This window comes from Cryptomeria japonica, chromosome 11, assembly GCF_030272615.1.
Source record: "Cryptomeria japonica chromosome 11, Sugi_1.0, whole genome shotgun sequence".
NCBI classification, from domain to species: Eukaryota; Viridiplantae; Streptophyta; class Pinopsida; order Cupressales; family Cupressaceae; genus Cryptomeria; species Cryptomeria japonica.
The window spans coordinates 2,374,598-2,446,686 of NC_081415.1; the positions used below are offsets into that span (position 1 = coordinate 2,374,598).

At 36.3% G+C, this 72,089-nt stretch overlaps 1 pseudogene; it reads left to right on the forward strand.

Moving 5' to 3' along the window:
- The first annotated feature begins 10,800 nt into the window (after positions 1-10,800).
- Positions 10,801-50,032, forward strand: LOC131075193 (bidirectional sugar transporter SWEET5-like; annotated as a pseudogene).
- The last annotated feature ends 22,057 nt before the right edge of the window (positions 50,033-72,089 follow it).

The following is a 72,089-nucleotide window of genomic DNA, read 5'->3' on the forward strand; positions in this document are numbered from 1 at the left end:
AGAAATGATCAATTAGAAGTGTGCGATATTCTGTTTTTTCATATAATATTTTGCTTTTCATACTGTTTTCATATTGTAGAATGATTTGCAGAATCATCAATTTGTTGATGTGTTTATCCATTTTATTGCAGAATAATTTGCACAATCATCAACAAATTAATCTTCAATTCTCTTGATGTAGTAAAAAACTCCTCTCTACTTCTACCTCGCATTCAAAACTATTTCCCAGTTTTATAAAGATTTAAGAGGGATCGATTACATCCAAGTAGTTGCTTTCAATCAAGATGAAATATGGATCAAATGTTCACTCGAACATTATCTTCATTCTCTCCTAATATGGGCAGAACTATCATAGCCCTATGATATAAACCATGCAACTTCAAAAGGCTCGGCCAAAATCACCAAACCTATCAACTAAACCCAATATTAATATATATATATATATATATATATATATAACCCAATTTATATATGTATAATCATAATCTCCCCAGAAATCTCAGTTGGAGAGGACTTGGAACAAGGTTGGGCCAATTCGAAGAGGGAGTTGAGTATTCGGATTTTCGAAATCCCCATCTGCACAATGTCTTGCACCGTAATTTATCTTTGTCTGATCATACTGATTCCCATGTGAAAGATCTTTATTGACATCCTCCTCAAGCGCTTCGCGCCCCGGAGTAGTGTTGGCTTCTGCAACACTGCACACAGGCCGCATTCTTGGTAGCGCAACAACTTTTATAAAATATGATTAAGCTTAATGTTGGATGAATATGATTAAGCTTAAATTTAATGAATATGATTAAGCTTAAATTTATTTTGGTACAAATGTAGAATTAAATTTTAGTCTTTTCTATTTTTTTAGCATGTGTAATTAACAACTTTAAAATACATATTGGACAAAATTTATTTATTATATTAGATTTAGGTTAACTTAAAAAAATATAAGATATAAATTAATTGTTAACTTTAGATTTAAGTTTCTATTTAACTATTTAAATATAATGAATTCTAATGAACTATTTAACAATTGACAATGCATATTTATCTTTAAAATGGAAATTGGCTATGTGAGATTAAAATTTAAATATAACTTTCACAAATCTCATGTTTTATATTATGCATTCATAGATGACATGTCTTTCAATTATTTTATGTCATGTCATTTCATTGTTTTTTAATGTTTGAATATTTATTATGAATTCATAGATGCCATGTCTTTCAAAGATCCATGTCTTTCAATTATTTTATGTCATGTCTTTTTAATGTTTGAATATTTTCTATGACAATTTAGGTTTTAGGACATTTTTTTTATTATAAAGATTTATTTTTTCTTTTCTTTATTTATTAGAAGGTAGCTCCACACTTTCAAATGAGTTTAGATTCCATTTTTTATTTTGAATAAAACACTTTAACAAAATAATAATATATTCTAATTTAAAAATTCTCCATTAGCATTTTTCATTTTTATTCATAAATATTTTCAATGAAAAATTAGCAATTGTGATATATTTTAAATATTTTTTTTTTCTTTTCTTTATTTATAAGAAGGTAGGTGAGTACTTTGAAATGGGTTCACATTCCACTTTTAATTTGAATAAAATATTTTAACAAAGTAATAATAGATTCTAAGATAAAGATTATTTTAAAAAATTATATTATAAATTAAAATTAAAATTTGCGTAAATGTGATTTTACAATCATCAAAATTAATCTTCAATTTCATGATAATATTTAAATATGGTTTCTATTATTTTGAACAATAATATAATTAATTGTATAGACATCTTTTTCAAAATCTTGAAATATATTTATGCTATATGTAAAATTCTATATTTAAGATTAATTTAAACATAGTAATAATCATCTATAATTAGAAAAATCTTCATTACCAATTTTTTATTTTTTGTCTATTAATCATATATTAAGATAAATAAAATTAAAAAAAATAATATTATAAATTAAATATTCAACAAAATTGAACCTAAACCTAAACCCAAGATGAACAATAACGATAAACCAAGTAGAACCATATCATAAACTAAATTGAACATTAAACCAATTTAAAATATAACCCTAAACCTAATTGTACTACCAAATTTAACCCTAAGATGAAACTAAAATTAACCATAACCCTCATAATATTAAACCAAATTTACCTCTATCTCTAAACCTAATTGAAAACTAAATATAATTGAACAATAAACATAAACCTGAATTACCACTTTATTAAACTCTAACCCTAACCCTCACCCTATAAAAAAGTCAATCCTAACCATAAACACAAACCCTAAACCAATCTCAACCATAATTATAACCATAAATCAATTTCAACCATATCCAAAAACCTAATTGAAAATTAAATAAAATTAAACTTTAACCATAAACCTAATTGTACTCTATTCTTAACACTATACAAATTAAATGCTAACACTAAACCAAATTGATCCCTAACGCTAATACTGAACCAAATTGAACCATAACTTTTACAATACACTAAATTGAACCCTAACCCTAAATGTAAGTGAAAATTAAACAAAAGTAAACACTAAGGAGAGAAATTTAAATGAAAATAAATCCTGATCCTTGAAACTCAAGCCAAATATAATTATAACCCTTGAACAAATCGTTAATACTAATTTATTAACATTATACCAAATTCAACCCTAACCATAATCCTAATTAAAAATTCAACCAAATTAAATCATAATCGTAAAGTAAATTCAACTGTGACCCTTACACTAATCATCATTGTTCGAAGGAGGGATCAACATGGAACAAACTATAACTTTACAGTTAATAGGGATCGTGTGTACAAGGCACTCAAATACAAAATAGAGCATGACATATTTTACTCTGATGTTACAATTGATGAAAATGCTCTCAATCGTCTATCAACAGATACTGATGAGAATATTTTTAATAAATTGAAGACTGTGCACATAGTCCTACGATATAAACCATAACCCTACACATAGTCCTAACCATAGCCCTAAACCCTAAGCCTAATGACAATCCTAAAACTAACCCTAACCCTCACAATAATGTAAACCCTAGCTATAATCTTGTCCCATTGATATATACCCTAACCCTTAGCATAATCTTAATCATAACCCTAAATCATAAGCCTAACCACAATCTTAACACTAACTGTAACATTAACCATGATGTAAATCCAAACCCTAACAATGATGTAAAGCCTAACTATAATCCTAACCCTAACCCTAACCCTACACATAATCCTAGCCATAATGTTAAATCCTAAGCCTAACCACAATCTTCACCCTAGCCCTAATCCTAATCATGAAGTAAATCAAAACCCTAATCATTAACCTAACCTTAACAATGATGTACATCCTAACTATAATACTAGCCCTAATCATTAACCCTAATCATAGCCCTATGATATAAACCATAACCCTACACATAATCCTAACCACAACCCTAAATCCTAAGCCTAATCATAATCTTAACACTAACCATAACACTAGCCATGATGTAAATCCAAACCCTAACCTTTAGCCTAGCTCTAACAATGATGTAAACCCTAACTATTATCCTAAACCTAACCCTAACCATAATGCAAAATCCTAAGCCTAACCGTAACATTAACCCTAACCCTAACTTTAATCGTGAAGTAAATCCAAACCCTCACCATTAACCTAACCAAAACAATGATGTAAACCCTAACTATAATCCTGACCCTAACCCTTAACCCTAATCATAGCCCTATGATATAAACCACAACCCTACACATAGTCCCAACCATAGCCCTAAACCCTAAGCCTAATGACAATCCTAAAACTAACCCTAACCTTGACAATAATGTAAACCCTAACTCCGACAATAATGTAAACCCTAAATATAATCCTATCCCATTGATATAAACCCTAACCCTTAGCATAATCTTAACCATAACCCTAAATCATAAGCCTAACCACAATCTTAACACTAACTATAACATTAACCATGATATAAATCCAAACCCTAACAATGATGTAAAGCCTAACTATAATCCTAACCCTAACCCTAACCCTACACATAATCCTAGCCATAATGCTAAATCCTAAGCCTAACCACAATCTTCACCCTAACCCTAATCCTAATCATGAAGTAAATCCAAACCCTAACCATTAACCTAACCTCAACAGTGATGTACATCCTAACTATAATACTAGCCCTAATCCTTAACCCTAATCATAGCCCTATGATATAAACCATAACCCTACACATAATCTTAACCACAACCCTAAATCCTCAGCCTAATCACAACTCTAACACTAACCATGATGTAAATCCAAACCCTAACCATTAACCTAACTCTAACAATGATGTAAACCCTAAGTATTATCCTAAACCTAACCCTTAACTCTAACCCTAACCATAATACTAAATCCTAAGCCTAACCATAACATTAACCCTAACCCTAACCTTAATCATGAAGTAAATCCAAACCGTCACCATTAACCTAACCCTAAAAATGATGTAAACCCTAACTATAATCCTGACCCTAACCCTTAACCCTAATCATAGCCCTGTGATATAAACCATAACCCTACACATAGTCCTAACCATAGACCTAAATCCTAAGCCTAATCACAATCTTAACACTAACCGTAACTCTAACCATGATGTAAATCCAAACCCTAACTATTAACCTAACTCTGACAATAATGTAAACCCTAACTATAATCCTAAACCTAGCCCTTAGCCCTAATAGTAACCCTAACCCTAAAAACAAACCAAAATGAACCCTATTCCTTATATAATTAGGCCTGCTATATTTTAAACCAAATCAAACCCTAACCCTAATAGTATATCATTATTTATTAGTTATATATATATATATAATATATATAATTTATTTAGATTTATTATTTAAATATATTTATATATAAATATATTTAAATATTTTATTGGTAATTTTGATATATTAATTTTCAGAAAATTTCAACAATCTGCTAGGGCCAAGAAGATATAACATCAGCCCAAAAAATAGTTCGAACCTACTTTGCTGTTTCTGCTAACAGAAAATAGAAGTAAACCAGTACTGTGCATTAATGCACGAAACATTACAGTAATCCATAAAAGTTTTTTAACAGAAATTCAAAGAAGCATAAAGCAGAAAAGCTCTATAATTTGCACCATAGTAGCTCAGTCTGACTCACTCTGCTTCTTCAACTCCATGTCATCAATGTGCGCCAATGCCTTCCCTTTGGCCACTTCCATCTTCATCTTCGGGATGCAGTCCAGGTTCCCAAAGTCTGGGTCATCTTCCAAACTGGCTAGTAACTGCACCTCTCTCCCTTCCTCGTAACAGTCCCAGAGCTCTCAAATTTTATAATATATAAATTTAATAATAATAATAATAATAATAATAATAATAATAATAATAATAATTATTATTATTATTATTATTATTATTATTATTATTATTATATAGTTATTATCATATATATATATATATTTTATATATATTTATATATATAAATATAATTATTAAATATATAAATTATCATTATTATAATTAATATATTATAATAAATTTAAATATATATAATATATTTAAATTAATAATTATCATTATTATATATATTTATATATATATAATTATAATTATATATATAAATTTATATATTATTTATATATAAATTTATATATTATATATATATATATATATAGTGTTATGGTTTTCATATATATATATATATATAACCTAAATCCAAATCATAAATCCTAATCCTAACCACCACCTTAACCCTAACCCTAATCATTATGTAAATCCGAACCATAATGCTAACTTGAAGTGCTCCACCTAAACCATAATCATAATTTGCATTCAGATGGAAGTGGTCCACGTGAACCATAATCCTAACCATGTAAATAAATCCTAAGCCTAAATAAAACCTTAACCCTAACCCTAACTGTGACCCTGACCCTAACCATTAACCTAACCCTAACAATGATGTAAAATCTATCTAGAATCCTAACCCTAACCCTTAACCCTAACCCTAACCATGTGATATAAACCATAACACTAGACATAATTCTAACTGTGACCCTAAATAAAATCTTAACCTAACCGTGACTCAAACCCTAATAATGATTGCAAATTTGACTCAAGTAGAAGAAATGTTGATTGCACGTGTCAGCCCCATACTACAAGTTACACATGCAATAGACGGTCATTATAAATATAAAGGACACACGATAAGTTTCCCCCAAAATGTAGAGCATGTGTCGAAAAAATTGATCAACATGGAATAAACTACAACTTTACAGTTAAAATGGATCGTGTGTACAGGGCACTCAAATACAAAATAGAGAATGACAGATTTTACTCTGATGTTACAATTGATGAAAATGCTCTCACTCGTCTATCAACAAATTCTAATGAGAATATTTTTAATAAATTGAAGACCGTGCATATGGAATTTGATTAAGATGGAAGTGCTCCACCTGAACCATAATCCTGACCATAACCATAAATCCTAAGCCTAAATAAAACCTTAAACCTAACCCTAACCGTGACCCTGACCCTAACCATTAACCTAACCCTAACAATGATGTAAAATCTATCTATAATCCTAACCCTAACCCTTAACCCTAACTCTAACCCTATGATATAAACCATAACACTAGACATAACCCTAATAATAATTCTAAATATTAAGCCTAACCATGATCTTACACTTAACCATAACTCGAACCATGATGCAAATCTAAACCCTAACCATTAACCTAATCCTAACAATGATGTAAACCCTAACTGTAATCCTAATTCTAACCCTAACCTTGTGACATAAACCCTAACCCTAGACATAAAACTAACCATAATCATAAATCCTAATCCTAACCACCACCTTAACCCTAACACTAATCATTATGTAAATCCAAACCCTAACAATTAACTTAACCTTAACAATGATGTAAACCCTAAATATAACCCTAACTATCTATAAATTATTTTTATCACCTCAAAATTTGGTCACTAAATTAAACTACACTAGCTCTTAGAATGAACCTAATTAATTGAACTATAACTCTAAACCAAATCAAATCCTAACCCTAATAGCAACACAAACCGAACCCTAATCGTTATTGAATTAGGCCTACTATTTTGAACCAAATCAAATCCTAACCCTAATAGCAACCCAAAACGAACCCTAATCCTTATTGAATGAGGCCTACTATTTTGAACCAAATCAAATCCTAACCCTAATAGCAACCCAAAATGAACCCCAATCCTTATTGAATTAGGCCTACTATTTTGAACCAAATCAAATCCTAACCCTAATAGAAACCAAAAGGAAACCTAATCCTTATTGAATTAGGCCTACTATTTTGAACCGAATCAAATCCTAATCCTTATTGAATTCGGGCTACCATTTTGATCCCAATCTAACTATAATTCTAAATCTATAATTGAACCAAATGGAATCCCAAATCTAACACTGTACCAATCCAAAATATATAACTATACAACAATATATAATTTAAAATTATTTTATGTCATGTCTTTGATTAAACGCTGTGACTACTACTAGCTTATAGATATCCTTCTCGAGGTGCACTAATATAATGTTGATAAATTAATAAAAAAATAGGTGCCTAGAGAAGGATATCTCTCGACTTATTCTATATATATTATTAAATATATATAAGCTAGTAATAATAAGTTTCATAAAACTGACCAAGGCGCACTAATATGCATAAAGTAAATGAACATAATAAATGTTAAAAAAAAAAAGAAAAAGTAAAGATGAAATATTTTTTAATCATATTATAAGGAATTATGTGTAAAGTAATATGAGAAAATCTTTATTTCTTTCAATATGTGAGAGAGGCATTAAATCGAGTTTGCAAATCTTGCATCCCCATCGCCTTGCATTAGTTTATCTGTAGTCTCTATAGTGGTTTTATGTAAGTAGTGGTTTTTATAAAAGCACTATTTTGTGGAGGGGCTGGTTTAAACAAGCACTATTTTGTGGAGGGGTGGTTCAAACAAGCACTATTTGCTGCCAAGCTCATGTGTGGGCATTATTTTCACTTTGGTATGTCTAATTAAATTCTTAATAAGATTTGCAAAGAGAAATAATAGATGGCTTTAGTCTCGATTTGTAAAATCATATTTAGAATTCATATAACAATGGTAAGAGAGAGGAATTAACATTACACATCTTACATCATGATATAAGATTATGAGGAATTTGAGGATTAGAAGCTTGCTTCTTATTTGTTCCTATGTATCAAATTTCATTAAATTTAAAAATCAAAATAATTCAAATTTATTTATTTTTAATGTAATTTAGTTTAATGTTAAAATTTTTAAAATATAATAATATTTGTATTAAAAAATATCTAGAAAGATTTTGTTTATATCTAGATGTTATTTTTTATTTATTTTTAATTCAATTGTTGATTTACATAAATATTAATATAATTGAAATTTAATAATTTTTTAAAAGTTAAATTTAGTTTAATTTTAGAATATAAAATAATTTGCAATAGAAAAAGAAAAGCAAAAAAAATAGAAAGATCCTTAATATCTATATTTTAGTTGATTCATTCAAAGATTAATACAACTCAAACTTAATCATTTAAAATAATAGAATTTAATTTAATTTCAAAAAATTTAGAATATAAAATAATTTACATGTAAAAAAATAAAATAGAAAGATGCATTTACATCTAGAGTTTAGTTTTCATTATTCTAAACGAATTGTTGATTCATTTAATATTGATACTACTCAAACTTAATGATTCCTTTTTTAAAAATAAAATTTACTATAATTTTAGGATATGAAATGATTTAGAAAAAAAATACAAACCTTTCTATAATTAATAGTGATTGACTTATTATGTTAATATGAATAAGTGAATTTGTATTAGAAAATCAAAATGATTAAATTAATTATTAAACAACTAGATAATAAGTATTTAATGAAATTTAGAATTTAATTTAATCATTAAATGATATTTACTTTCCAAATGTTGTGGTGATTTGATTATTTATTTATTACATAATTAATTATTCAAATTTACAAGACAATAAAGCCTAACTGAATAATTTATTTTTAGTAAAATAATGGCACAAAAAGCAATTGAGTGGTTTGCGATCGAATAGTTTGCGAACTAACTTGGCAGGGCGTTCGACTGGTTTGCGAACCAACGTGGCTGGGCGAAATAGATCCTTGTGGCCAAGCTTTGCTATGTGAGATGATTCTTGGTTCTCAGACTTAAATGGCAGGAAAATTTACCTACGCTCTCCCCTTTCAGATCTGAAAAAATCATCACTTTTCCCTGCAAACTATCATTTTCGTCCTCAAGATTCCTTCAAACAAGTCCACCACGGAAATGAGAGGCGGATTATTGGTGCAAAATTTAGAAACAATTATTGCTCCTTTGAGGATCTCTCACTGAAAGGAAATGTTTCTGACAGAAACTCCATGCTCTCACGACGCAAAAGCTTTTTAGCGGTCCATTGTCCAAGTATCTCTCTTCTTTTCTCCTACTTTCTCTCCTCCTCTATTTTCATATTCATCTCATCTCCATATCTATGTATATCTCTATAATTATCTCTTTACTTCTATCTCCTTCTCTCTTCCTTTCACTCCCTCCTCTGCCTCTCTCTCCGTCTCACCCAATTGCAAACATAACGTGACCCTGTTGGTTATGGAACTTGATTATTTTCCTAATTGAAAAGTTGTGCTCTACTTATAATTGGAACATTGTAAGAAGATACAAAGTGGATTTGAAACCATCACTTCTCCATTGAGATCTTTATTGCACAAGCAACATTATTTTCTAAATTTGGCCTACGAATTTATCTCATGTACTACACAAATTTATGCAAAACTTGACCAAATTTTTCCCTCATTGAGCTTCCACACGGAACTTCCACATACCCATTGCACACTAAGGTGCAATTGCTAGTTGTAGTTCTAAAAATACTTGATCTTAAATGATCTTAAATCTAAAAATGAATTAAGATTTGTTTTTATAATATCTCAAAAATATAAATCACACATCTTACACTCAAATAACTAAATAATAAAAATAAATTAACTAAAATCATTGTATAATTTAATTGAAATTTCTGAAATATTAGTCCAATCTTAAAATATGAAACCAAAATTCTTTCAGTTTTTTACCCACAAACATATCTAATGGTTATATTTGAAAAAGTTTATTAAAATTGTCATCCATAAATTATTTTGGGTGATAACTTTATGAACTAAGTAACCTACATTGTATTCTATTATTTCTTAGGTTAATACTCTCTTATTGTTGTATTATTAGTCTTAAGATGTGCCAAATGTAACGGCTATCCACAATCAATTCTTCATCAGTGACAAGCAATAGCGTAACGGCTCTGCCACAGTCAATGCATCACCATTTATATTTCATTTATTGAAATGAACGGATAAGATTATTTTTTCAAATTTTATATATAAAAAATCGATATTTTGTTTTAAATTAAAATAAAAAACTTTTATAAAACTGAAAATATAAAGAAACTTTTCGATTCAAACAAAATGGATAAGGAAAAACTTCTTTCATAATTAGAGAATGAAAACCAATGTATGTCAAGCACTATACAGTAAAGAGCGTGCATTTCCTTTTTTAAACAGCAGTACGTAAACACATAAAAAATTGGCATTTTTGCTGCAATATACTTAGATGTCCGTTTCTTGCCATTTTTTCTTGAAAGACATCTATTTAATACAGAACTCATTAATTTTATGTTTTGATCTTCAGGGAATTAGTGTGTTTGTAGGATTTTGAATTTACTTGGAAGAAATGGCGATTGAAGACACAATTCGTACAGTTCTTGGTATCTTAGGTAAGTCTGCAACGTTTAGCAATTTGTTACTTCAAATTTTTTTATTATTTTTGTTGTAACAACAATTTTTTACTGGAATTTCGTGTGCAGGGAGTGTGTTTTCGTTTATTATATTTCTCTCCATTGTAAGCTTTCTTTTTTGATTTTATTAAAATTTCTCGATGGATTTTCATTAGATTACATTCGGCTTTCCAGAGATTTTATAAAAAAGATTAATTTTTTTAAATGATGTAACACAATATTCTACCAAATTGGAGAAACATACGAGAAATTCAGATTTCTAGCTAGGGCATCGACACCCTAGCTCGTGGGCGGTCTCTGTTTGCCTGTGCGTCGGGGGAAGGGCATAGGGTCTTTTTGCGGGGAGGGGGGAATCTATTTCCTGGGTGGCGGGTGTTGGTGGTGGTGCGGTGACCTGTGGGTGGAGGGTTTGTGCAGAGTGCCGCAAGGGCTGGGGTTTTTTCTGCCGCTTCGTGGATTGCCTATGGAGTGAGGGGGGCTTTGGTCCGTATTGCCCTTTGGTGGTGCTCGGGAGGAGAGTGTGTTCGGTGTATTGCAGGGGTGTGCGGATTCCTCTTTCATCTCTATTTGGGGTGTCGGTTTGTCGTGAGGTGTGATGTCTAGAACTAGAGATGTCTAGAACTAGAGGAGAGGCCTTGGGGCATCACCCGGCATGGATTTTTGTGCATTATTAGGTTCGAAATCCCCATCCCAAGGTATCAAGATCTTTGATAATAATCTTTTTGTTTCAGATTTGGGGTTTGGTAGTGCTAGTATGTCTAATGGCTCTCGGATTACGAAGATCAATGGTTGTCTGGAGAGATACAGTGAGAGGCCGAAATTGGTAATTCCTCTGAAGATGATAGCCGAAGATGTTGAATACTTCTCAAAACACTCGTTATATTGCAAATTTTTGGGGAGCTAGAAGGGGAAATGGATATTATGATGTTGGCTAACAATTACTTCATAGTTACTTTTAATTGCATGGATGATCATAATAGGGTCTTTGAAGTAGGGCCATATTTTTATAACTGGGTGGGGTTGTTCATCGAACCTTGGCATACAATATTTAACCTTTCAGAGGAGCTCCTGAATCGGGTCCCATTGTGGGTTCGAATACCTTGTTTTCCGGTGGAATGTTGTTGGGAGGATGTGTTGTGAATGCTAACTTCATTGCTTGGGAAGCCTGTTGGATCTTCAACACAAACCTTGGGGAGAAAGGTAATGACTTTTTCTCGTATCTGTGTTGAAATTGATCTTAGTAAGCCTTTGCCAGATGCTATAGATATGTGTACGGACTCTTATTCTTGGGTCAACCGGCTTGATTATGAGACTTTACCATTCGGGTGTCGTCTATGTCATGAGTATGGTCATTTGTAGCACAAGTGCCCTAGGTCTAAACCGGCTGAGCATTAGCCTCAACTGTCTTCTCGTAACCTTGATGGGGCTGATAAAGGAAAAGCTTCCATGTCTGGTGAGGCTGTGGGTACTGATGGTTTCGTCCCAATTAAGACATATAATAGGAATCGAGGTCAAAAGGGGTCTTTATAGGAGAGATAGGAGGAGCATACTTTTAACAGATTTGAAGCCTTGGATGATCTTAGCCGGCAGGAGGTGAATCTGGGGATGCTTCCTTTGGATCATAGTGCAGCAAGGTTGGTTCCTGATAGTGTGAACTTGGATACTACCTAGGTTCAAGGGGAGGTTGGGAGTCAACAGATGGATATGGATCAATAGGTATTGGCTCAGGAGGGACCCATCTCTAGTGCTGAAGTGAAGAGGGTTGGTGGGGATGTTTCTCCTATAGCAAAGAAATTGGACTCTGCTAGGGTTAAACGTAATAAGATCTCTTCACATCTGGGTCTTCTTCAAAAAGACATTAAAAAAGGAGCAACAAAGAAGATTTTAAAGGGTAGTAGAAAGAAGGACTTGGATAAGAGAAAATTGATGGGAGAGAATTTGGCTGAGTTAGGGTTAGTAAAGACTCTAGATTCTCATTTTTCTAACCCCCCGAAATGATTGTGCTTGAACAATGGCCCTAGACAAAAAGTTGTTTGGGAATTGATAAGGAGTTATTCACCTGATGTTATTTTCTTGCAGGAAACTAAATTATCTGTGAAAAGTATATTAGGTTTGGTGCCAAAACTATCGGGGAGAGGCGAATGTCAGTGTATTGGGGCATATGGCTCCTCTAGAGGTGTGGCTTGTCTTTGGAACCCCTTGAGGATTCATCCTATATGGTGGGTTTATTCCAGATCATCTTTATCCAGGGTTGTTTCTAGTCTTGAAACTGGGGAATATATCTTGCCTACTAACATTTATGCCCCCACTTATCTTCATGGTAAGCAGAAATTATGGTCTCATATTACTTTTATGCATTGGCTTTTTCCTTTCCGTTTGTGGATTATGGCAGGTGATTTCAATGCTATCTTAGAGTTGAGTGAGAATAAGGGTCGTGTTATGTGGTTAGAGCCTTCTTCCTTCCTTCTTCAGGATAGTATATCAACCTTGAATCTTGTTGACGTCAAGCCCAGTAATGGTTTTTTCACTTGGAACAGCAGGAGGATAAGGGAGTATTGGATTGCGGAGAGGTTGGATCGCTTTCTAGTTTCTAGTTTTTGGGTTGGTGGGGGGTGGTCCACATGCTCTGAGATTTTAGATTGGAGAGGTTCGAACCACTGGCCCATCAAATTAGTATCTTCATCTACTCGGGTCGCTCGCGTTCCTTCATGCAAATTCCATCTAATGTGTCCGTGAGACTCTTCTTTGCAGGATCATGTTGCAAAGTGGTGGAAGAAAAGGAGGCCAGCCTTTGGCACTGCTATGTACACTTTTGCCAAGCAACTACAATTTGTTAAGTTTCAGCTTAAACAATGGAATTGTCAGTGTTTTGGTAATATTTTTCATGCTAAGACAGTTGCTCAATTAAAGTTGAATGGCATTACCAGAGAGATAAGAGAGCATGGAATGTCAGAAGCCTTGCTTAGGGAGGAAGATAGGGCAGTCAAGGTTTTAGAGGAGTGGGAGCTTAGGGGGAAAATCTAATAGAAACAGAGAGCTCAAATTTATTGGCTTCAAGTGGGGGATAAGAATATTGTGTTCTTCTTCAATTCAGTGAAAGCAAGAAGATATGGCAACTCCATCCCTATTCTGGTTAATGATAGAGCTGAGCAGTGTTTATCCTTGCAGAAGATTTCTATGGAGTCTACACAGTATTTCCAATCCCTTTTTAGTGAGGATTCTCAGGGGCAATCCGAAGAGAAAAATCAGGTTCTTGCTTGTATTCCATCTCTAGCTACTAGGGAGATGAATGAGTAGCTTATAGGACCTATTTTGTTGGATGAACTTGAGAGGATTGTTTTCCATATGAAGAAGGGGAAAGCTCTTGGACCGGATGGGTTTCCGATTGAGTTCTATAAATAATTATGGGGTATTATCAAATTGGCCTTATTGGAGGTGGTCCAAGAGTCCCAGAGGAATAAGCAGATGCTTCGAGCTTTGAATGCGACTTTCATTGCTCTCATCCCCAAGTGTGATGGGGCTGACCGGTTAGGCCAATTCTGCCCTATATCTCTCTGTAATGTGATTTATAAGATTATTTCTAAGCTGATAGTGGAAAGGTTGAAGAAATTGCTTGGGGGTATCATTTCTGAGGAGTAGAGTGGTTTTGTAGAGGGTTGTCAAATTTTGGATGGAGTGGTCATTGCTACTGAGACCATTCATTCCATGACAGCTTCCAAAGCAAAAGCTATGTTTATCAAGTTGGACATGACAAAAGCTTATGATAGAGTCTGTTGGTCCTTCCTCCAGAAGATTATTAGGGCCTTTGGTTTTGCTAATGAATGGATCCAATGGGTAATGAGTTGTGTTTCATCTTCCTCATTCTCTATGCTAATTAATGGAGATCATTCTGAGTTGTTTGGTGCATCCAGGGATCTTCGTCAGGGGAACCCTCTTTCCTCTTACTTATTCGTTCTTTTGGCTGAGGGTCTGGAGAGATTGATTAAGTATAATGTTGGAATGGGTATTATTCATGGTTGGAGTTAGGGTAATGACATACCTCCTCACTCTCATTTGTTGTTTGTGGATGATATGCCTCTGATGGGACTAGCTAGGATCAGAGAAGCTATAAATTTGTGTAACATCTTGGATGTCTATCTTGCTTCTTCTGGCTAGTTGATCAATGAGGATAAATCTTCCATTTTCTTCTTCAACACACCTGGAACTATTCAGTTGAGGATTGCTCATATCTTGAGATTCTAGGTCGGTTATCTTCCTTTGACTTACCTGGGTATTCTTATCTCTGCTGGTAATCCTCCCCAGGACTTGGAAGGGTATTTTGGACAAATTCCCCATGAAGGTTGAACATTGGACACACAAATGGTTATCCTTTGTTGGGCAGGTTCAACTAATCCAGTCGGTGGTTCATGCTCTTCCAATTTATAGGTGTATGTTCCAAGTAGACACAAGGTGGTTTGTGAAGGAATTGGATTTTTTGGCAAGGCAATTCTTATGGGTAGGCAACCTGTCCTCCTCTAAATGGAGTCTTATCAAGTGAGACTCGGTATGCAGCCCGAAACAGTTGGGTGGGCTTAGTTTAAGGAAGCTTACTTTATTTGGGGAGGCTTTGGCAGAAAAATTGTACTGGAGGTGGTGTGTAGAATAGGATCAAGGTTGGGCAAGGATTTTGTCTTACAAGTATTTGTAGAGGATCCCAAAGGAGAAAATCCCAAGATATCCACTTGCAAGAAAAGGCTCTACGATTTGGAGTACTCTCAAGAAAAGGGGCTGCACTGATAAAAGAAGGGGGTTAGTGCAGGATCAAGGGGGGCCAAAAAGTGGCGATGTGAAAAAAATAGCCTTCCTCACTCGCCTAAAAATGCGAAAATCCATGTTGACTTTTTGCTTGGCCTGGGTGTCAGTACACCTTGGCCTGGTAATTACCTATGCAAATTGGATATCGGATAAAATCGGATATCCGATTTTTATTTGTAATTTTAATTTAAAAAATATATTATATGTTACGTATTATCTAATACAATATTATATTATATAATATAATATAATATTATAATATAAATATAATATAATATATAATATAATATAATATAATATAATATAATACGTATTATATAATACAATATTATATTATATATAATATAATATAATATTATATTATTTATATATTATAATATAATATTATATTATATTATATATTATAATATAATATTATATTATATTATATATTATAATATAATATTATATTATATTATATATTATAATATAATATTATATTATATTATATATTATAATATATATAATATAATACAATACGTATTATATAATTATATAATATATTATTATATTATATATGTTATTTAAAAATAATTTAAGTGTTGAAATCGGATATCCAATTTTTTGAGACTCTTATATTTCGACAGTGACAGTCCCGTGAGTCATTTTTAACTCACGGGTCGTGCGAATTCGTCAAAATCCGATATCTGCTCCATCTGATATCCGGTGTTTTGACAAAAAATTGCTAAAAAATATATTTAGAGGTAAGAATTTTGTTGTTTTGAATCGTTTTCATTCATTTTTTGTATTTTTTGTGAATGTTTATTTGATTTTTCATTGAAAATATGGTTTTTTTTCATGAAAACTAGGTTTCTTTAAATCAAATACCTAATTGTTTAAATTTGTTAACTAAATTTAATTGTTTACATTCAATTAGGTTAAAAATAGGGGATAACAATGAAAACACTGACCAACCACAACTACAACAACCAAACCCTCATTTGCCAAACCCCCCCTTAATTCAAGATTTGATTGCACAAAATTTGAATGACTTGAGGGGGATTGCAGAAGTATATCGTAGGATCCCTCGTCTAAACCCATTGTTTGATCCTCTCACATTGATCGTAAAAACTATGGAAACCATGACTGAGGAGCATGATGCTGCCCTTTTGTGGCGAGATTCTATGAAGGAAAAATATGCAGATGGCTTGTCGTATAAGGATATCAAGGATCTTGAGATATCCAAAGCCGAAACCACCTCATTGTTTGTCAATCCCCGTACTGATCAGCCCGTAGATCCAAAAAAACAAAACTTTCTATCAAATGGTGCACAAATGATGGGATTGTGAAAAACTTTTGGGATCGTTGGTGGATGGTTTTCGACAAACCACCCAACAACAATCTTGATATCCCCTTCTATTTCATAAAAAAATTGTATGCTGAGTTTGTTTTACACAAACATGTGAACTACTTTGACATCCAACCTTTCTAGGGTGTAGGTTTAGGTATGCCCCAAAATAGTCTTGGGGTAGTCAGAGTAGTCCAGGGCCCATATGTCCCCCCTCCTCTTGTTGATCCCCCACCTACACTTCAACATCCTGATATCATTTGTGAGGCGGCTTCACGGACCATATCGGCTATTCACTCTTTGAGTAGCCTTTTTGTTTCTCAGGCTGCGTCAGTAGCTCAGCCTACTCTTGATGGCAGTGGTGCATCTGGTGCAGGTGACATGTCATCCTCGGCTCCACACATATGCATGCCCCATAGTTGTGTCATGTGTGGGCACATATGATTGGGTCCAGTTGGACAGCCTGTTGATCCTGCTGTGGACAGTGCAGATTACGAGGTGCATGAGATGCCTGATGCACCAAAGGTTATTACACAAACTGGAGGATACCCTGGGGAGTCCTCACATGCTAGAGATGAGGAGGCACAATCATCATACATTGATGATGTATTGGTAAGATTTGTGTTTTCACAGTTCATGTTATATTTTAATTAAATATTTATAAATTAGATAATATTAAGTACTAATTTTTATTTACATGGTCTATTTAACAGTTGATGACCGAGGATGAGTTGAGACAGATTCAGGAGGGCACCTTGTCGGCCATTTCATTTGGCCTCGATAGCTTGACGATACATATATTATTGCACCTAGTCGTTTGTATTTTATTGTACATACATGCTCATCATTTATATTTGTATTAATTAGATTATCTAGTAACTTGCATGTATATCTTATTTTACTCTTGTAGAGGACAAGCAGCATGAGTGCGGTGCAATGTGATCTAGGATCTGGTAGTGCAATTGGAGACAAGGGTTGAATGCAAATATGATTGAATGAATAGTTTAAATAACTTATAGTGATTATACATGTCTAGACATAGATTGATAGTTTCATATACTTATTGTGTATATATACAAAGAATCCTTGGCTTCACATCCTTGATGACTACACCCAGTATACCTGAAGAAGAAGAAGAAGAGATGCCTCGAGTAGATGTGTGTTTATTTTATTTTTTCATTAGTAGATATAATTTGTTATTATCAGTGACAATTATATGCTAACTTGTATCAATGTCATGTTTCTAAACATATGTAGGTTGTTTATGAAAATATTCAAAACATACATCAAGAGTCCTGCAAAGCTGAAGAGAAAACATGGAGATGAGGTAAACATGAATAGTTCAATTAAATAGTTCATTTTTATGTTAACTTTTTGAATGTGAATTATATAATATAACTAATATTAATCGTGGTTTGTTTTTCTTGTACAGGATCCTTCAGAGCCGAGCAGTGCGGCGAAGAGGATCGATTTTGATGATCCATCAGCAGCTTAGGATGTTATAGATAGTTTTGGGATGCTTACATGTCTAGTTGGCATGTATATTTTGTATATGGACATACATTCATGTATTTAGACATACATTTTGTTTCAGTTGGTGTTTATGCCATATTTGTGTATGGACATACATTTGTAATCATTCGACATTTTTATATATACAGAAGTTGATATTCGATCATATAAATTGTTGCCCATCTGAGGTTGGTGTTATCATGGAAATCTTTAATCTTCATTCCAATAATTAACAATGGTTAATAATGGCTATTTAATGAACAATACAATTCATTTCATTTCATCGTAAGTGTTGTTTTTATAATGAACAATATAATTCATTTAATGAACAATACAATACAATTTATTTAATGAACAATACAATTCATTTAATCAACAATACAATAAAATTCATTCAATGAACAATACAATTCATAAACAATACAATTCATTTAATGAACAATACCCTACGCATGCTCCTATTTTTCCCCCCCACTTGATCGAACGCTCGAGGTCATACCCTACCAGTGTCGTCCCTTGAGTGCCCTAAGTGCTCAAAATTGTCAAACTTTGACAGGCCCTAACTCGGAATCTGTTGCACCTGCAAACGATCCGTTTGAACCTACGGGGCCATGAGAGGGGTCCCTACAAAAGCCTATCTCGGTTTTTCAAGTTTCCCTTTGGTTTTATTAGGGCAGCAATTTTTCGGTTGGCAAAAAATCATCAGTCTCACTCAATGGAATGTTGTCGCGTGGCCAATTTCTCGATCAGCTCATCGCGATGACGAACCGTCAACTCCGACATGTCCAGTTAGGCATAATTACCCTACACATGCTCCTATTTTGCCCCCCCACTCGATCGAACGCTCGGGGTCATACCCTACCGGTGTCGTCCCTTGAGCGCCCTAAGTGCTCAAAATTGTCAAACTTTGACGGGCCCTAACTCAGAATCTGTGGCACCTGCGAATGATCCGTTTGAACCTACGGGGCCACGAGAGGGGTCCCTACAAAAGCTTATCTTGGTACTTCAATTTTCCCTACGGTTTTATTAGGGCAGCAATTTTTCAGTTGGCAAAAAAATCCTCAGTCTCCCTCAATGGAATGTTGTCGCCTGGTCGATTTCTTGTTCAGCTCATCACGATGACGAACCGTCAGCTCCAACATGTCCAGTTAGGCATAATTAACCTATGCATGCTCCTGTTTTTCCCCCACACTCAATCGAACGCTCGAAGTCATACCCTACCGACGTCGTCCCTTGAGTGCCCTAAGTGCTCAAAATTGTCAAACTTTGACGGGCCTTAACTTGGAATCTGTGGCACCTGCGAATGATCTGTTTGAACCTACAGGGCCACGAGAGGGGTCCCTAAAAAAGCCTATCTTAGTATTTCAAGTTTCCCTACGGTTTTATTAGGGCAGCAATTTTTCGGTTGGCAAAAAAATTGTCAGTCTCACTCAATGGAATGTTGTCACCTGGTCGATTTCTCATTCAGCTCGTCCCGATGATGAACCGTTGGCTCTGACATGTCGAGTTAGGCATAATTACCCTACGCATGCTCCTATTTTTCCCCCCCACTCGATCGAACGCTCGGGGTCATACCCTACCGGCGTCGTCCCTTGAGCGCCCTGAGTGCTCAAAATTGTCAAACTTTGATGGGCCCTAACTCAGAATCTGTGGCACCTGCGAACGATCCGTTTGAACCTACGAGGCCACGAGAGGGGTCCCTACAAAAGCCTATCTTGGTATTTCAAGTTTCTCTACGGTTTTATTAGGGCAGCAATTTTTCAGTTGGCAAAAAAATCGTCAGTCTCACTCAATGGAATGTTGTCACCTGGTCGATTTCTCATTCAATTCGTCGCGATGATGAACCATCGGCTCTGACATGTCCAGTTAGGCATAATTACCGTACGCATGCTCCTGTTTTCCCCCCCCCACTCGATCAAATGCTTGGGGTCATACCCTACCGGCGTCGTCCCTTGAGCACCCTAAGTGCTCAAAATTGTCAAACTTTGACGAGCCCTAACTCAAAATCTGTGGCACTTGTGAACGATCCATTTGAACCTACGGGGCTATGAGAGGGGTCCCTACAAAAGCCTATGTTGGTATTTCAAGTTTCCCTATGGTTTTATTAGGGCATCAATTTTTCGGTTGGCAAAAAAATCGTCAGTCTCACTCAATGGAATGTTGTCGCTTGGTCGATTTCTCGTTCAGCTCATCGCGATGATGAACCTTTGACTCTGACATGTCCATTTAGGCATAATTACCCTACACATGCTCCTATTTTGCCCCCCCACTCGATTAAATGCTTGAGGTCATACCCTACCGGCATCGTCCCTTGAGCGCCCTAAGTGCTCAAAATTGTCAAACTTTGATAGGCCCTAACTCAGAATCTATGGCACCTGCGAATGATCCGTTTGAACCTACGGGGCCATGAGAGGGGTCCCTACAAAAGCCTATCTCAGTATTTCAAGTTTCCCTACGGTTTTATTAGGGCATTAATTTTTTCGGTTGGCGAAAAAATCGTCAATCTCACTCAATGGAATGTTGTCGCCTGGTCGATTTCTTGTTCAGCTCGTCGCGATGATGAACCGTCGGCTCCGACATGTCCAGTTAGGCATAATTACCCTACACATGCTCCTGCTTTGCCCCCCCCCCACTCGATCCGATGCTCGGGGTCATACCCTATGCATGTGACATCCATGAAGGGATATTTTGTAAACAATCAGAAACCTTTAATGATAATCAAGTTGAAGCCTTGAGATTTATGCAATATGGTTCAAGTCCAAAACTGTACCCTGAGAGCATTTTGATTTTACTTATGTCTTGTGTATTATAATAAAGACCAATTTGCCAATGTGACATCTTCGTATGAGAGAAAAGCTTCATTTTATCTCAATATAGTTGTACCTGTTTCATTATTAGAAAAAATAAATATACAAAGATCTGTTATTAGTATCCTCTAGATTATGGATTTGAATTGATGTTCTCAATTAGTTATTATCTGTTCAGCTTTTCTTCATAAGGCACAACCATCTGGTGGTTATCATATGAGGACAACCATCCATGACTTTCAAAGTAATTGATATTTATTCCTACACCTCACACTCACAAGATTAATAATAAAATGACATTTATGATTCATCAAATGCCGACAAAGTCTAATCAAAGTTCAACTTCAAGATGTATACAACATATGATATTCAACTTCAAGATGCATACAACTTACCATATTCAAGCTCATGCCAACCACCACTTGGATATTGTTATATGTCGATTAAAGTACAATATATGTAATAAAACCATATAATCTTACAAAAAAGCCATCATAGACCATCTATGTCGATTAAAGTACATGTAGCTAGGAAATAGGAAATCATCACAAACAATATAAAAACTAATCTAGCCCAATCACGAAAGCTCAAAATCTACAATTTCTCCACAAAAAAATCTGCAACTTCACAAAACATTTAAAAAAAAATATTAGATCCAAGAATGTTCACGTCGGGTTCACCAATTAATGTAGCTAGGAAATAGGAAATCATCACAAACAATATAAAAACTAATCTAGCCCAATCACGAAAGCTCAAATGTAATGATCTATCCTAAACACACTCAATAGAGACATGAAGATAAAACATTCAAAAAGATTATGCAAACCATATGCAGATCTAGATGCTTCCTTCATGCGGCTCCATTGTTCTTCTTTCCTCTTCAAATAGTTTGGTTGTGGATCTCACCTACAAGTGCACATACATGGTTGAAAGCAAGAAGGTAAGAAAATTGCTCAAAAGTACTTGAAGTGTGATTGAATAGAAATTCGATAATCTGATTAGGCGTTCAAAAATACGATCAATTGGGGCCCTTGATTGAAGAAATTCATCCAATTTATAGATAAATTGGAGAAATTACAAGATTAGCATGAAAGATTCAAATGGAAACTGCAAATCAATATGACAAATTATGACAAATTTATGAGAAAATTATGCACTTTCTATGCAAAATTTATTGATTGATGATTTATGACAAAATTATGACAAATTGCTATGCAAGGATTTATGACAAGATTTTGAAATAGAAATAGACATTTAGGAGAAATTAAAAAATTAAGTTGGAAATTAGGAAATTGATGAAAATTAGGTAAATTAATTAATAATTTCTCATTCATTAATTAATTTACAAAAATAGGAGGAAATTATTTAGCCAATTAAATAAACATTTAATTGTGATGAGAAGACTTAGGATAAATAAATAATTTATTAATCCTAAAGGGAGAAATGACAAACAAGGTTAAATGATTAAATCACGAAACCCTAGAAGATGAATTAACAATGCAAAGATGACAATTAGGTCTTGATGAAAGATAATTGATGTTGATTTGATTATGATCATGATTTTGATAAATGCTTTGATTGATAAATGCGCCGAGGAACAATGACAAATTGATCCAAATTGACATGATTGAGAAGGACGAAGATCGATGACAAATCAATCGCAAAATGACAAGATTAACAAGGACAAAGATCGACCAAAATCATGAATGAAGATTGTTATCGACAAGACCAAATTCGAAAGCGAGACAACTGAAGAATGTAGAAGAATGACTCGATGCTCGCAAATGATAAAAACCAAGTGCGTAACATAGGAGAAAATGTTAATGCGACACAAAAACCTAAAATAAGGCAATGCACAAATGTTAAAGTATGACTCTGCAAGCATTGACCATTTTTAGGTGTCTACATTTTGCCCCTCTTTGAGACAATGCGATTTTAAGCGTTGTTTCAAAGAACAATAATGAAAATGCCCCAGACAATAATAATGACATATGCATGCCCCCTCGAGGAATTGGCCAGAAAAATTCAGAAAAGAGGCCAATTAATTGATAAGAATGATAGAAGATGATAGGTTCGAACGGATTGCCAAGACTGACAGAAGAAATGTTAGTAAGCAGAAATTAGACAGACGACAGGTAGAGATGAAGAAAAACTTGCTTTCACCAATGCACAGAAGTAAGTGAGAACCTTTATTTTAATGTAGCAAAATGGATGCGTAGCATCATGGCATTGAAGGCCAGAGCTGAAATGCAACCCTTTTTGCAAAAGACAGACACATCACAGACAAACAACAATCACAACAAAAAAGAAAGGGACCATGAACCATCCCGGTCACTCTAAATCACGCAGTGACATCATCGAGCAACATAGGAACATGATCGAAGCCAAAGGTAAATCAGTAAAAAGATAAGATGCACAAATTCCAACAAATCAAACAAACATCTTGATCTTCATTGTCAAAAGTTGAAAGTGCTGATAGGACGATCATGCTGTCTGGTTTCAGGACATGCGGTACCCCGTCTAAGACAGGACACAGTCTGGTTTCGAGTATACCACACCCCGTATAAGACCCATGATAGAAGTTCAACAAGGACAAATGATTTTGATGCTGATTGATATGACAATTCTGATCAGTTTGAATATCTAGGTTGATTGAAAAAGTTCATCTGTTTACGCATGATTTCATTAAAGCACAGTGTATGATTGATTGAATGTCGTTGGATGTATACTCAGTGATCTGTCTGATGCATAAGGGGGATATTTATGTTTTTGTTTGGCTTTTCAATTTTTTTGTTCATTTTTTTTTCAGGACTTTATTTGACTTTTTAGGGATTTTTTTCAGGACATTATTTGACTTTTAGAGATTTTTGTCAGGACATTTTTTCAATTTTTTTGAATTATTTCAGCACATTATTTGATTTTTTTGTTTGTTTTTCAGGACATTATATGATTTTTTTTTTGTTTTTATTTCAGGACATTTTTCAATTTTTACGATTTTTTTTCAGGACATTTTTCAATTTTTTTAAAAATTATTTCTGGACATTTTTCAATTTTTAAGAGATTATTTATTTCATGATTTTTTTTAAGAGATTATTTAGCGATTTTGCAGGTTGCCTTATATTCCAACCAAACTTTGTGTTTGTGATTTTTAATTAGGCACCTAGTATGTTTGCTAAGTAGGATGGAATGAATATGTGTTCACTTTGCTTGTCGAGTTTGACATTGGAGTAGGAGAGTATGCTCTCATCCTTCTTAGGGTGATCAGAAATCCAGATCTTCGATACCATTCTCATGTCTTGGATTGTTTGTTACCTTTAGAGGGCCTGCCTTCCCGACCATTTGCTTTCTTTTGCAAGCAAGTGACAATCATGAGAAGGGAACGACCCAAAGTGAGTACGGCTAGAATACCTTGGCATTCTAACTCACTATAAACAAATACCTGATGGGCGAAAGCTTTGAAGGAAGGGTTACATGGGAATTGTAGTTACTTGGGAAGTGATGACCCTTGAACTCTTTCTCATATCAACATCTAAGTAGGGCCTCATGGTCTAAATCGTGCTTGCATGACTACATTTGTTTGGTATCTTGGTGGGCTTAATGTCTCAATCACGCTTGCGTGACATCAAGGAGTAACACTTAACAGAAATCCTTACTAAACACCTTGTTTTAGAGGCCAAAAAACCTTTCTAGTTGCTTGAGAAGGAAAAGTTTGGATATCGCTGCAATGATCTATCCTAAACACACTCAATAGAGACATGAAGATAAAACATTCAAAAAGATTATGCAAACCATATGCAGATTTGGATGCTTCCTTCATGCGGCTCCATTGTTCTTCTTTCCTCTTCAAATAGTTTGGTTGTGGATCTCACCTACAAGTGCACATACATGGTTGAAAGCAAGTAGGTAAGAAAATTGCTCAAAAGTACTCGAAGCGTGATTGAATAGAAATTCGATAATCTGATTAGGGGTTCAAAAATACAATCAATTGGGGCCCTTGATTGAAGAAATTCATCCAATTTATAGATAAATTGGAGAAATTACAAGATTAGCATGAAAGATTCAAATGGAAACTGCAAATCAATATGACAAATTATGACAAATTTATGACAAATTATGCACTTTCTATGCAAAATTTATTGATTGATGATTTATAAAAAAAAATTATGACAAATTGCTATGCAAGGATTTATGACAAGATTTTGAAATAGAAATTGACATTTAGGAGAAATTTAAAAATTAAGTTGGAAATAATGACTTGGAAATTAGGAAATTGATGAAAATTAGGTAAATTAATTAATAATTTCTCATTCATTAATTAATTTACAAAAATAGGAGGAAATTACTTAGCCAATTAAATAAACATTTAATTGTGATGAGAAGACTTAGGATAAATAAATAATTTATTAATCCTAAAGGGAGAAATGACAAACAAGGTTAAATGATTAAATCACGAAACCCTAGAAGATGAATTAACAATGCAAAGATGACAATTAGGTCTTGATGAAAGATAATTGATGTTGATTTGATTATGATCATGATTTTGATAAATGCTTTGATTGATAAATGCGCTATGGAACAATGAAAAATTGATTCAAATTGACATGATTGAGAAGGATGAAGATCGATGACAAATCAATCGCAAAATGACAAGATTAACAAGGACAAAGATCGACCAAAATCATGAATGAAGATTGTTATCGACACGACCAAATTCGAAAGCGAGACAACTGAAGAATGTAGAAGAATGACTCGATGCTCACAAATGATAAAAACCAAGTGCGTAACATAGGAGAAAATGTTAATGCGACGCAAAAACCTAAAATAAGGCAATGCGCAAATGTTAAAGTATGACTCCGCAAGCATTGACCATTTTTAGGTGTCTACATTTTGCCCCTCTTTGAGACAATGCGATTTTAAGCGTTGTTTCAAAGAACAATAATGAAAATGCCCCAGACAATAATAATGACATATGCATGCCCCCTCGAGGAATTGGCTGGAAAAATTCAGAAAAGAGGCCAATTAATCGATAAGAATGATAGAAGATGATAGGTTCGAACGGATTGCCAAGACTGACAGAAGAAATGTTAGTAAGCAGAAATTAGACAGACGACAGGTAGAGATGAAGAAAAACTTGCTTTCACCAATGCACAGAAGTAAGTGAGAACCTTTATTTTAATGTAGCAAAATGGATGCGTAGCATCATGGCATTGAAGGCCAGAGCTGAAATGCAACCCTTTTTGCAAAAGATAGACACATCACAGACAAACAACAATCACAACAAAAAAGAAAGGGACCATGAACCATCCCGGTCACTCTAAATCATGCAGTGACATCATCGAGCAACATAGGAACATGATCGAAGCCAAAGGTAAATCAGTAAAAAGATAAGATGCGCAAATTCCAACAAATCAAACAAACATCTTGATCTTCATTGTCAAAAGTTGAAAGTGCTGATAGGACGATCATGCTGTCTGGTTTCAGGACATGCGGTACCCCGTCTAAGACAGGACACAGTCTGGTTTCACGTTTTTGATATGCTTGAAAATGTGTCAGGGCTGTCTGACGTTTCTCATCTAACATCTCAAGCTGATGCAACCGAGAGACTCTGTGTGTCTCATCATCAATTAGATGTTGCAAGGAAACTTGCAAGGAAGGAATCTCCACCTCCAAAGGTAAAATAGTTTCCGCACCATACACCAATGAATAAGGTGTTGCGCCAGTAGGTGTGCGGATAGAAGTGCGATAGGTCCATAGTGTTGGATTCAACTGTACATGCCAATCTTGACCAGCGTCATTGACAACCTTCTTCAGGATCTTGATAATGGTTTTATTTGATGCTTCAGCTTGACCATTCCCCTGTGGATAGTATGGACTGGAGAAACGGTGTTGGATATGAAACTTTTCACAAAGTTCTTTAACATCTTTATTCTTGAAAGGATGACCATTATCTGTGACTATGGCAAGGGGAACCCCATACCGGCATATGATATAATTCAGCAAGAATTTTGAAATTTGGACACCAGTGATATAGGTCATGGGGATAGCCTCGATCCATTTCGTAAAATACTCTGTGGCTGTAATGATGAACTTGTGTCTATTTGCAGATGTCGGGTGAATCTTGCCAATAAGATCTAATCCCCATTGAGAAAAGGGCCATGGAGATATGACAGAATGAAGCTCTTGAGCTAGTGCATGAATGTAATTTCCATGGATCTGGCATTTGTAGCACTTCTTAACAAAATCATGAACATCTTTTTCCAGAGTAGGCCAATAATACCCAGCACGAATCAACTTTTTGGCTAAGCTTAGACCATTGAAATGGCCCCCACATACACCATCGTGAACCTCGTGTAAAGCCATTTGTGCTTCGTCAGAATCCAAACACCTAAGGAGGGTATGGTCAAAGGAACGACGGTAAAGGGTGTCGGCGATGATGACATATTTGGCTGTCTGTCGGATAAAGGCTCGACGCTGGTTAGCGGAAAGGTTAGGTGGTAAGGTTTGGGATTTCAAATATTGATATACGTCATTGTACCATGGGGAGTTGGGACCAACAAGAACACACATCACATCGGCTGTCGGAATGTCAAAAGAAGGAACCAGCAATTGTTCAACTAAAAATTCACATTTGTCCATACTGTTTGGCAGATTTAGCATGGAGGCGATCATAGCCATCGCATCTGCCGACTTATTTTGCATTCTTGGAACTTGACTGAAATGGATAGCCATGAATTTGGTCTTGAAGAAGTCTACCATATGCTTATAGGGAATAAGCTTTTCATCTTTTGTTTCGTAGTCATCATTCACTTGTCGGATGAGTAATTGAGAATCTCCATAGACTTGTAAATGCATGATATTCTAGTGGACCGCTACTCGGAGTCCTATAACCAGTGCTTCATACTCTGCAATGTTATTGGTACAGTGGAAAGTTATTCTATAGGACTTTGGAATAGCATCACCTTGAGGGGTGACAAACAAGATGCTTGCTCCGGACCCGAACTTGGTATGGGATCCATCAAAGTATAACTTCCATTCATTAGAGGACGTGAGAGCAAAGACTGATTCATCTGGAAAATCAGTCAACATGGGATGATCATCAAAAATAGGAGCCTCGGCAAGTTGATCTGCTATGACTTGTCCTTTGATGGCCTTTCGCTCCATATACACAATATCAAATTCACTAAGGATCATGACCCACTTTGCTAGGTGACCCGTCAAAGCTGCTCGGCTAAGCAAGTATTTTAAGGGATCAATTTTTGCAACCAACAATGTTTGGTGACTTAACATATAATGTCGGAGTTTCTGCATTGCAAATACCACTGCTAAGGATGCCCTTTCAATAGTTGAATAATTTAGCTCATAGCCTACCAGTGTCCGACTGATATAATAAATGGCTCGCTCTTTGTTGTTCTCATCTTGTTGGGCCAAGAGAACTCCTAATGCCGTTTCAGTTGCAGAAATATACAATAAAAATGGCTTCCCTTCTATAGGAGGCATTAGAATAGGTGGCGACAGCAAATAGTCTTTGAGAGTTTGAAAGGCTGATTGACATTGCTCAGTCCATTTGAAAGCGACACCTTTGTGCAGTAGATGTTGGAATGGATGACATTTGTCGGCCAACTAAGCTATGAAGCGGTGGATTGACTAGAGCTTTCCTTGCAGACTTCTTAATTGCCAGAGGTTTGAAGGTGGAGGCATATCCATTATTGCTTTAACCTTGGTAGGGTCGACCTCAATGCCTCTGTGAGAAACAATGTACCCTAGTAATTTGCCAGCTGTGACACCAAAGACACACTTCTTTGGATTGAGTCTGAGTTTGTAGGTCTCCATTCGGTCAAAGATTGGGCCCAGGATGGCTAAATGACTATCTCTGGTGACAAATTTGCATAACAAGTCATCAACATAGTCCTCCATCAAAGTATGCATGAAATCATGAAAAATTGTTGTCATTGCTCTTTGATATGTTGCGCGTGCATTTTTAAGACCAAAGGGCATCACATTCCAACAGTAGGTACCCCAAGCATAGGTGAATGCTGTCTTATGCTGATCTTCAGGAGCAATGCGAATTTGGTTATAGTCGGAGAAACCATCCATCAATGAAAGCATCTCATATCCAGCCATCATGTCCACTATGATGTCTATGTTTGGCAATGGAAAATCATCTTTAGGGCATGCTTTATTGAGATCCCTAAAATCTGTGCAGATTCTAATGCCCCCAGTTACTTTTCTAACTGGTACTAAATTTGAAATCTAGTCTGCATAATCAATGGGTCTGATAAAGCCCACATCTAGTAATTTTTTTTAGTTCCACTTTGACCAAAAGAGCCACCTGGGGATGCATCTTTCTAAGTTTATGTTTGACAGGTTTGGCATCGGCTTTTAGTGGCAAATGATGAAGAACTAATTCTGGATCAAGGCTAGGCATATCTGCATAGGACCATGCAAAGCTGATCTTCTTCTCAAGAAAGAAATTGACAAAATCTATTTTTTCCTGTTGTGATAGAGAAGCAGCAAAATGAATGACCTTAGGGTTGTCAGGTGTACCCAAATTGATCTCCTCGGTCATTTCCACAAGCAATGTTGATTTGTCCTGACTTGATAGGGGTATGTCCACTCTTCCACCTTTGGGCGCCTCAGAGAGGTTTTCACCTGCAGGTACGTCTTTTATTTTTACTTTTGTATGATCAGAGAGTGCCTTACGGTTTTCACTCAAAGATCTATTCTTTTGATTTTTTACTGTTTCTTTTCTTTTTTCATTTTGATGAATGGAAGAGGGAGTTGACTCCCCAAAATATGTCGTAGAATCCAAGTCAATAGCAAATCCTGCCTTATGATCACCTTGTGGTAGGCCTTCCCGTAGTCCAAGGAATTCTGCAATTGCTTCATCATTTTGAAAACAGTCCAATGTGAGTGGTTCTTGTTGGTCATATTGGATAAGCTGGGGATAAACGAGGGGCATGTCATCATCAATTTTAAGGAGGGAGAGGACTGAGATAGTAAAGATGTGAATATCTGTAGTATCATTGTCTGAACTACTAGAATCCGATTCGGATCTTGGGTCCCAGAATGCCTTTATCCAAGCACGAGGACATGTTTTAGGAAGAGGAGTTATTTCATGTTTGTCTTCCATGGGCAAATTATTAGGGTCAAGGAAAATATTATCAAGGGCATAGGAGCTAGAAGAAAAAGAACTCCACTCCCATTCATTGGAATCCGTTTCGGGTCGGGTATCCTCAGGTGTTATTTCATCGTCAGAGTTACGCCATTTTTCACACATGGGCACTTTGGTAGATGTGGATCCAATTCGTAACGGTACAAATCCTAACCCTAAAGTTGGAGGTCGCCTCTTGGGTATGACAGGTTCTAGCCTTCCATTGTTTTTCAGGCCTAAGCCACTGCAGCCATCATATCCTTTCTTTTGTAGCATAGTGAATCCTTTGCCGTAGCGTTCCACTGGCAACCTGACAGGTGGGGTCTCAGTTGGATCTTTGTAAAGCCAATCTATTACATTATCATCTACAGTTTCTTTGTCAAGTTCTCCCCATCTTGTAAATGTAGTGGGAGGCTGATATTGAATAATGACCTTAGGTTCCTTTTGCAATAAATGCGATTTTCCATATGATTTTGGAGATATTGGTAAATTCCCAATGAGGAATGTTTGATCCATTGAATATTCTCCACACCCTTGGTCCTGTATCTTCAATTTTCCTTTGACAGCATCTAATAATTCATTAGGATCCACATAGCTATGTGATTTGGCCTCTCTATTAACTGGGACTTGCTGCTGAGGGGTATCCTTTAGAGTAGCACAATATTGAAATGGATTAGGATCTCCTGGAATTGTTATCTCAGTTCCGTTGTAAGGATATTTTAAATATTGATGATAGGTGGATGGAACTGCTTTCATTGCATGGATCCATGGACGGCCAAGGATCATATTATAAGGGAGATCAAGGTCTAGGACTTGCAGGAAAGTGTTTTCTATCACTGGACTGACTCTGATAGGCAATGTAATTATCCCTTTGGATGGGTGCTCAGCATCATCATATGCTTTGATTGTTATTCTTTTTGAAGCATCAATGTCATTTTCTATATATCTAAGGGCAATAACCACTCTCAAAGTACAAATATTAAGACCTGCTCCGCCATCTATCAAGACTCGTCGGATTTTGCAATTATGAACAAAGACTTCAAGGTGTAAAGGATCATTGTGAGGGAGCTTATCAGGTGAGATATCATTGTCAGAAAATGCGACATTTTGGGAAACAGCTAAATGTCCAATCCGGGCTTGAAACTGGTCAACATCAATATCTGTTGGGATAGTGGACTCAATTAAAGCTTTATCCAGGACTGCACGATGCATGGGAGACATTTTCAACAACTCAAGGATTGATATTTGTGCAGGTGTCTTTCCTAGATGGTCCAAAAGATTATACTGACTTGTAGGAGTTGGTTTGGGAGGAGCTGCAGGAGCTCCTTTCAAGACTATTTTGGATCGACGAGTGGTGACCGTGCAAGAAGGCTCTTGTTCCTTTATTCTCAAGGTGGAAACATACTCATTTGACGTACGAAAACAATTAATGACATTGTTATAACCGGTATTTGCATAATTGGCCATTTGAGCAGAGTTGGAAGAAGACGCTTTACCCTTGTCATGATCAAGCAAAGGAGTTTTGAAAATAGTATGATCAGTGTTAGAGGTCAGATGGGGTGGATCTACCTCAATTACTCCTTGCTCTAATAAATCTTGAATCATATGTTTCAATTGAAAACATGATGCAGTTTTATGTCCTTTGGACCGATGATACTCACGGTACGCATTATCATTCCACCAATGCGGTTTTACCGCTGGTTCTGCCTTGATATCTGGTAGCTTAATAAATTTTGCTTGTATCAATTGTCTCATTACTGATTCAATAGGCTCTCCCAATGGTGTAAATTGTCGAGGAGGCCCATCCCACGATCGGAAGGGTTTGCGCTGCTGGTTTTGTTGTTGACCTTGTTGTTGATTATATTGTTGAGTATGCTGTTGTTGAGCAACATTGCTCACTGGTGCTTGATTTTGTTCCATAGTTGACATATTAGGAACACTCAATTTCTTGATTGTGAATGGGGGTTGATTTGCATTCACCGCTCTTGCATCAACAACTCCATCATTAGTGACATTCTTGTTCTTATACCAAAATCTATTTCTGTCCCCTGAATAATTTGTGTTATCACTGTCTTTATTGAGCTTGATAATTCCTTTAGCTACAAGAGCCATTTCAATGCTCATTCCTTTCTTAATGAGTTTCTCTATAGTACTGGGACTTTTCAATTTTAGCTCAGACATCATTTCTGGGACCAAATTTTGGATAAACAGATTCACTTGTTGTTCTTCAGGTATATCGAGAGAAGAATGACTATACAAGCTTCGCCATCGTTGCAAAAAAGTCACTAATGGTTCACCTTGCTTTTGCTTGGTATTGCATAAATCTGACATAGTCACATCACTGTCAATGTTAAACGTGAAATGAGATAAAAACTTTTGAGCCAATTCCGACCAAGTCTTTATATTTCCCGACAGATGCGAATACCAATCCATGGCTTGTCCCGTAAGACTTCGGGCAAATAATCGCATTAAATATGTCTCCTCATAGCTCACTTCAGTACATGCCATGAAAAATGCTCGAATGTGATCTTTTGGATTGCCATTCCCTTTATATTTCTCAAAATTAGGTGCCTCAAAATGTTTAGGGAATGGAGGCATGTATACGCTCTTGTCAAATGGATTAGGACATAAATCTTGATCTGTATACAACTTCTTTGTTCCTTTGGTTTCTAATGCGTCAACTTTTCGTTGCAACTTCTCAAGTTGTTGCGCAATTGTATCAGATTTTAGAGGTCCATCATTAATCCCAATGGGTAGTCTTTGTCGATACATCATGTTTCCAATTGGTTGTTGATATTCTGAAATGGCCGTTTTTGGTATATAAAGTTCTTGGTACATCTCTTGTTGTTGCAGTTGTGCTATGCCTTGATATCGACCTTGTTGTGCTTCTTGTAGCCTGGGTTGATATTGCAATTGAGTATGTGGTTGATATTGCATAGGCGCAAATTGCGGTTGTGAAGTAGGATAGCTTGTTTGCCTTGGCACATATTGAGGCACATGTTGTTGATGTTGACGAATCGGAATTTGTTGACTTTGTGCCAATTGTTGTCACGGTGTATATCCCATCATTTGTAAAAAACTTTGTTTAGGTGGTTTTCGTTGCTTCTCCTTAGGATGGGATATGGCACTTGCATTAACTTGCTGTGTTGTTTGTCCAATCCATTGTGATGGTTGCAAGTTTGCATTAACTTGTAATGGTGCCGAAGGCGCTGCAATTTGTTGTTGAATGTGAAATTGTTGTTGTTGCACATTGCTAGTTTGCACATTCGATTGCACCTTTTGTGTATTACTCAATTGTTGCAACAATTGTTGTTGGTGTGAACCACTATCCGTAGCTCTTTGTGTCGCCATTATCGAAGGATTTTTCGCAATAGTGTTTGGCAAAGATATTGAACTTAACGGGACATAAGAACTTTGTTGTATCATGGAATTGCTTTGGACATTAGTGATATTAGGCATTCTAGTTGTGAAGCTTTCCTGCATCTTAGATTTTGATCCAACTTTATGCATGTAAGGAACCACTTCTTGTTGAGGGACAGCTGTGAATACTTGCGTGTTCTTCATTTGATCTTGTGTTACAGGTGTTGTGTTGAATAATGGATTATTTATTGTCTCAAATGGTGACTTTTGAGGAATATTCACTGTCAATGCCTTTGAAGCACGTTTTCTCATCAAGGTAGGTTGAGTTGCTTGTTGTGCATTTTCTTCATTTGGATGTGGAAAGAAACTTAACAACTCACCGCCTTGTTGTTCTTGCACATTGATTTGTTCACTTGAAGAGGTCACATTACTCAACATGTTAAGATACTTCTGTGGAAACATCTTAAAGACCTTGTTCAAGAACTTATCCATCTTTTCTGTTATCTTTGGATCTTGAAGGAACATGTCAACATCATCAGAAGCGTTAGAATCAAATGAAGAATCTGGTTGGACATTTGGGTTCGTTTCTTGTTGGATGCCTTGATCTGAACCAAATCCTTGTGAAAGAGTTTGTTCTTCATATAATGTTTGAGTTTGAATGTCATGTTGCAGGTTTGGTTGATTCCAATTGAAAGGTGCACTTCCTCTGGGAGTAGGTGGAACACTCCCATGTCCTGGTTTCATAGGTACAAATACTAGTTCATATAATGGAGGTGGCCCAAGTTGAACCATTCCATATGGTGGTAAAGATGTATTTGATGAACCTTCGATTTGCACTATTTGACTAGTTTGAAACTGCGAATTTGCTATGTTGTCCATGGGTTGATACGTTGGTTCACCCATCTTTTTAGATTTTGATCTTGTCTCAACAGGCATGTCACTTATGCAAAATGTAATATTTTTTGGAATTTTCCAAGGACAATATATGGTATGCAACTAAATGCCAACTTGAATAAATGAAAATGCAATCTATGTTTTTGGTTGTTTTTGGAGATTTTGACAAACTTATGAATGCAAATCTAAAAGAGACCCTTAGGAAATTGGAATGATGTCTAGACCTCAAAGGACAAAAAGGACTTAAGTGACAAAGGACAAGATGACAATGTCTCCCCTATATGCTTGGATACTAAGCTAGGTTTGACGAAATGACATGGATGACAAAAGGACAAAGGGTTTGATAAGGTCTAGACCTCCTAACAATGACTTAGGGTTTATCAAAGATTTGGATTACTCAAGTATGACAAAACCTAGTTTGAGACTATATGCAAAAGGACAATTAATATGCAAATGACTAATATGATATGATAATGACTTAAGCTTAATGAAGAGACCTAAGGTATGCAAATATGAATGTATGATAATGGTATTACTCTAATGCAAGAGGACACATGCAAATGGATGACCCTTATTGATATGCAAAGGAGTATGACTTAGGTGAAACCTAACCTTGGTACTTGACAATGAACTTTGTAAAATGCAACCTAGGATGAACCTAAATGTAAGTGACATGAATGTTGAGACAAGATTTTGAACAATGTTTGACAACCATGTTTGAAAGTGTTTTGAACTTTGAACTTTTGTTGGATGAATGTCTCTTGTGTTTAATCTTATGTTGGATCAATTTGCCTTGTTCTTGAAACGAGATACAATTCAACTTTTGACAAGCAAAGAATACAAGATATTTCAACTTAGTCTCAAGACAATCATGCTCATTGACACATTTCTTATGGTAGGCAAGGACATTAGGTACTTGAGAGGTAGACTCATTATGGGATTCAAGGAGAATACAAAGATGCTTGACCCCACAGGCTCCCCTCCATGGCACTCACTTCTCAGGGCAGCCAAGCATCAGTCCCCATGGAAATCTCCCCATGGCGAACTCAGTATCTCTTCCAAGTATCCGAACTTGTCCTTCTCAAGCAACTAGAAGGGTTTTTGGCCTCTAAAAACAAGGTGTTTAGTCAGGATTTCTGTTAAGCATTACTCCTTGATGTCACGCAAGCGTGATTGAGACATTAAGCCCACCAAGATACCAAACAAATGTAGTCATGCAAGCACGATTTAGACCATGAGGCCCTACTTAGATGTTGATATGAGAAAGAGTTCAAGGGTCATCACTTCCCAAGTAACTGCAATTCCCACGTAACCCTTCCTTCAAGGCTTTCGCCCATCAGGTATTTGTTTATAGTGAGTTATAATGCCAAGGTATTCTAGCCGTACTCACTTTGGGTCATTACCTTCTCATGATTATCACTTGCTTGCAAAAGCAAAGTGGTCGGGAAGGCAGGCCCTCTAAAGGTGACACACAATCAAAGACACGAGCATGGTATCAAAGATCTAGATTTCTGATCACCCTAAGAAGGATGAGAGCATACTCTCCTACTCCAATGTCACATTCAACAATCAAAGCAAAGACATGTTCAATCCAACCTATTTAGAAATCACTAGGTGCCTAAAACATTAAAGGCAAACACCAAGTTTAGTTGTTTCTCCAAGGCAACCTGCAAAAACCCAAGTTAGAAGTTTGAGGTGTTTATTCTTTGACTATCGATTCTGCATAAAACATGTTAGTAGTTTGATTTGTTGTCTTTTCCATGCATATGCCAAGATGCTGCACAGATAATTAGTACCAAAAACCAAAAAGCAGAAAACAACTTTCAAAACAAACAATTTTTTAAGTAAAACACTGCATTTTTACCTCTGTTTTGGACTTTACATAGGCACAGAACTCAGGACATAGGCGCAGAATGCATGACACAGGTGCATAATGTCTTCAACACAGGCACAAGTTGCTTCACATAGGCGCAGGTTGCTTCACACAGGCGCAAAAGTCTCCAGAAAACCCTGCACGACCCTGTTTTTGGGTTTTTGGCCTGCAAATCAACTTGAAAGCACTCAAAAACACCATAAAGGGGTTAGATGGTTAGTGTTCACATCGGGTTCACCAATTAATGTAGCTAGGAAATAGGAAATCATCACAAACAATATAAAAACTAATCTAGCCCAATCACGAAAGCTCAAATGTAATGATCTATCCTAAACACACTCAATAGAGACATGAAGATAAAACATTCAAAAAGATTATGCAAACCATATGTAGATCTGGATGCTTCCTTCATGCGGCTTCATTTTTCTTCTTTCCTCTTCAAATAGTTTGGTTGTGGATCTCACCTACAAGTGCACATATATGGTTGAAAGCAAGTAGGTAAGAAAATTGCTCAAAAGTACTCGAAGCGTGATTGAATAGAAATTCGATAATCTGATTAGGGGTTCAAAAATATGATCAATTGGGGCCCTTGATTGAAGAAATTCATCCAATTTATAGATAAATTGGAGAAATTACAAGATTAGCATGAAAGATTCAAATGGAAACTACAAATCAATATGACAAATTATGACAAATTTATGACAAACTATGCACTTTCTATGCAAAATTTATTGATTGATGATTTATGACAAAATTATGACAAATTGCTATGCAAGGATTTATGACAAGATTTTGAAATAGAAATAGACATTTAGGAGAAATTAAAAAATTAAGTTGGAAATAATGACTTGGAAATTAGGTAATTGATGAAAATTAGGTAAATTAATTAATAATTTCTCATTCATTAATTAATTTACAAAAATAGGAGGAAATTACTTAGCCAATTAAATAAACATTTAATTGTGATGAGAAGACTTAGGATAAATAAATAATTTATTAATCCTAAAGGGAGAAATGACAAACAAGCTTAACTGATTAAATCACGAAACCCTAGAAGATGAATTAACAATGCAAAGATGACAATTAGGTCTTGATGAAAGACAATTGATGTTGATTTGATTATGATCATGATTCTGATAAATGCTTTGATTGATAAATGCGTCGAGGAACAATGACAAATTGATCCAAATTGACATGATTGAGAAGGACGACGATCGATGACAAATCAATCGCAAAATGACAAGATTAACAAGGACAAAGATCGACCAAAATCATGAAAGAAGATTGTTATCGACAAGACCAAATTCGAAAGCAAGACAATTGAAGAATGTAGAAGAATGACTCGATGCTCGCAAATGATAAAAACCAAGTGCGTAACATAGGAGAAAATGTTAATGCGACGCAAAAACCTAAAATAAGGCAATGCACAAATGTTAAAGTATGACTATGCAAGCGTTCACCATTTTTAGGTGTCTACAGTACAATTCATTTGTAACAGAGGCACACTCACAATCTAAAGTTGCAAAGCCCTGTGGGAAGCATCAAATTAGAAATTTATTAATCTGACTCATACTATTGTCAAAAGCATCAAAGATGCTACTGCTAGAGAACACCATGCTCCATTGTGGAGAGAATATTAGGTGCATCTGATGTTAGCATCTGAAAATGAAACAATGTTATTCAATTGCCAAAATCTAACTGAATTTATTTTATAAACCATTAATGAATAAAAATAGACAAGGTTACCTGAGTGAAAGTTCGATGACCACTTTGACTAGTAGGTGTTGATGTTGAAGGCCCAACATTAACCTATTTACCTGACTATCAATGTCAAATGTTTGATTCAATAGATCATCTATCATGACAATTTGATCCACTGCAGATGTGTCCTAGCCACATGCATTTGAATCATCTTCATGATAATAAATACAACAAGACCCACAATTTAATCTCATTAATGCACAAAGGAATATGTATCATCACCAAGAGAGGGTCTCGTCAACAACGAATGATCTAGCATGAACCTGTATTTTTAAGAATTGTTAGTCTACACATAAAATGCATGGATGAACATAACAGATTTATGATAATCACTTCAACTGAAATGCATGATAATAAATGAAATGGTGGGATCATATACCATAAAAATACGTCCCTTCGAATTATATCAACAGAACCCACTATGTTGACGCAAAAATCGTAATGTGATACTACTGTATATCATCAAAAAATACCTTCATGAGCATAAAGGTTATGCGATTATAATATCATAAAAAATTATCAAATAGTGTTCTCTAATAACAAAAATTGTAAAGCTCATCAAATGCATGATAATAAGTCATGTTGCAAAAATATGTCCCTTCCAATTATATCGAGTGTACTCGCTATGTGCATGCAAAAACCGTGTTGCCAAAAAAAAACGTTCATTAATAGACCTGCATTTTGAACACATCCTTAATATACACGTAACAAACTTGAACATTAAGGTTTAATGATCATTGTTTGAAATGAAATGCATGATAAAAAAATAAGGCACCATTAAAGACCTAGTACTCAAGTGTGCCTAAAGGGTCATCTCTTTGTTTAAGAGTATCCAGTATTGCTTCATGATCAGCAGTAGTCACTGTCCATAGCTCTTTGGTCTTCGGTTTTTCTTGATGCTTCAACAACTTGACATTTGTAGCTAGAATAAGGTGTGAATACATTATAATGGTTTTGTGTCTCTCATAGTCTTCAAATGCAGGTATGCCATTCTTTCTAATCATGTATGTTCGCAACCAAGTTCCCACAACAACAACTGAACCTGTAGGATATGTGAACCCATCATCATCTGTCACTAGTTGTGTTAACTTTTGTTTTCCCTGTACACATCATGCCAACCAATATTCTGATCTCTCTTCATTCCCTTGCAGTGCAACAACTGCAAAAACATGTCCTGGTTGTACAAGATCTGATAGATGATCATACTCAAGTGAACTTTCCATGTCATCGTTTGATAAGGATATTATTTGAGATAAAGGAGTTAGATAGTGGGGAACCCACGTATCAACCAACTCACTTGACTCACACTGATCCCAATCACACCGAAGACAACTCTGACAAAAACAAGCCAATGCTCGTGTCCAAATGGTCCATGTACTTGCATCTGAGCTGAGAAATGAATACATCTTTGAAGAATCTTTAATTGTTTGACAATCCAATCTATCTCCCACTGTTCCCTCCTCAACCAACCAAAAGAATCTGCTCACTGCTGAATAAAGAGTACCTCCATGTGACAATGCTGAACTACACCAATCAACAATAGAACGTGCATCAGAGAAATTTGCACCTGAAATCCTCAATTGCTCCTTAACTAGAGCTCTCTTCAAACATGCACCTGCTCCATCATGCTCTCCCTTCCCATGCCCCGCCTCAAAAAAACACCAAATATGAGGTATACGCCTCTCCACATGCATTCTACTCAACCAATAAAACATACGCGCATTCTTGAATTGACCCGTACAGTTATCTGACCATATTATATGTCGGTCAATTGCAATATCTTTCTCATGCAAGAACTCAAAAAAAATCTCGAAAGAATGTTGCACATACTCGGAGGAGTGTGATCTATCATCGCTCATATAAAAATGATACTCCCTGATTATCTTCCTGTCCTCTTCTGTACTATCAGGAGCATGTCTATATGTAATGTGAACAAAAATAGCAATCTGGACTGAATTGTAGTACTAAGACTGTACCTCATTCTATGGTTGCAATGTATAGTTCTCTACAAAATCAACCACCGATACAATAGTGCCAATCGGGAAAGAGTTCTTACACATCCTGAACTGTTGATCCAACCAGTGAGACCTATGGGTGTGCCTTGCATACTTGTAGAAAAGATTTTCCTTAAAATCCAAAATAAAATCAGCAATACTCACTTCTCTTGAGACTAATTCGCATCTAGAACCTTCACCTCCACTCTTCACAATATATTTCACTGTCTCATATCTTTTTTTCTCAACATAATTATTTCCAAACTCATGTTCTCTACCCTCATGAAAATATGAAACAAACTTTGACAACCCACCGCATTCTGAGCACTACTCATTCAAACAATAATTCGTATAGAAATAGCAACCATCATCTCTAGGGCATAAAAACAGATCTTGCAAGTCTCTTGATGATCACGGAAATAACATTGCACCACACTCCTGCAACATCTCATTAGTATGCATCGTAGAACGAATATGACATAAAAGTTCATGGTACATTGAAAACTCCACATGGTACTTGCAACAACAGGTATTGCGAATCTTAAGAGGAACACAATAAAATGGTTTCAAAGATTCAAAGGCCCTTTGTGATAGTTGCAAAGTTGGATGTAATTCACAAAATTTTTTGTACAACATTGTTTGGCTTGATTCCAAGAAATGTTTGGGATGCGGTGTGCGGTCTCGGTTGCCGATTCTTAATTTCAAAACGTCCTTTACATTGGGTGACACTCTAGAATTAGAGTGCCAAAATTGTTGAATCTCTTCCTTCACATTGTCAGTCAACTTTCTATCAACACGTGGAAGCCTCCCACCAAATGCCCATGTATCTTGTTGAAGTGGATCGTCAAGTCTTTGTCTTCATGCAAGTGCTCTATCCAAAGTTTTACGGTTTATGTTAAAATCAACACAACTTTGTCTCATTTGATGAGCCTTCCTCAATTGATGGCTTACTAAGGAGGTTGTAATCACTCTTCGAGCAGCTCTCTTATCTCTTTCTTTGGTATTCTTTCCAATAGAATTGAGAGCATCAAATAGATTTTTTGCAATAAGAGAATTTCTCTAGGTTTTCTTGTTCATACGAATCTTCAATTTGTTTAGCAATGGTCTCATCTTTATCATCTTTAGCAATTGAACAAAGAGTTGGCATTGCTTGGTCAATGTCTTATTGCTAAAATTTTGGTTGAAAAGTTTTGTAGCCCACAACCGAACAATTCTTGTTGACCTCTTGCCTTCAAGATTCGCAATAATGTTCTCATCGATTTCAAATAACCATTTTGGGGTTCTTGAAGGTCTTGGATTTGGAATTTGTCTTTCATCCATGAGAGGGTCTTCATTTCTAAAGTAATTAGGTGTTACATATGGTTCACTTGGTGAGGCAATTCCACCTTCAATGTTAAAGTTTTCCACATTTTCACCTCCTATGTCAAAATTTTCCACATGTTGAGCATTTTCATTATCACTTTCAACATTTTCAAAATTTTCAATATTTTCACTTTCAAAATCTACATTTTCATTTTCAATAACTTGTGGCACATTTTCCACACATTGAGCATTTTCATTGTCACTTTCAACATTTTCAATATTTTCACTTTCAAAATCTACATTTTCATTTTCAATAACTTGTGGCACAATTTCAATTTCAATTTCCTCTTCAATTGAAGTAACATTAGCAATATTTAACATACCTTGTCTTCTCCTCCTATGACATTCTCTATCTCTTTCTCTATACACTTCAACTTGGTCATTTGAAAGTTTTCTTTTGCATTTAGAAATTGGACGACTACTACTCCCCATTTCCCTCCACACATATGCTCCTTCATGATTGACAATGTAAGTTTTCACTTTAAGAATCTCCCAAAAGCACTAATTTGTCTCTAGCTATCTGCAACCCCATGATCGTCGATAGAAAACATAGGACCCAGACTGTCGGCCCTTGGAATCAACAGAATGGCCCACAAACCCTTTTTTTTTTGGTTTCTAGTACCAAAATCGGATATCCGATAAAATCCGATATCCGATTTTATCGGAGATCCGATTTTAGTACAAAAATATGTGGTCCCCCAAAAAAATTCCCATTGCCGCCATTTACGAACTAAATTGCCACATGGGAGAAATCCGATATCCGATTAAATCGGATATCAAATTTTATTGGTCATATTTTAGAGAGAGAGAGAGAAGGAGGAGAGGGAGAGAGGGAGAGAGAGAGAGAGAGAGGAGGAGAGAGAGAGAGAGAGAGAGAGAGGAGGAGGAGAGGGAGAGAGAGAGAGAGAGAGAGAGAGAGAGAGAGAGAGAGAGAGAGAGAGAGAGAGAGAGAGAGAGAGAGAGAGAGAGAGAGAGAGAGAGGAGGAGAGGGAGAGAGAGAGAGATAGAGAGAGAGGAGGAGAGAGAGAGAGAGAGAGAGAGGGAGAGAGAGAGAGAGAGAGAGAGAGAGAGAGAGAGAGAGAGAGAGAGAGAGGAGGAGGAGAGGGAGAGAGAGAGAGAGAGGAGAGAGAGAGGGAGAGAGGGAGAGAGAGAGGAGGAGAGGGAGAGAGGGAGAGAGAGAGAGAGAGGGAGAGAGGGAGAGAGGGAGAGAGAGAGAGAGGAGGAGAGGGAGAGAGAGAGAGGAGGAGAGGGAGAGAGAGAGAGAGGAGAGGAGAGAGGAGAGAGAGAGATGAGGAGAGGGAGAGAGGGAGAGAGAGAGAGGGGAGAGAGAGAGGAGAGAGAGGAGGAGAGGGAGAGAGAGAGAGAGAGAGAGGAGGAGAGGGAGAGAGGGAGAGAGAGGGAGGGAGAGGGAGAGAGAGAGAGAGAGAGAGAGAGAGAGAGAGAGAGAGAGAGATACAGGAGGAGAGGGAGAGAGGAGGAGAGACAGAGAGAGAGAGAGAGGAGGAGAGGGAGAGAGGGAGAGAGAGAGAGACACACACACACACACAATATGACCCCTAACAACATGATTTGGTGTCTTAAGGGGTCTGATGGTGTCGTTAGGGGTCATATGGTGTCCATAGGGGTCATATGGTGTCCCATGAACCCTTATGACCCCTTAGGACACCATATGACCCCTAATGACACCATATTGGGTCGCTTTGGGTCATATTGTGTCCTAAGGGGTCATATTGTGTCTTAAGGGGTCCTATGGTGTCCCAAGACACCATATGACCCCTATGGACACCATATGACCCCTAACGACACCATAGGACCCCTTAAGATACCAAATCATGTCGCTAGGGGTCATTGTGTCCTACGACCCTATACGACACAATATGATCCCTAACGACATGATTTGGTGTCTTAAGGGGTCCTATGGTGTCGTTAGGGCTCATATGGTGTCCATAGGGGTCATATAGTGTCTTGGGACACCATAGGACCCCTTAAGACACAATATGACCCCTAACGACACAATATGACCCAAAGCAACCCAATATAGTGTCATTAGGGGTCATATGGTGGCCTAAGAGGTCATAAGGGTTCATGGGACACCATATGACCCCTATGGACACCACATGACCCCTAACAACACCATAGGACCCCTTAAGACACCAAATAATATCGTTAGGGATCATATTGTGTCATACGGGGTCGTAGGACACAATATGACCCCTAATGACATGATTTGGTGTCTTAAGGGGTCATATGGTGTCGATAGGGGTCATATGGTGTCTTGGGACACCATAGGACCCCTAACAACACAATATGACCCAAAGCGACCCAATATGGTGTCATTAGGGGTCATATGGTGTCCTAAGAGGTCATAAGGGTTCACGGGACACCATATGACCCCTGTGGACACCATATGACCCCTAACGACACCATCAGACCCCTTAAGACACCAAATCATGTCGTTAGGGGTCATATTGTGTCCTACGACCCCGTAAGACACAATATGACCCCTAATGTTATGATTTGGTGTCTTAAGGGGTCCTACGGTGTCGTTAGGGATCATATGGTGTCTTGTGACACCATAAGACCCTTAAGACACCAAATTGTGTCGTTAGGAGTCATATTGTGTCCTACGACCCCGTAAGACATAATATGACCCCTAAAAACATGATTTGGTGTGTTAAGGGGTCCTATGGTGTCGTTAGGGGTCAGATGGTGTCCATAGGGGTCATATGGTGTCTTGGGACACCATAGGACCCCTTAGGACACAATATGACCCCTAATGACATGATTTGGTGTGTTAAGGGGTCCGATGGTGTCGTTAGGGGTCATATGGTGTCCATAGGGGTCATATGGTGTCCCATGAACCCTTATGACCTCTTAGGACACCATATGACCCCTAATGACACCATATTGGGTCGCTTTGGTTCATATTGTGTCCTAAGTGGTCATATTGTGTCTTAAGGGGTCCTATCGTGTCCCAAGACACCATATGACCCCTATGGACACCATATGACCCCTAACGACACCATAGGACCCCTTAAGACACCAAATCATGTCATTAGCGGTCATATTGTGTCCTACGACCCCGTACGACATAATATGATCTCTAACGACATGATTTGGTGTCTTAAGGGGTCCTATGGTGTCGTTAGGGGTCATATAGTGTCTTGGGACACCATAGGACCCCTTAAGACACAATATGACCCCTAACGACACAATATGACCCAAAGCAACCCAATATGGTGTCATTAGGGGTCATATGGTGTCTTAAGGGGTCCTATGGTGTCCCAAGACACCATATGACCCCTATGGACACCATATCTCCCCTAACAACACCGAAGAACCCCTTAAGATAGCAAATCATGTCGTTAGGGATCATATTGTGTCGTACGGGGTCGTGGGACACAATATGACCCCTAACGACTTGATTTGGTGTCTTAAGGGGTCCTATGGTGTCCATAGGGGTCATATGGTGTCTTGGGACACCATAGGACCCCTTAAGACACAATATGACACCTAACGACACAATATGACCCAAAGCGACCCAATATGGTGTCATTATGGGTCATATGGCGTCTTAAGGGGTCCTATGGTGTCCCAAGACACCATATGACCCCTATGGACACCATATGACCCCTAACGACACCATAGGACCCCTTAAGACACCAAATCATGTCGTTAGGGGTCAATTGTGTCGTAGGACACAATTGACCCTAACGACATGATTTGGTGTCTTAAGGGGTCCTATGGTGTCGTTAGGGGTCATATGGTGTCCATAGGGGTCATATGGTGTCTTGGGACACCATAGGACCCCTTAAGACACAATATGACCCCTAACGACACAATATGACCCAAAGCGACCCAATATGGTGTCATTAGGGGTCATATGGTGTCTTAAGGGGTCCTATGGTGTCCCAAGACATGATATGACCCCTATGGACACCATATGACCCCTAACGACACCATAGGACCCCTTAAGACACCAAATAATATCGTTAGGGATCATATTGTGTCGTACGGGGTCATAGGACACAATATGACCCCTAACGACATGATTTGGTGTCTTAAGGGGTCATATGGTGTCGTTAGGGGTCATATGGTGGCCATAGGGGTCATATGGTGTCTTGGGACACCATAGGACCCCTTAGGACACAATAGGACCCTTTAGGACACAATATGACCTAAAGCGACCCAATATGGTGTCAATAGGGGTCATATGGTGTCCTAAGAGGTCATAACGATTCTTGGGACACCATATGACCCCTAACAACATGCTTTGGTGTCGTAAGGGGTCCTATGGTGTCCCAAGACACCATATGACCACTAACGACACCATAGGACCCCTTAAGACACCAAATTGTGTCGTTAGGGGTCATATTGTCTCTCTCTCTCTTTCTCCCTCTCTCTCTCTCTCCTTCGTTCTCTCTCTCTCCCTCTCTCCCTCTCCCCTCTCTCTCTCTCTCCCTCCCCCTCCCTCTCTCTCTCTCTCCCTCCCCCTCCCTCTCTCTCTCTCCCCCTCTCTCTCTCTATCCATCTCCTCCTCTCTCTCTCTCTCCCTCTCTCCCTCCCTCTCCCTCTCTCTCTCTCTCTCTCTCCTCCCTCTCCTCCTCTCTCCCTCTCTCTCTCTCTCTCCCTCTCTCTCTCTCTCTCTCTCTCTCTTTCTCCCTCTCTCCCTCTCCTCTCTCTCAAAAATATGACTAATAAAATCCGATATCTGATTTAATCGGATATCGGATTTCTGCCATGTGGCAGTTTACCAAATAAATGGCGGCAACGGGAAATTTTTTAGGGACCGCAAATTTTTGTATTAAAATCGAATATCAGATAAAATCCAATATCCAATTTTTGTAGACAAATTTTAAAATTACCAATTTAGGCTCGGGAATGCTTTGGTATTTGGCTTGGAAGTGACAAGCCTGGAAAGTCAACTGAAAAAACGTGTTTTTCAATATTCCTGGATTTTCGAGAATTTACACTGGTGGCTGACGACTTTTTTTGTAACCAAAATTGATAAAATGAAAAGGGTTTTTTAAAGACGTTCCCAGCTTTCCAACAATATAAGGCTTGTCTTATTTCAACTTTAATAAATTATTATTATTTATTTTCTAATTGAATTCTGACAATAGTCCTGATTGATATACTGATTGAAAAACACTCATAACTTTCAAAAAGTATAACATTTTTTGAAACCGAAACATGCGTCACGTCCTATGCTTCTCTACTATAGGGAAAAATTAAAAAAATTAAATTTCATAAAGTTTTGACCAAGTTATAGGAGTTTTTGAATTTCTAAAAAAGTTGTAGTAAAAAATTCATAAATAATTATTTAATTTAGAAAAAATAAAAAAAAAATATGTGTCACATCCGGACATGAGTCTAATACTTATATTATAAATATTATAAAAAAATATTAAGATTTGGTTGTGATTAGGGTGGTCAGACATACATCTACTTCTTATTTTTTTCCTGAAATTTTAGTACCACTGCATTGAAATTTGAAATTTTCATCAAATAGGATTTTTTTTTTCCAAAAAACAACTAGTAGCTTAGAAACTACATTCAATTTTCTATATATTCTCTTCTTACATATTTTAAAAATAATGTTCACAACTTATTCAAATTTTCATGTCAAGTTGCATAACTCTGATTTTTTGAAATTTCATTGCCACTTAAAGGCCTCTTTTGGCACACCATGATACTGCACATACCCAAGGACTATTTTGGATCTATAAGAGGGGGGAAGAGGTGCTTTTTTGGTTCTATTTTTGGGATGGCTACCCTTCCATTATTGATCAGTTTTCTAATTTAGTGAATCTCTGCGAGGGGTTCCTTGATGCAGGATGGTCTAGAGTGAACGACTTTAAGTCTGTTTATAGGTGTGGGCAATTGGAGATGGTGCAATGGAAGGTGCCTAATGAATGGTCGGTTGTTAGTATGGAGGAAGACTGCGCTGAAATTCATAGAATTTTGGCTAGGAAACACTGTAATTCCCTTAAGGATAGGGATAGACTTTATTGGTCCCCGAATCCTAAGGGTGTTTTTACTGTTGCCAGTGGATACTAGGAGTTGTTGTCATGTAGATTGGAGGGGAGGGAAGTGCATTGGTGAAAATATGTTTGGAACAAATTCTCTTGGTTGAAGTGTAACTGTTTTGCCTAGACTTTGGCTTTGAATAGATGTCTAACATGGGACAATATTCACAAGAGTGGGTTCAATGGTCTTTCCATCTATATTTTGTGTGGTAATGGGGAGGAGGATTTTTCACACCTGTTCTTCAGATGCCCTTTCTCGATGTTGATCTGGCATGACTGGTGGGGGTTTGGAAACATCCTTGTGTTCACGTGGATTCTCTGGTGGAGTTTTGGAGCAGTTTGGGCAGGCCTCCTATTTTGTCCTCTCTTCTCTAGATTGTGTGGCACATTGGGCCCATTTTCATACTTTGGCAGATCTAGCTAGAGAGGAATAGGAGGATCTTTTAGGAAGTCAGATTGATAGCTCAGCAAGTGTGGAATAGAATAATTGGAATGATCCAGGAGATGGTGGAAGCTAAATGTGAGGTGAATTTTTGTCTAGACAAAAGAGAGGTTGAAATTGTGAGTAGGTTAGGTTTTCAGAAGATGTCTCTTGTCTCTTCTTGTGTCAGGAGAGGTAGACGTGCTATGAAGAAGGTTCAAAGAGTGGGAAGATGGTTGCCCCCTTAGGGTGACTCCATTAAGATTAACACCGATGGCTCCTCTCGTGGTAATCCGGGACCTGTTGGGATTGGAGGTGTTGGTAGGGACCATATGGCGGATGTGGTTTTCTTCTTTTCAGTGCATAAAGGGCAGTAAGATAATAATTTTATGGAGGGATAAGCAATTTTCTATGCCTTGGAGCATGCATATGAGTTGGGGTGGCGTAAGGTTATCTGCGAATTGGATTCACATATTATTGTTAATCTGTTGATTGAGAAGAAGGTGAGTAGGATTAATTGGCAACTGGCAGGGATTTCTCACCAGATTTTGCAAATTAGTACTATCATGGACAAGGTGTCTTTCATCCACATTCTTCGTGAATGGAATAGAGCAACTGATTGTTTGTTTAAGTGGGCTTCGAAACATGGTGATGATTGGAAAGTTGAGGGTTGGAAGCATCTTTCCCGTGTTAGGATTTGCATAGGATCTTTGCTGAGGATATGGATAGTTATAAAGCTAGTTGATAACTTGTTTAGTTTGGTGTTCTCTTCTAGAACTGGAGCTTTGGGGCTTTGGTTTTCTTATGTAATGCTTGTTTCTGATTATTAATAAAGTTTTTATCCCTTTATTCAAAAAAAAAAAGAAAGATAGATGATGTAGCAAAATATTCTCCAATGTTTGCAAATGGAGAAGCAGGGTTTCCATATGTTACGAGGATTTTGAATTGTGCACTGTGGGTTTTCTACAGTTTACTTATTGTAAAACCGAATTGCATACTTGTGTCTACCATAAATGGCATAGGTCTCAGCAGGGTTTCCATATGTTACGAGGATTTTGAATTGTGCACTGTGGGTTTTGTACAGTTTGCCTATTGTAAAACCGAATTGCATACTTGTGTCTACCATAAATGGAATAGGTCTCAGCATGCAGATTATATACACAACTATCTTTTTGGTTTTTTGTAAAGATAAAGAGAGAAGGGTGAGTATTTTGTAGGGTTTCTGTTTAAATTTTCACAAGATATTGCAAAGTAGATGATTGGATGATTCATGTTCTGTCCTGTTTGTGTTACAGATGAAAATGTGGTGGTAATCATTTTGATATCTTCATTCTTTGTGATTGTTGCATTTTCTTCACTTTTGATATTTCATACTCACACAGAGCGATACAAAATCGTAGGGGCCATGTGCATTTTATATAATGTGTTAATGTGTGTGTCACCATTTGTCTATTATGGTAAGCAGCAATTTTTCTTTTCCTCAATCATAGTTAAAAATTAACTTTATTGATCATGAGCACTGATGAATAATTCCGTACTTTTTATTCATATAGAAGTCATTAAGGTGAAGAGTGTGAAAAACTATATAAATCCTGGTCTGTCTTTTATTATGTTTGCTAATGGATTAATTTGGATTGCTTATGGAGCCATACACTTTGACATAAATATTGGATTGCTTATCAATATTTTCTCCATCTGATGGATCTGTTTTCTTATTATGCTGATGTTAAAAATGCATGCAGCTTGCAAACGGATTGGGAGCTCGTTTGCTTCTGTACGCCATTTATTACAGTAGCACAGAATTTACTGATGATGATCAGAAAGACGCCATTGAGATGGACAAGTCTGAGGCTGGACAAAAATTTAGGGAAAAATTGCATTAAAGAGAACTCTCTTATTAGCACCAATGATATTACAAAACCCAGCTTGCAGAGCTGTGAAATTCCTGCCAAGTGCTGGCAGGATGTTTTTGTTAGTTGAAGGTAATTTGCTTTCGGCTTGTATACTTAAAATTTTAGGATTCTTGATTACCTTTGTTGTTTCTAAGATATGAAATGGGTGATTATTAAAATGATTGTATATGCTGAATTGAATGGAAATAAGTATATAATGAGTATATTAAGAGGACAATATTTTATAAATTAACCATTAGGTTTGTGTTGTTTTATTTTAAGATCGAAGCCTTACTATTATTAGTGCTGTCAGTAGCATCCATTTCATTTTCTAAAGAATGAAGAATTACAGACCAAAACCAATTGTGGTTGTCCTGCAATCTTGTGCTATTTAAACGTAAAAATAAAATATGGGTGCAATGCAGCTCTTGTTCAACATTTGCACTAAATATCGAACTATCGAAAGCTTATCAGTACAGAATACAATTAAAGAATTTTTATAAAGAAACAGATGACAAACGTGATCTCATTATTTATTGAAACTTTGAACAGCATGTTTACAAATGAAAGACATTGCTAATTCCACGTCTTTCTATTGAGAAGAGGAGTGAGTGAAGGTGATTTGCCATAGAATCTGCTCAAACTCCTGTACGTCTCATGGAATAGCCAAAACTCCAGTTTGGTGGAAACCATATTCTTCTCTCGCCTTTTCAAGAAGATTGGTGAAAAGAGGATGTGACAAGTAGAGTATGGGAATTACAAATTTCTTCCCTTGTTCTCCAACACAGATGGGCACACGTCCTTTCTTTCTCCAACCAAACCCAAATGCAATTGCAGACCTCCTTTCAACTTCCTCTGTGTCTGACTCTACCCAATTGATGAGTCTGACTCTACCCAATTGATGGGGCTGACACGCCTGTACTCACATTTAATGGAGTGGTGCGCAATGCTTTCCCTCACCATTTTGAATGTCTGCGTCACAGATTTGGTATAGTTTTTGAGCTTCATGGCTCAAATTCTCGTATACAACAAAATCAACAGAGCTGTCAGGCTTGTTTTTCAGTATGGCAGAGTGACATTCCTCAGATACTTATAGAGGTTTGTGTGATACGTCTTTTTCTATTTTGGGATTATTTATTTATTTATCTATTTAATTTTTTTTCAATAACTACAGTTCATATTTTAGATAAAAATTGGTTTAATTATAATAACTCACTCTTAGTCTTTTGCATATCTTTTTTTAACTTCTTGATTTTCTTTTAATATGGCATAATGTACATGCAAGACTTATTTGGCTTTGTTGATTTTTATTTAAATTTTTTTAACCATTGATTTTTAATATTATATTCTTGAATAATATAGTGGTAGGAATTATTTCTTGATTTTCTTTTAATATGTCGCAAGGCGCATGTAAGACTTATTTGTCTTTGTGACTTTAAGTTTTTACTACAATTTTTTTAACCATTGATTTTAAATATTTTATTCTTTTTTTTTTTTTTATTAGATATCTCGAGTCCAAAAAATGGACCGAGAGTTTATACAAAACTAGGGAGCGGAGGGCAGGGCCTCAACCGCCAAAATGAGGAGCCAGAGAGAAGGTTATATACAATTATTCCTTTAACCAAAAAAAGGAGACACAGCAGAGTAAATCACTATTGGAGAACCTCATCCTGGCCCTCCAGCCACGTGGTCCAGCCTTGTTCTCCTTCCATCCAAACCACCTTCTTTCTTGCTAGGATCTGGGAGCACATCTCTATTTTGTTGAAGGGAGGAGGCTTGTTGTCCTATAGATCCTTTATTAGCTTCTTCACTACCTTATCAAAGGAGGTCTGGTTCTCAGCGAGCCTAGCCCATTCATACCCGTCTTGCATCTCGTAAACAAACATGGTCGATCTGCCATCTTTCAGGAATCCCAGTAGCTTGTTTCTCTCGAGGTTCATCAAAAAACAAACCTGCACAACAATTTTGTAATGTTTGAGTTTTTAAAAAAACTCAGTACGTTCCCTTGTAATACTCTGGAACTTCTCCTCATTTCTAAGTTTCCAAATAAACCAGAGGATGTAAGAAGATAAAATTTACCAAACTAGATTAGTATCCTTCTTCAGTCCATGAAGAAAACCAGTAACTATATCAAGAGTGAAAACAGATATTGTAATAGAAATTCCAAACAGAAGCCAAATTTCTCTAGCAAAGGGGCACTCAAAGAAGATGCGACGCATGGTCTAAGGTTTTCTGCAGACAGAACACCGGTCATATGCAACTGATTTATTCCTAATAGGTAATCTGTCCAAAATAAATTGCCATCTGAAGCATTTGATCTTATGGGGAATGGGGGACCACCAGAGCTTCTCAAAAGTTTTCTACCAAGTGTTGGGGGTGTGATTAACATACCACCAAGTGTTGGGGGTGTGATTAACATACCACAAAGTGTTGATATGTTCGATCACCAAGGTATTACTGTTGAGCAGGGTATAGATAGATTTGGATTTGATCTTAGGGAGGGTGGAGCCATCCTTCCATAGGAATGTAAGGTACCTATGGGAGTCTACTTGGGTGTTTTTAGGGAGATCAAAGGGAGCACATGCATTTTTAATCATATTGTATGTCTTCTTATGTGATGCAGGGAGATCATATTTAGTGCTAAGAGCCTCCTAGCTGATAAGGTTATCATGTTCTAGAATATCCATCATGTACTTGATTCCTTTATTATGCCAGTGCTTAGCAGAGCAACCTTGGGTTAAAGCAAGGGGTTTGGAGTTATGAAGCAGGTTCCACCATATTGACCTTTCATCGTGTAGGGTATTGTCAGAGTTGATGCTCAAGTTGTTGATGAGACCATGCACATGCTCCCTAGCTTTCCAGATGGATTTAAATATCCAGGTGCCTTGGACAGACACAGGGAAACCGCCTGCAATTAAGTCACTGAACGGGAGGGCTTTCCAAGTTTTGGCATTTTTGGGAACACCATTTTGTATGTTGTTCCTGATGAGGATTTTCCAGGGTTCTTGTCCTTCCAGTGAGTGAAATATCCATTTGGCTGCAAGGGAGATGCCTTGCAGCCTAAGATCCTTGAGGCCCAACCCACCAAGTTTTTTATCCAAGTGGCACCAGGACCACTTGACTGCTTGAGCTTTCCTTTTACCCTTCCCATTAGACCATAGGAACCATCTGATGGCCTTTTGGATTTCAAAGACTTGGTAGTTGCTGAACATCCACACCGAGGAGTAGTATATGCTGTATGAAGATAGGATTTTTTGCCAAACTTGAATCCTGCCAGCAAGGGAGAGGACCCTATTGTCCCACTTGTTGAGTTTCCTATCTATTTTTCCCTTGACCCAGCCCCACATGTCCTTAAGAGAGGGAGATATAGAAAATGGGATGCCAAGATAACGGACTAATTTATTAGGTCCTCCCCACGCATAGCCAAAATGGTGAAGCCAGTCTGGAGGATTATCTTTCCATCCAATTAAAGTGGATTTGGTGCTAGATATCCGAGCTCCGGAAGCTCTACCAAAAATGTCAAGTTTTTATTAAGGGAATCAATATTGTGCTTTGAGAGCTTCAGGAAGAGCGAGGTATCATCAGCAAACTAGATGTTGATCAGTTCAGAGTCATCCGACATAGTAATGCCTTGGACACAGGGGGATAGGGTGTCATCTCTAAAGAGATAATACAAGACATCAGAAGCAATGACAAACAGAGCAGGGGCAAGGGGGCAGCCCTGCCTAATTGATCTAGACAGGGGAATAGGCTGGGAGAGGGTCCCATTGACTTCAACCAGGGTGGATGCATCCTTGAGGATGATTCAAACATAATCACAGAACTCGCTAGGAAAGCCAAAGGCTAAGAGCATCATGAGGATAAAGTCCCATTCCACCCTATCATATGCTTTCTCAAAGTCGACAAGGAACATGGCGGCGTCTTGGTTTGAGGTTCTGGCCCATTCCATGGATTCCCAACTCGTTACAAGATTCTCCAAGATGTATCTGCCTCTAATGAAGCCTGTTTGGGTGGAGCAGATGAATTTGGGGAGGATCTTCTCAAGGCGAGAGGCTAAGGCTTTGGCCAGGATTTTGTAGGAGACGTTGAGGAGGGTAATTGGCCTCCAATTTTTAATTAGGGCTTTGTCCCCTTATTTTGGAATAAGCTTAATAATACCCCTATTTATGAACTTCCCCAGGGTGCCTATGGCAAGGGCTTCATTATAGATGTCATATAGGTCATTGGAGATCTAGTCAATGTTAGTTTTGTAGAATTCAGTAGGAATTCCACCAAGGCCTGAGGCCTTGCTATCCTTGAGAGCCTTAATGGCATCCTTGATTTCTTGCACGGTTAGCTTAGCTTTGAGGAGGCTGGCTTCGTCCTCAGAGATTCTATTAGGAATAATGGTCCTACATTTGGTACGGGCATCTGTCAAGGCCTCATTATCCTCAGAGGTAAACAGAGTCTTGTAAAACACTTCAAAGGCTTCTTTGATGTCATTGATAGCCAGGAGTTCCTTATCATCTATAGTTAGTCTATCTATTTTTTCCCTGGTCTGTTTTTGCTTAAGCAGATTAAAGAATATTTTGCAGCCCTTATCACCAAACTGGAGCCAGTGGTTGCGGGCTCTGATGAAAGCACCTCTGATTTTAACCTGCTAGTGTTTCCTGAGGATATCTCTAGCCTTGGAGACCTTTTGGCCAGGGTAGGGGAAGAAGGCCGCAGTTGAATTTCATGTTCTAGGGAGTGAAGCCGAAGAGCAAGAGTTTTTTCTATGAATCTAAAGTCCTTGGCTTTTTTTTGGCCAATGGTTTGGAGAAGATTCTGCCAGGAGGAAATGTTCCTTTGTCATCTGAGCATGTGGGATTGGGGGAGGTGTGGTTGCAAGTTGAAGAGTCTAATTAGTTTGATGGCATTTAGGACATCCTCATCTTGCAACAAGGAGGTGTTAAGTAAGAATTTCTTATTGCGAGGGTGCCTAGGGGTGATGGAGTTCCTGATGTTAATAATGGCTAAAATGGGGAAGTGGTCAGACAGGGTAGTTGGTAAGACTGCAACCGCATTCCCAAACTAGTTGGGGGAAAAGGAGAAAAAGTCCTTATTAGCATAGAATCTATCTAACCTAGAGTAGATCCTATTAGTGTTTTGCTAAAAGTTGCACCAGGTGTGCCATAGGTTAGGGGTGTCAGGTTTAGTGCCTTCCAAGGGGTCAAACAGTTGTAGATGTTGTTTAAACCTGTCCCAGTGAGATCTTTCTGAGTTTTTCCATTCAAACGGAAGTCCCCCAGTGTCATTTAGGGATTCAGTCATATTAAAATCCCCTGCCATGACCCAGGGGATATTTGGGAGGGAAGTTAGCCAATTCCAAAGGTATATTCTGTCCTTATAATCGTTAGATGCATACATGGAGCATATGCCAAAGCAAGAACCCTTAACATCTAAGGTAACCCAAGCTACTATATTACAGGGGGAGGTCCCTTTATCCTTGAGGTACATTGTCCATTTAGAGGCGATAAGAAGACCAACTCCTCCTTTTCCTCTCGGGTGGTTGGTAAAAACTTTGATTGCATCTCGCCAAATGAAGTCAAGTGTAGTGTCGAGGGAGAACCCAACAGATTTAAGTTCTTGTAACATTAGAAATCTAAGTTTTTATGATAATCTAGAAATCTTTTAATAACAAATTTCTTGTCAGGCGACTCAAGGCCTCAAATGTTCCATGATATGTATTTAATCAAAGTGGAGGATTTAAGGGGTCTGGTAGGGAGACCGTTGTTGATCACCAAATTTCTTCTTGTTTTTGGAGCCCACGGGCCTACCTTTCTTTTTATTTAGGGAGGAACCTTTCATAAGGTCCTCATCATCTTCACTAGTTTCGGGAAGCTCAGCTCTACTATCTACATTTCCTTCTATGTCGGACCCAGACAACTGGGAGCCTGGAAAGCCAGGGAGCATAGTGCTAGCTCTAATTTCCTCTAGACCCTTATTGGCATAAATAACTTCTATAATATGATTGTCCTCTAGTTCTTTGAGCGTAGATGTAGTCGAGGGAAGGATGGTGTTAGTGTTAGAAATAAGCCCTACAAGTGAAGAGGAGACCGATTGAATGGGGGTTCCGAAATTGAGTATCATTGCAGGGTTATTACTAATGCTAGCACCATCATCACCATGATTGGGGTTTTCCATATTTTTAACCATATTTCTAACCACAGAGTTAACAGGGGATGGATCAAGGTCCTGGGGTTTATGAGCAGAGGCCAATTGGTTGTTGGAGGAGCGGTTAAGATTCAGGGCATTGAGAGGGTTAACTTTACATCTTCGTTTCGTCAAGGTAACAAGTTGAAAACAATTAGAGGGCAATTCTACAAGATTTTGAGAAGGGTCGGAAACAGGGATGAGGAGTTCGGGGGCCAAAGGTGCAAGACCAGGCTTGAGAGGGTTAACCTTATGAGGAGTGGGATCAAGATCTGCGGACATCTCGTTAGCAGAGCGGGGAGGGGGAGATTGTAGATCATTAACATTTTTAGGGTTTACAGTAGTTTAACCTGAATTATGTTTTTGCTTCCTACAACTGATAATTGGGAAATTTTTACGAATATGTCCTTCTTTCTTGTAGAGAAAACATGCATTCAATCCTCCAAGCATTTCAATCGGGCAGACAAATGTGTCTCCATTAATATCTAGGTTTAAAGATGGTGGAATGTCGATTCCGGGCTTAATTGAGACAAGCATTCTTGCATCTAGGCTGGGCACCAACCGAGCAGTTTCATCTATCTGAATCATTTTGCCAAATGGTTCCACTAATTGGGGAAGGACACGCCACAAAAAAGGGGGGACATCCTTGAGGATGACCCATCTGGGAGAGGATAATGCGAGGACTTCCTCATTAACCACCTCTGGAGACCAAGCTAGGGCTCGAAAAGAGGTATTCCTAGCCGTCCAATACTGGCATTTAAGTGCTTCCAATTGGGCTTCATGTGAATTAAAGAAAATGATAAAAAGACCTCTTTGTATTTGTCTACAGAACGTGATTTTAAGCCCTAATTTAACATTCCATATTGTGAAACTAGTCGTCTACGAATTTCCTAGGTGGGCATTTTTGAGCATCAACACAAGCAAAAAATATGGCAGTGTCACATAACCTACGCTTTTCCAAAGCAATTTCATTCAACATTTCAATATTTGGCGAAATGCAGAAGGGGTCCGAGGTATTGCAAGGGGACTTAGCGTCCTTACTGGGTCCTTCGTCTGCAGGAGCCTTAAGGAAGTGCACCGATGAGTGGACTCTATTTGCAGGTGAGGCGGCGGTCTCAGCAAAAGACTTTGTTAGGGCTGGTATTGTCTGCGGCGTGGGTTTAGGGTTATTAACATTAACTCCGTCTGACTTCGGCTCCATTGGAAACCATGGTTAGAATTGCATGGGGTGGGTAGATGGGTGGAGTTAATCACAATAAATGTTCGTAGAGTAGAGTAAATGAAACACAGAACGAAACAGAGCAAGTGGGTGAGAATGCAAACCAAGTGGAGGAGATTAACTCCTCCACATAGACGCCAAGGTACTCCCGTCAGCGCTTGTGTGCCTCGATTCTGCTTCCTCCTTCAGGGTGCAGTCGAAAGCACCAAAAAATCGCCTTTTATATAATTTCATTTTAATCAATATTTTATTCTTGAATAATATAGTGGAAGGAATTTGGATAATGTAATTTTAAGTAGTATAACTCTAAACATAACTTAAAGAAAGGAACCAGAGCGACCCTAGCTATCGGGCGTTGCAAGCAAGTGCACCGCAGACCACGGAGCTCGGTGGCAAGTTGCTATGGGGGCGGGGGTGAACCAACCCCTCCAAAAAAACACATATTTTTTTAATTTTTAATTAATAAAAACTTTAATAATTAAATTAAAAACTGTTGATTAAATAATTTTTTTGAAAAAACATAGCAGAAAATAATAATTTTTCATTATTATTATTTTTCAACTGTATTAAAGGAGACACTCTCTTATTATCATCAATAATTTTGAAAAAACAAGGCTGCGGTGAAGCTTCAGTAGTTTTGCTTGTTGAAGTTAATTTGCTTTTTTTGACATTTAAAATTTTAAGAGAAGAATATTTTATAGACGCTTTTTAAAATCGTTTTTCAGATTTCGTACACTTTGTTGTTTGTAAGGCATGAAATGGATGACTATTAAAATAATAATTGTATTTGTTGAATTAAATGGAAATAAGTATATGATGAGTATATTAAGAGAGGCAGTAAAATTATAAGTTAACATTTTGATTTTTGAGTAAATTTAGTATGTATCTTTTTGTCAAAATATATTTGTAACACTATATGCCTGGCAGCATATTTGTTAGAGCCGTGGTAGAGCATTGGTGGTAGAGCAGTGGAGGATAGTGACAAGGTTTAACTTTTTTATATTCTTTTTTAATTTCTACATATTTGTTTAAATCTATACAATTTAGCCCCCTACCTTAGCAATCCATAGAATAACATCTAATAAATCAAAAAAACCTTCAATATCAACCATCAATTTTTTATCTTACAACTCAAATTAAAGTAGCTTATATATATGTATGGATATTTTAAGTATATAATGAGTACATTAAGAGAAGAATATTTTAAGTTTATTAAAGCTGGCAGAGATATGGATGGATAAATAATCCTATTAAATCCACTACTGATGATGGATAAATAATCCCGTTTTACTCATGATGGATAAATAATCCTATTAAATCTACTACTGTTAATATAATATCATAGATAGAAAAGCACTATTTTTTTGTATGGAGTGGTTTATATAAGCACTATTTTGTTGCCAAGCTCCTCTATGGGTATTATTTTCACCTTGGTATGTATCATTAAATCCTTAATAAGATTTGCAAAGAGAAATAGGCTCGATTGGTAGAATCACATTGAGAATTCATTTAATGATGGAAAGAGAGGATTACAAGCTTATTTGTATGCATCAAATTTCATTCAATTTAAAAATTAATATAATTCAAATTTTTTTAGTTTTTAAAATATATAGAAAAATAAAAAATAAGAAAGGTTAAATTTTATTTTTTATTATTTTAAAAGTTAATTGTTGATCTATTTAAAAATTTATATAAGAAAAATTTAATAGTTTTTTAAAAAATAGAATTTAGTTTAATTTTAGAATATAAAATGATTTGGGTGGAAAATAATATTGAAATGTTTTCTTTATATTTAGATTTTAGTTGATTTATGTTAAAATGAATACTGCTTAAACTTAATCATTTAAAAAAAAAGAATTTAATTTTAAATTAGAAATTTAGAATATAAAATAATTTGCATGTTGAAATAGATAAAATAGAAAGGTTTCCTTTATATCTAGATTTTTCATTTAAAAATTAATAAACTCTAACTTAATCATTTAAAAAATAGAATTTAAATTTATTTAGAAGTTTATAATATAAAGTCATTTACACATTAAAAAAATAAAATAGAAAGTTGCATTTATATCTAGATTTTTGTTTTAACTTATTTTAAACTAATTGTTACTAATCTTAATAATACTGATAAGCTCCTTAATTGACCCAAAAATTGAGTGAAGATGTTAAAATCATGAAAACTAAGTATGAATCTAGAATTGTCAGTTTGGAAAAAGAATTGGAAGACACTAAGGGAAGTCTTGATCTGAAGGCATTAAAAAGATGAATGAAAAAAGGATAATCCTAAAGCTCAATCAACAGTATTCTGACATCTACTACTAAATCTAAAAGGAAAATCCTGGTTACTAATTCATAGGGATCGGAGGTGCAGGTTTCTGCAGGCCCGTCTGTTAGGACCAAGAGTAGGAATCAAAGAAAAGTACCATGAGGAAAATCATGGAGGAGCTGTAAGACATCAATAACATCTTTATTGAGAAAAATCATGAGCTCTTAGGAGCTCTTGTTTAGCTTTATGTTAGATTGCCCAAGGGTTGTTTTTCTTTTTTTGTACTTGGATTTGGGTACCCAAATGAACCTTAATCCTTATTAAATTAGGCCTATTAATTTGATCCCAATCCAAACCATAATTCTAAATGAAGAATTGAACCAAATGGAATCTTAAATCTAACATGTACCAATCAAAAATATATAATTTTAAATTAATTTATGTATGTCTTCCAATTACAATAACTATACAATAATATATCATTTTAATGAGGGCTAGACACATTACACTCCACCTCTTTTCGTTAATTCAACATTAATTATTCAAAACTATTAATAATATTTATTGATTTATTATTTTAAAATAGATATGTAATTTTATTTAATTCATTTGTTTTGTTTTTGGTAAACTTCTACCATAGGGGTAGATCCCTTTATATTAAACTCGGAGACAAAGAAACATATTAAATCCATTTTGGAAAAAAAAAACACCCCTTCACTCAAAACATTCACCCTCTCAATCTGAGAGGTTGACAACTAGTATATTTATATTTAAAAATTTAGGTAGAATATGCCGAAAGATATCTTATCAAGAAGAATTTATCACCTTAAGATTAATTCTAATTAATCTCTACTTAAAATCTAACCCTAACCTTGATTTCACTCATATTTTAAACTAACACTAATCTTGACCCTAATCGTAATTGAATTTATAATCTTAAATATAATTAAAATCCAATATTTTAACTCTTAGTAAACCCCAACCCAAATTGAAAACTAACCTTAAACTTACCTAAATAAACCCTAAGCCTAACTTAATAATTTCCCCTAATTGATCACTAGCCTTACCTTAATCATAACCTTGATTAAACTTAAATCCTAATCCTAGCTAAACCCTAACCCTAATGATAATGGAACTATAATCATAATTTAACCCTAACTCAAAGATTCCTCCTATAACTCTTAACCTCAAATTTAACTTTAATTAAGCCCTATCCCAATCCTTAACCATAATTCAATGCTAATTGTAATCATATCTCTAATTCTTATTCTAACCCTAGCCCCAAATCCAATTCTAACTTTAACCATAATCATAACTCAATACATAATGTTAACCTTATACCTAACTTAAACCCTAATCATAATTTTAATTGAATGTTGACTCTACTTTAACTCCAACCCTAACCATAACCTTAACCCTGAATTAACCCTAACCCTAACCTAATCTTGAACCTTACCTTTATTTAAATTCTAACCATAGTTTAATCCTAACCCTGTAAATGGAATATTTATTTTATAACATAAATTGAACCCTAATCTTAAATTTAATTAAACCTTAGTGTTTAAGCCTTTACTAAAACCTAACCCAAATTGAAAACTAACCTTAACCCAACCTTGACCATAGCTCAATAGTTTCCCCTAATTTAATTGTAACTTAACCTTAACCCTAATTCATCATATAACTCTAATTGAATCCTAACCTTAACCCTGACTATATGTGAATTATAATTATAATTTAACCCTAACTCTAAGATTTCTCCTATAACTCTACTTTAACCCTAACCCAAATTAGTAACCATAATTGCACCCCAAAATAAGGCTAAGCAAATTGAACATTAAGCTCAACTTTAACCCTAATTGAACTGTAACCCTAATCTTAACTATAATTTAATCCTAAACCCTATCACTAATTCTAATTCTAACCGTAATTGTAACCCTAATCATAACCCTAATCCTAATCCTAATTGAATATTTCTCATTTGCCTTTCTTATATGATTTAAAATTATATTTATCAATGTTCAATTACCTCCAAAATTGACATTTCCCTTTGTTTAACACATCCATATTAATTTTAGAATGTATTACTTTCTTCACATTTAACATTGTATTCATTTAGAAGGTTTATTATAGATAAGAATTTTATATAGGTTTAATGGAAACATTAAAATAATTAAAATGAGGATTAATTTGGGAATGTACTAATTTTTTTATGTTTTACATTATGTTCATTTTCATAACATTGTTATGATAATAGTTCTATATAAGTTTAGTGGAAAGAATGAAAAAACCAAAATAAGAATGAATTTTAGAATATATACTAATTTCATCACATTTTATTGTGTTTATTCTTCAAATTGATATTTTCCTTTGTTTAACATATCCATATTAATTTTATACAATATGCTCATTTTAGTAAGTTTTTTCTTGATAAGAATTCTATATAGGTTTAATCCAAACAATGAAAAAATCAAAATAAGAATTAATCTTGTAATGTACTAATTTCATCTTATGTTTTTTTTGTGTTTATTTTAGTAGATTTATTGTTGATAGATTTTTGTATAGATTTAATCAAACCAAGTTTCGAGAAATTATTATTTTTTGTGAAGAAGAATTTTATAAAATCTTAAGTAAAACATAGGAAAAAATAGAATGAAGATTTCAAGAGTTTTTAGAGATTCAGAGTTTTTCCAAAGCAAATTTCAGATGAATTTTTTTTAACCCTAATCATAATTGCACCCCAAATTATCTCTAAACAAATTGAACACTAATTGAATTATAACTCCCCCTTTAACCATTATTTAATCCTTAACCCTATCTCTAATTTTAATTCTAACCCTAACTCTAATTCGCCGAGAGGCGATGTACAATGGCATCGAAGCTGTCCGTCAACAAAATTTCACTTTAAAAAAATTTTGACGTTTAACAAGATAGTTTGCAATGGCGGCAAGGCAGTACTCCATTTGGCAGAATTATGAAACGTTTGGATGTTTGGCAAAACCTAGCGATGAATAAAGAATTGCAGAACCATTACTCTTGCAGAACCGTTATGACACCGAGAACCGTGTGGAATGAGCAAATCGAACATATGTTTCTAATGCCAAGAAGGGTAGGGGAAGAGTGGCGACCTGCCAACAATAAATGAGATCAGGAATCTAATAGAGGAAACAATAACCTTATATATGCGCATGACATTTCAATTTCAAGAGCTACAATTTGATATTCTCTACGAGAAAAATCTTCATCTCTTGAGGATAGCAATAGCAAGCAAATAATTACCCATTGTCTTCTGGAGCAACAATCTCTTCCATTCATTATGTGCAAGGGATTGGAAGAATTAGCAGGTCATGCATGCATTTAAAAGCTGGTGTTAATACTTCTATAAGCCTTTTAATTGAAGGATTGTTGATGAGGTTAGCTGGTGTTAATACTTCTATAAGCCTTTTAATTGAAGGATTGTTGATGAGGTTTTGTTTTGTAGGTTTCCACATTCCCCCGGTAACATGCCAAGGGAAGCATAATCTTATGTCAACTCTTAAACATCAGAAACATATCGCACATAGGTACCATTGTTGTATTTCAATCTCAAGAGCTACAATTTGATATTCTCTACGAGAAAAATCTTCATCTCTTGAGGATAGCAATAGCAAGCAAATAATTACCCATTGTCTTCTGGAGCAACAATCTCTTCCATTCATTATGTGCAAGGGATTGGAAGAATTAGCAGGTCATGCATGCATTTAAAAGCTGGTGTTAATACTTCTATAAGCCTTTTAATTGAAGGATTGTTGATGAGGTTTTGTTTTGTAGGTTTCCACATTCCCCCAGTAACATGCCAATGGAAGCATAATCTTATGTCAACTCTTAAACATCAGAAACATATCGCACATAGGTACCATTGTTGTATTTCAATCTTATATTTTTTTGAAATTGTAGTCGTAGCTCTGTAGAAAAATGGATGCTTTGTCTGGCTCCATGGATTCAAAAAAGTTTTTATTTTTTAAGTGTATGGTTATATATATGTGCTTACCTAATAAGAGATATCTCTCAGATTTTATGTGTTTAATCTGTGTCAATTTGATTGGGTATGGCTAGGACCTTAGCCTCTATCACTGCCAAATGGAAAGACATTGGCTTTTCATCCAAAATTGTTGTTCAGGCTAGACAGTTGTGTGGACCTACAACCAGTTTTAGTAACTATTGAGAGGTGGAAGAGGATACAATCATTCGAATGCTTTTGCAAAGATAAATTTTGTGAGATAAGATCCATTTTAGTTCTGCAATATTTCCTTCTCTCTATTTGGCCATTGATTTATTTTTGGATGCATAAGCTGGAGGATTCAGTAGCTTGCAACCTGGATGAAAGCAAAGCAGTAGCTTGCAACCTGGATGAAAGCAAAGCCAAATACAGGTTATTCATTTTAGTTCTGCAATATTTCCTTCTCTCTATTTCACCATTGATTTGTTTTTGGATGCTTCCTTCTCTCTATTTCACCATTGATTTGTTTTTGGATGCATAAGCGGTAGCTTGCAACCTGGATGAAAGCAAAGCCAAATACAGGTTATCCATTTTAGTTCTGCAATATTTCCAAATACAGGTTATCCATTTTAGTTCTGGAATATTTCCTTCTCTCTATTTCGCCATTGATTTGTTTTTTGGATGCATAAGCTGGAGGATTCAATAGCTTGCAACCTGGATGAAAGCAAAGCCAAATACAGGTTCCATATAGTGCAATGGGCATTTGGGTTTACGACTATTCTTCTTCATAACGAACCTATTAAAATGAACAATGGAAAAGGTGAATAAATTAATACATTCTAAATGTAAAAGGAATAAATTAATACATTCTAAATTAATCCTCCTCTTGATTGTTTTAATGTTTTGATTAAATCTATATAGAAATCTTATTGACAAAAAACTTTCTAAAATAAAGACAATAAAACGGATTTGATTGTTTCCATTAAATCTATATATAATTCTAATTTTAGGATATCAATAGAAAACCTGCTAAAATAAACATAATAAATATACCTTGAAATTAGTACATTGTAAAATTAATTCTTATTTTTCTTTTTTTTCAAAACCTATATAAAATTCTTATTAATAACAAACTTACTAAAATGAATAATATGTAAAACATAAAAAAAATTAGTAGATTCTAGAATTAATCCTTATTTAATTATTTTAATGTTTCCATTAAACCAATATAGAATTCTTATCCACAATAAACCTTCTAAATGAACACAATGTAAAATGTGAAAAAATTAATACATTCTAAAATTAATATGGATGTGTTAAAATTAAAATTAGGGTTAGGGTTAGAATTAAAACTAGTATACTTAGAATTAAAACTAGTATACTTATATTTAAAAATTTAGGTAGAATATGCCGAAAGATATCTTATCAAGAAGAATTTATCACCTTAAGATTAATTCTAATTAATCTCTAGTTAATCTCTAATTAACTAGAGATTAATTTTAACACATCCATATTAATTTTAGAATGTATTAATTTTTTCACATTTTACATTGTGTTCATTTAGAAGGTTTATTGTGGATAAGAATTCTATATTGGTTTAATGGAAACAATAAAATAATTAAATGACGATTAATTCTAGAATCTACTAATTTTTTTTTATGTTTTACATATTATTCATTTTAGTAAGTTTGTTGTTGATAAGAATTTTATATAGGTTTTGAAAAAATAGAAAAATAAGAATTAATTTTACAATGTACTAATTTCAAGGTATATTTGTTATGTTTATTTTAGCAGGTTTTCTATTGATATCCTAAAATTAGAATTATATATAGTTTTAATGGAAACAATCAAATCTATTTTATTGTCTTTATTTTAACAAGTTTTTTGTCAATAAGATTTCTATATAGATTTAATCAAAACATTAAAACAATCAAGAAGAGGATTAATTTATTTAGAATGTATTAATTTATTCACCTTTTCCATTGTTCATTTTAATAGGTTCGTTATGAAGAAGAATAGTCATAAACCCAAATGCCCACTGTACTATATGTAACCTGTATTTGGCTTTGCTTTCATCCAGGTTGCAAGCTATTGAATCCTCCAGCTTATGCATCCAAAAAACAAATCAATAGCGAAATAAAGAGAAGGAAATATTGCAGAACTAAAATAGATAACCTGTATTTGGAAATATTACAGAACTAAAATGGATAACCTGTATTTGGCTTTGCTTTCATCCAGGTTGCAAGCTACCACTTATGCATCCAAAAACAAATCAATGGCCAAATAGAGAGAAGGAAATATTGCAGAACTAAAATGAATAACCTGTATTTGGCTTTGCTTTCATCCAGGTTGCAAGCTACTACTTTGCTTTCATCCAGGTTGCAAGATACTGAATCCTCCAGCTTATGCATCCAAAAATAAATCAATGGCCAAATAGAGAGAAGGAAATATTGCAGAACTAAAATGGATCTTATCTCACAAAATTTATCTTTGCAAAAGCATTCGAATGATTGTATCCTCTTCCACCTCTCAATAGTTACTAAAACTGGTTGTAGGTCCACACAACTGTCTAGCCTGAACAACAATTTTGGATGAAAAGCCAATGTATTTCCATTTGGCAGTGATAGAGGCTAAGATCCTGGCCATACCCGATCAAATTGACACAGATTAAACACATAAAATCTGAGAGATATCTCTTATTAGGTAAGCACATATATATAACCATACACTTAAAAAATAAAAACTTTTTTGAATCCATGGAGCTACGACTACAATTTCAAAAAAATATAAGATTGAAATACAACAATGGTACCTATGTGCGATGTGTTTCTGATGTTTAAGAGTTGACATAAGATTATGCTTCCCTTGGCATGTTACCGGGGGAATGTGGAAACCTGCAAAACAAAACCTCATCAACAATCCTTCAATTAAAAGGCTTATAGAAGTATTAACACCAGCTTTTAAATGCATGCATGACCTGCTAATTCTTCCAATCCCCTGCACATAATGAATGGAAGAGATTGTTGCTCCAGAAGACAATGGGTAATTATTTGCCTGCTATTGCTATCCTCAAGAGATGAAGATTTTTCTCGCAGAGAATATCAAATTGTAGCTCTTGAAATTGAAATGTCATGCGCATATATAAGGTTATTGTTTCCTCCATTAGATTCCTGATCTCATTTATTGTTGGCAGGTCGCCACTCTTCCCCTACGCTTCTTGGCATTAGATTCTACTTAGGGAAACATATGTTCGATTTGCTCATTCCACACGGTTCTCGGTGTCATAACGGTTCTGCAAGAGTAATGGTTCTGCAATTCTTTATTCATCGCTAGGTTCTGCCAAACATGCAAACGTTTCATAATTCTGCCAAATGGAGTACTGCCTTGCCGCCATTGCGAACTATCTTGTTAGGTTTTGGAAGACCTGCATGCAAACGTCAAAATTTTTTTAAAGTGAAATTTTGTTGATGGACAGCTTCGATGCCATTGTAGATCGCCTCTCGGCGAACAAGTCTCCATGATTGGTGTCCACGGTAAAGGAAAGTGATTGTCTCTTCGATGAAGACATTATCTGCAAGCAAGAACCCATTGAACTGTGCTACACTGTTTAAGCGTGTACTTGGCAATTTTAATATATCTTGGGCCAGATCTGTATCTGCCAGGCCAATCCTTGTTCACAAATCGCCTTAATAAAAATAGCTTCTTCCGATGCCAAAACATCGCGTACACAGGGCTCTACCAAATGAGTTTCCAAATGATGAATGTGATCCCCAACAAGCAATAACTAAGTTCGATGTGTGACCTATGAACTGGAGATCTATATTCTGCCACGATTTGGATGACACAGCTGGTATATTGGCAGATGATAGATTTGTAAGCCTCAAGACACCATGAACAACCGATAGAAACTGTCGATCAAGGGTAGAAAGATGCAATTCACAATACCAAGTTAAAATAACACAATATTATGCACTGGTTGTGAACATGCTAAACAACAATATGCAACACTTCTTTGAGATGGAATGAGGCAGAGGAAAGGAAAAATAGATAAACACAAAAATAAAGCATACAAATATATTGAGAGTGGTATATATATATATATATATATTCAAAAAGAATACAGAAATAAATATATGATGACGAGTTTGATAGAAAGGGGAGACGAGAGAGCTCTGCAACCAAGGTACACGAACGGTCCTTGGCTGCAGGTCGGCTCTCTGCCCGGGGGCTCCCAGATCTAATGGGAGGCCCCCGCATTAATCTCTACTCATGGCAAGAAATCATTTAGTGACGTTGTTCAAGGGCACCGCACGACCATCCCAGATGAGGCAAGGTTCGAACTAGAGACAAACCAAGATGCAGCAGCCAATCTCGAGGAAGGTGAGGTTGCCTCGGCCCTAAGAGTCACCATTAAACCTAATTCCTCTATGAATGATTGTATTTCTTAAGAAATTGCTCGGCTTAGGGATTCTGCGATTTTTTTAGCAGCCCTTGATGTAGATAAAATGCCATCTAGACAATATCTTAATAAATGGTTTCATGATACTTGGTCTGTTAAGCTTGGAATTCAGTTTTCATTTTGTAGAATGTTACAAAAAGGTTTATTTCTTATTTTCTTTAATGATAAAGAGATTCAAAAGAGGGTTATTGAAAAACAATTTTGGAGTATAGGTAACACTTGTTTTAGGGTTGTCCCCTGGACTCCGCTTGCTTGTAATGAAGAAATAATGGCCCTCTCCAACCCTAGATGGGTAGTTATTAAAAACGTCCCCCCATTTTTGTGGAACTGTATTACTAAAATCACGGAGTCACTTGGAAAGGTTATTAAAATTGATTCTTCGGCCTCTCTGCTACCTCACATGGATGCAAGGGTTCTAATTGCATTCAGCCCTGGAGTAATCCTCCCCTCGGGTATTGACATCTGTATAGAAAAGCAACTCTTCTCGTGTCCGTTAGAATACCTAGGAGGGATAAATTCTTGTCATAGATGTAGAAAAAATGGCCATTACTTAAAGAACTTCCCTCTGATGGTGAAGAAATTTGGTACCTCCCTTAAGAAAACTTCCAACAAGAACCAACCTCACTCGGAGTCGGAGGAAGCTAAAAAGTCAGACCCTGTTCCTTCTGCCTCCCCACCTCTTGACCCCTCCTCCCAGCCTAGGGTAGTTGAAACTCTCCCCTCATCTGATCCTTCTCCCCCCTGCCTCAACCCCAAACCCTCCCTTGCACATCCACTTCACCTCCCTCAATTGCAGAAGCTATTCTCAAATATCAATTGGCTTTAAAGGAAGCGAATCAGACTAGTAGGGATTCTGATGTTCTGGAAATAGATAAGAGAAAAATAGCCATTCCTCCTGGGGAACCTAGGAAGCAAAATGCTCAACAAATTGTCTTTGAAAAACTATAAATGGCGGCAGATCATAGAAAACAACTTGAACTTGCATTATATAATCAAAAAAATGGAAATTGAGTCATGTACCATACCCTTCCTCCAAGAGTTGATCGAAGGGGAAGATGGTGGGACCCAGGTTGTCACCAGTGCTACCGAGAAGGTCAATCACTCCCCTTATGGACCTATAATTAACATGAATGGCCCTACAGATGACATGAGCACCCCTCATATGGAAAATATTTCAAAGGAGACTAAGACAGGAGGTGACATAGAATCTAGTAAGCAGATTAATATAACCTCTGATAACACTGATGGGGAGGTGGAGCCCACCACTTCTCTTTCGGACCAACCCCTTGAGAAAGGGCATGATACTAAATCTAGGATATAGTCGACTGTAACAGTGGATGACAATATTGTGAAAGGGAATCCTTTCTCCCCTGACCCTAAAACATTTGAGGTGGGAACCAATGATGGGGGAGAAGACCTAACTAGTAATAAAACAAAAAAAAAAAGAAGGAAAAGATCTCCTAAAGTTGGTAAAGATAATTCAGCTAGAAAAGAATCCTTAGGACTTGATCAACTCTCTGAACTCAGGAAAAAAAGAGGGAGATCACTATCAACTGTAGCCTTTGATGCAAGCCACCTCTCTAAATTTGAGGATTGGCCCAAATGTTTTGAAGGCTTTAAAGCCCTTGGGGACAATTCTGAAACATCCCCTCAATGATGAAAACCATCTCATGGAACATCAGAGGATTAGAGGCCCCGGATAGGAAATATGTGGTTAAAAGATTTCTAAGTATGCACAAGGAAATTGATTGTCTTATGCTCCAAGAACTAAAATCGGTAGGATTCACTCTAGAAGTTGGGCTAAAATCCATCTGGAGGGATGCCACCCCTTTCTTCACCAAACACCTTAAGGGTAAGGGTGGAGCTGCAATACTACTAAACCCTAAATGGAAGAACAAGGTTCTCAAATGGGGACAATCCCCATGTGACAGGGCAGTATGGGTTATAATAAAAAATGATAATGAGACATTTGGTCTCTGTTCAATATATGCATCTAATGACTACCGAGAAAGGGGGGAGATGTGGGAATGGATTGCAAAATTAGAAGACATCCCCTGGCTCTTAGGAGGTGACTTTAATATGGTACTCAATGCACAAGATAAACAAGGGGGAAACAAGGTGGAATGGAAAGGAGCGGAGAGGATTCATTGGGAGAGGATGATCAACAAGCTGAGGTTGATTGACCCAATAGCAGGTAAAAAAGGAGAACATAACTCAATATGGTACACCTGGTATAACCACCAACAATACAATAAGAGAGTATACTGCAGGCTAGATAAATTTTACTTCAACAGGGACTATTTTGAAATTATCAAGAATGAGGAAGGGATTCAGTATGATGTCATACCATATACATTATCTGATCACCACCCCATTATGATTGGGCTAAAGATAACTAATAGCAAAATTGCCCCACTCGGCCCTAACTTGAGTTTCAGAATGAACACTAGCTTGCTAAGAGATGGTGATCTCAAGTGTGCAATATACCTGGTCAAAATGTTCAATAAATGTGCAAACAACAAGCTATCAAAGATTGAAAGGTGGAACCAAAATATTGAAACCTGGACCTCACTTTGTTAGGTGGTAAGTAAAAAGAAAGCTAAGGATACCAGAGCTAATGAGATGCAATTGCATAATGCATTACAAGTGGCTGAATCAGAACTGCAAGGGGATCCGGACAGTGAAACAAGCACTTATCAACTCATCAGGGCCAAGAATGACCTTAGAAGGATACAAAATCAGAAAATTAAAGGTTGGAGAGCAAGAGCCAAGCTCAACTAGTTAGATGTAGGGGATTGAGGATCCAAGTTTTTCTTCCAACTACTCAAAATGAAACAAGAAAGTGAGAATATTGATTCTATATGGGAGGACAATAAAAATATCTCTGATCCAAAGGAAATTCTAGAATGTTTTGCTCAATACTACAAACAATTGTTTTGTGCAGAACCAGTTAGGAAAGAATAGGACAATGCAAGGAAATTAATCATGTCCTTGGTCCCCAAACTCCTTAATAATGAGGATAGTAAGATTCTTGAGGCTGCAATTTCAAAAAAAGAAATCAAAGAAGCTATAGAGGCCCTCAGTAATGAAAAGTCCCCTGGACCAGATGGGTTCCTAGTAGAATTCTACAATGATACTATTGAATGGATAGTGGATGATCTCCATGAGATATACTCAGAGGCTATTTACAAGGGATCCCTAGGGGAAAATATAAACCAAGGTCTGATCAAACTCCTCCCCAAAGAGGGAGATAGAACCCTTGTTAAAAACTGGAGACCTATTACACTGTTAAATGTATCATATAAGATATTAGCAAAGGTGACAGCAAGTAGATTGGAAAATATTCTACCAAAGATAATCAGTACTACACAAACAGGGTTTGTCAAAGGTCGCTATATTTTAGAGAACTTAATCACATGTTGGGAGTCACTCCATTGGGCTAAAGAAATAGGTCAGAATGGGGCAATGCTACTCATTGACATCGAGAAAGCCTATGATAGAATAGAATGGGAATATATTATTCAGATGCTCTAGACTCTAGGATTCCCCCCTGGGTTCTGTAAACTAGTCAAAACTCTATTGTGTGATGCCAATGCCTCAGTTGAAGTAAATGGAATAAGATCCCCCAAATTTGCACTGTCTGGGTCAATAAGGCAAGGTTGTCCCCTTGCTCCTGCATTGTTTGTCATAGCTGCTGATGCAATGGCCTATTTAATCAAAGACTCCTCTATCACTCCTCCTGTTAGGGGTATATCCTTACATAATCAAAAGGAAATATGTAATGTCCAATTTGCTGATGATACTTCAATGCTAATTAAACTTGACGAAGAGAACCTTACTGCTCTACTAGAAAATATAAATGTTTTTTACCTGGCCTCTGGAAGTAAGATTTCTATGCACAAATCTAACCTACTTGGCTAGGATGACAGACCCCCGGGTTGGCTCACAAAATTCTCC